The sequence below is a fragment of the Chenopodium quinoa genome, unplaced genomic scaffold, assembly GCF_001683475.1.
Source record: "Chenopodium quinoa cultivar QQ74 unplaced genomic scaffold, ASM168347v1, whole genome shotgun sequence".
NCBI classification, from domain to species: domain Eukaryota; kingdom Viridiplantae; phylum Streptophyta; class Magnoliopsida; order Caryophyllales; family Amaranthaceae; genus Chenopodium; species Chenopodium quinoa.
In genome coordinates this window covers 372,618-433,565 of record NW_018742720.1, presented here as the reverse complement: position 1 = coordinate 433,565, position 60,948 = coordinate 372,618, and the positions used below count along the sequence as shown (strand labels likewise).

General features: G+C 36.8%; 4 protein-coding genes across 4 annotated transcripts; 1 reads left to right on the top strand and 3 right to left on the bottom strand.

Annotated features, from left to right (window-relative positions):
* Positions 1-12,681: 12,681 nt before the first annotated feature.
* On the bottom strand, positions 12,682-13,227 carry LOC110722950. Its single transcript, XM_021902222.1, has one exon. It carries the CDS (start codon positions 13,225-13,227, stop codon positions 12,682-12,684), a length of 546 nt encoding a protein of 181 aa, XP_021757914.1.
* Positions 13,228-14,225: 998 nt separating this feature from the next.
* On the top strand, positions 14,226-19,212 carry LOC110723039 (zinc finger CCCH domain-containing protein 22-like). Its single transcript, XM_021902312.1, has 4 exons — positions 14,226-14,703; positions 15,899-16,267; positions 17,540-17,600; positions 17,960-19,212. The coding sequence occupies exons 1-4, from the start codon at positions 14,578-14,580 to the stop codon at positions 18,967-18,969; spliced, it is 1,566 nt and encodes a 521-aa protein (XP_021758004.1). The 5' UTR covers positions 14,226-14,577; the 3' UTR covers positions 18,970-19,212.
* Positions 19,213-37,476: 18,264 nt separating this feature from the next.
* Positions 37,477-38,799, bottom strand: LOC110722949. Its single transcript, XM_021902221.1, has one exon. The coding sequence runs from the start codon at positions 38,797-38,799 to the stop codon at positions 37,477-37,479; it is 1,323 nt and encodes a 440-aa protein (XP_021757913.1).
* Positions 38,800-51,064: 12,265 nt separating this feature from the next.
* On the bottom strand, positions 51,065-54,473 carry LOC110723037 (protein TIC 55, chloroplastic-like). Its single transcript, XM_021902311.1, has 3 exons — positions 53,927-54,473; positions 52,749-52,851; positions 51,065-52,627 (listed from the first exon to the last, which is right to left on the bottom strand). Exons 1-3 carry the CDS (start codon positions 54,340-54,342, stop codon positions 51,509-51,511), a joined length of 1,638 nt encoding a protein of 545 aa, XP_021758003.1. The 5' UTR covers positions 54,343-54,473; the 3' UTR covers positions 51,065-51,508.
* Between the last annotated feature and the right edge of the window lie 6,475 nt (positions 54,474-60,948).

Genomic DNA, 60,948 nt, shown 5'->3' with positions numbered 1-60,948 from the left:
AAGGTCTCGCTCGACCATACTCCTTCTCTCAATCGGAAGAATTCAATGCCTTGAATAACTTATCAAACGCTCCTGCAAACATTTCATTAAGCACTATATAGGGCTTAATAGCAAGCACATTTATCCCTACAAAGAAAAAGTTAGGAGCACATAAAGAGAACTCAAGGTAGAAGGAAAAATAAAAAGAGGGAGATGAAAATACACCACAACCTCAGCGCTGCAGTTAATCATGGGGCAGAGGAAGCCCTCATGTATCCCCCGCAGCTTATCTCGCTGCTCAGCAGGGACGGTGACAGGGTAAAGTTGTTTCCCCTGATAAAAAATAATTACCTAAATCACTAACTACAGTAGATAGGGAAGTAGGGTCGATCTCCACAGGGAAACAAGTCTTTTCAATTCTAATTAATTATTATAATCTAAATTATTTAAGTAACCAATATTTATAATTAAGTAAGAAACTAAACTACTAAGGTTGAGAATAGGAAGAAAACAATATATGAAAGGATCTAGGGCATAGGTTCACCAATAAATAATACTCCAGGGTAAAACATAGTAACCAATCATTGACATTGCATAAATAACATGATTAACAGGCTCTCGCAATTTATTAATCAACATAGATCTAACAGGCTCTCGCAATTTACTAGATCTAAGTTCTTATTGAAATTAGCCTTTAATATCAAATTAACATCTGCTCGATTCATCAATTTAATATTGCTATACTTTTACAAGCCGCAATTGTAAAACATTAAAACAATCCAATAAGAAATTATCATGCAATACCAATAATCAATAATAGTCAATCATCAATGCATCAATTAACCAGATTGTAAAGGGCTATCGCTACATATTACAATCACACAATTAATTTACCGGTATTAAATCTCATCTCTCGAATCTTGACTTAACCATTTATAAATTAACTTGCCTATTGAAACTAGACCTAAACATTAATTCTCATCTCTCGATTCTTGAATCAATATTGTCAAACTCATGCATAAAAGATAGGCCTAATCTAGTCACAGAGCATTAAATCAATCAATAGGAAATTAATCTAGCATTGATAATCAACAACAATAATTTATCCCTTCATATTATTTATTAGATCCCCATAAACCCTAGAAATTAAACTACTCACACATAATTAAATATAAACTAAACAAATCAAGGTAATAAAATAAATCATAATGAAAGGAATAAAATAAATAACTAAGATTAAGGGAAAAGAAATCGTTACCAAAATAAATCTGGAATTAATGAAAGAATTAAGAACAAAGGTTTAGAGAGATAATTCTAAGAGAATAATTAAGAGAGTAAAGAAAGAGTAAAAAGAGAGAGAGGAAAAAAAAAGAGAGAGAGAGAGAGAGAGGAGAAAGAAGAGAGAGAGAGAGAGAGAGAGATACTAAATAGAGAGAGAAAGTCTAAGAAATAAGGTGATAAGAGAAGAAGTCCCATTAATCGTCCTAAAAAAAGTACTTAAAACAAAACTAAAACAACTCCTAATTATAAACTAATTGCTCGACAAAAGAGCCTTTCCAGAAACACGCGCCCGATCGGGCTAGAGGCCGCCCGATCGGGCCCGCCTTTTTTTCAATGCTTCTTCTGATGTGCTGCACCCGATCGAGCCTAGCTCACCCAATCGGGCGCGTCTCTTCCTTGAGGGCACTAATGCACGCAGCCGCCCGATCGGGCGTATGCTTGCCCGATCGGGCCCGGTCTTCATCTTCGAAGCTTGGACTTCGATTGGGCTAGATTTCTCGGCCCAATCCGTATTTCCTCTCGGGTCTCGAATACATGATCCAAATGCCTCGTGCTCCAAATAACCGAGCCCTTAATCACCGGCTCTCACCGGTCTTGGGCTCCGAAAGTGGTCGTGTCCTTCTAGCTTCCATAGTCGATCTAAAAAGGCCCGGGAAAATGCTCCAAGAGTGCAATTTCCTGTAAAATACAACTAAAACTACGAAAACACTATAACACACAAATTAGTAATAAAAGTGGCCCGAAAGAGCCAAAAACACTACTAATAATGACCACGGGACGGGGGTAAAACACTATATAAAATAGACATATCAGACGGCCCAGGCCATGGCTTCCCGCATAGCCTTTTTGTCCGCCACAGTAAGGGACTGGCCAGGCATCTTCATGTGTAGCTCCTCTGCAATATCTGTATGCGGACGCAAAGAGTTTAATGTAAGATCAGTAAAAAAGTGAAGACACAAAATAAAAATCCAAAGTTACTTGGACTGACCGTCAGAGAAGCTTGGAGGGGTAGGAAGGTTGAAAGTGAATGGCGGGGGCGGCGCAGGCTCGGTATCCTCTTCCCCCGTCCGGCCAGGCTGATCGCCGGCCGACTGACTGGCATCAAGCCAATCAGATTCATTGACTCTTTGGACGGGCGGAGTCACTTCAGGCCCGGTCGGTTTTGCCGGGGTCGACTTACCCCCATCATCCGATTTCTCGGACCTAACATGACCCGGCATGGCGTCCGGATCTATGGACTTGGAGGCCCCGCTATCACTCAGCCGGGGTTGTTCTCCTTTGGACTGCTTAGAGGCAGTCCGCGACGTCGTCTTGGCCGCAGAAGTGGAAGTGGTCTTGGACGCGACCGTCTTCCTTTGTTTAGACGCCTTGCCATCTTGGTACGTCTTGGACGCAGAGGACGACTGCTTCCGCTTGGACCGAGGGGTTGGAGTGGCCAGCTGTAGAGGCAAGAGTTAGTAAAAATAAAGCAAGATAATATAATTGATGGGTCGTGCCAAGTTAGGAAGAAGATCTCTTCCGTAATACCTACGCGGACGAATTGATGGGTCGTGCCAAGTTAGGAAGAAGATATCTTCCGTAATACATACGCGAACGAAAAGAAGAAATCAAGACAAGTTTACTTACTCCTTTAGTTTGCTCGTACAGCTTTTGGCGAGCCTTGTACCGAGCCAAGTCAATCTCGGTCATGTTGATCTCCCCTTTATGCTCTTGGTCAAGCATCTTGCACGCCTCAGCTGAAAAAGAAAAGGAAAAAGTGTTAGAAATTCTTCAAGATCAAATAATTTGTGTATGTGTAAGAATATGTGTCCATGCGTCCACCTTGGGGAAGGTTCTTGTACAGGCCATAGGCGGACATAAAGGTGGGATCCCGCAACCAGCTGGATAAAGGGACCCATTTACTTGGAACGTGCTCAGTTTTGCCGTTCCTTTTCACCCGCTTGACTTTGAAATATTCAAGCTGGTACTCCTGGCTGGGTTGGACGGGTGGCTTATCGGGCTTGAGGTCCCCACGTCCAATTTGAATTGGCTCAGCATTGAACCGATTCATCCGCAAGTTAAATTCAACGTCCTTGGTTTTGATGCGGTAGAATCGGTGCTTCCAATCACGCCACTTAGAGACGCGGTCCACCACCATCATATAGTCTCTAGTGGTGCTCAAGATGAACCAGCCGTTTGTATCCGCGTCCAGCTTAGTCAGTGAGTGCATCTCACAGAAAACTGCAAAGTCTGTCTTGAAGCCTTTGCAGATGCACATCACCAAGTACCCAAAAATGTTCAACCAGCTGTTTGGCATCAGCTGGAAGAGGGCTATGTCATACTCGTCCAAGAATGTGCGGACAAAAGGATGGAGGGGGAAGTGCAGTCCGACGTCTAAGGCCGCCCTGTAGACGCTAAAGGATCTTTGGCGTGGCCTCGCTTCTTCCCAAGCGGCCACGGCGCGGGACTTTCGTGGGGGCTGAATCTCGAATCCCTCCCCAAGGTGGAGGAATGCCTTGTAATCCTCAAATTTGTAGTTCAGGTAGCCCAAGGTTGTGCTACCCACCGTGCAGGCGTATGGATCCTTGAAGTTGTCAATGTTGGCAACATCCTCCTCGGCCGCCTCTTCGCCCTCTGCGGCCGCCACTCCACCCTCGGCCGCATTCTTAGCTTCATCCTCCTCTCGCTGAGGAGCGCTCCAAAACTCGGAAGACAGCACTCTGTCCAGATCGGCTGCCTCCGCAGAGCTGCGGCTCCTAGAACTATGGCCGCCTCGGGGAGAGACAATATCTTCAAGCGGCCTTTTGCCTTTATCTTTGGCACCGTCCGCCTGACTTCCCGTAGGAGGTGTTCTGCGAGGGGGCAGGTCGGACGGTTCGTTAATTGAAACCCCCGTTCTTGGTCTGTCCGACCTGCCATATCGGAGATAGAGTTCTGAGGGAGTTGGGACGGACGTATCAACGTCCGCTCGAGAAGAAGAAGGAGGCCCTTCACAGAGTAGCAACTTGGCCCCATCCATGACCGAGCTGGCATATTGGGGGAACCTCAACCCCGGAGTTCGCCCGGACGTTCCCCCCACAGTAGAAGCGCCTTGAGTTCTTTGGCGCTCCTCAAACGAGGAAGTTACTTCCACGGCCGAGCAGTAAGTGCCCGTGGAAGCGGTCGTAGGAGTGGTAGAAGGGGTCTCTAAGTCAACATTATTGGGGTCATAGGGAGGCCTAGGATTTACCAGACTTCCGTCTGGATTTCTGGCCGCATGACGATCGTGCGTCTGCATCGTCCGTGCCATGTTCGACTGCACGGACAGAGAAGAATGGGTGGATGTGAGTTGGTACACACTAGAAATGGACCCACTCTATGAAGGAGACAACTCGTCTCCGTCCACTTTAGACTCCTCAGTCCCAGGCGAACGGCCGGCCTCATGAGGAGAAACGGACGAAGCCGAGTGTTGAGCCAGCTTTTAAATAAACAAAGAAATGAACATGCAAGGAAAAGAAAACAGGCGGCCTACCTCTGTACGTGTTGAAAACTTAGAAGCCTTGAAGATTGATCGGAAAACTCAACAAATGTTCCCGAAAAACTCAAACGCACGGCGGAGCTCTTGAAGATTCAAAGGAAAACACACTTTCTCTCTCTAGAAGCTCTGACTTCTCTCTAGAAAATGTAAAGTTCCAAAGTGCCAAAATGAATTCAAAACCCTTGTATATATAGGGAAAATTTATGAGGGTAAGAGAGTAAATTCATCTTTCCCGCCTAACACAGCTGAACGGTTACAATTTGAAAATGTGACCTAGAATTTGGAGGGACAAGGAGCAACTCCGTTAAATTAGGCGGAAAAGAGGATGACCTAATAAACGACGCGTCCAAAGGGAAGTTGGAAGAACTAAAGCCCTCTCCGCGATGGCAAGACGGCCGCATCTCCCAAAAGCAAAACGGCCTATCTTCGTCCGGGGAAGTTGGCAGAGCTAAAGCCTTCTCCGCAATGGCAAGGCGGCCGCATCTCCCAAAATAAAGACGACATATCTCCGTCCGCGCCATTTGTATAGACAGGCGTTCGCTCTAAAATTGTCAGACGAACGAAAAACTGACAAAACCATAATACACTTGTACGCACCAAGGCTATTTGAGGTCAGAGGGGTCGGCCTGTAAGCGTACGAGCCACCCCCTCTGAGGGGCAAATGTTGTGGGTAAAAATACCCCGTACACGTGGACAAATCCCATAGTGACACGTGACCCAGTTATAGGGTGACACGTGTCACCACAAGAAGATGCCACGTAACTCAGGGCCCTTAAGGACTCAAGCTAGTCTCGTCGCGACACGTGGCCCAGTCAGAGGGTGACACGTGTCGTCATGAGAAGATGCCATGTGTTAAGGGCATTTGTTCCCTTAATAATCAAAATTACAGAAAACCCTAACAACGTCAAGGCCCAAATCCCGAGAGATACCAATGAAAGCCGCAAAGCGGCGCCCCAGAGTAGCACGTGGCATTCACTGATTGCGCAGCCAATCACGTCACGCAAATCTAGGGTATAAACCCTAGAGAGAGGCACGAGTCCCACCCCTATAAATACCCCAATCATTCATGATGGGGGGGGATGAAGACATTTAAAAACAACAGAGCATTAAATAGCTCCACCTTCTCTCTACTTTCTCTCTCTAGCCTTTTCCGTTCTGATCACTGACTTGATCGTCGGAGGCGAATATTCCGTTGATCGGAATATTTGTTGTTTTGCAGGTTGGACCGTCTCGTTGCCTAAAGAGTGTGACCAGTATCCCAGGAAATCCAAAAAACACCCGAAACACCATTCCCTTCACCTTATTTTTGCTAAACTGAAATTATTTTAATAGAAGTGAAATTAGTTTTACCGGTTTTTTAATATAGTTTTTCTATAAGTTTACTTCTTTTTTTTACTAAACTGAACTTATTTTTGCTGAATATTATTTTTTACTGAATATTATATTTTTTAAGGTGAAATAAACAGGGCCTAAGTCAACACTTTTCGAAATTAATATATACAGTACCTTATACTTCGTATGAAAATTGCGTAAAATGGTAAAAGTGTTTTACATTTTTTTTTGAGTTGTTTGTTGTTCAAATCGTTAGACTTACATGTTCAGATGTACTAAACTGAGCTGAACTGAACTGAACTTTAACTTATTGGAACTGAACTTATTGGAGCTGAGCTGAACTGAACTGAATATTTTATGAGAGTAGGAAATTAAGAACTGAATTAAACTAAACTAAACTAAACTATACTCAAGTTATTGTAGCTGAACTGAAGTGAACTGAAAATAAGCGAAAGAGAAATAAACCCTTAAATATGTTTTAAAAAAAAGGCAAATTTGTCAAAAAAAAAAACCTTTTAAATGCATCATTTTGCAAAAAAAAAAACCTTTTAAAAGCTTTTTGGCTAAAGAAAATCCGAAGATATTATTTTTTTGTTGAGGACAACCTGTGCCTCTAATTCACTTAATTAAGCTCTAATATTTTCCTAATTACCCTTTAACTCTCTCTTAGCCATTTAATAATTAAATTAATTTATAAACAAAAATAAAAACTTAATCCACCATCCAACCACCACTCCACTAGCCAGCACCCTTTCCTTTCCCTTCCCCATGGCGGCAGCCCCCCTCCCCCCAACCGAGCTGCCCTGAACCGTCGATCGACCTGCCTCTCCCTTCCCCCTTACCATACCCCCGCTGCAACCTGGCCTCCCCCTTCCCTAAACCCTAACCTCGCCATCCACCATAACACCGACGATTTCTTCTTCAATTAGAGAATCAATTGAGACAACAATGAGAGCATCAACATCAAGTGGCGGAGGATCCTCAGAGAGGTCGGCGATGCGGCGACAAGGGCGAGAAAGAGGGAAAGAGAGAGAGTGAGTAGGAGAACAAGAAAGAGAGAACCTGCTCGGAGTTAGGGTTTAGGGAGGGGGAGGGTTGCAGCGAATGTATGCGGGAAAGGTAAGAGGGTTGGCTGGTGGTCGAGGTGGATCGCTGGAAGTTGGGGGTTCAAGGCGGCGATACGATTGGAGGGAAGGGGCTGCTGCCTGCTGCCATAGGAGGGGGAAAATGAGGGAGTGGCTAGCTGGTTGTGGGAGTGGTGGTTTTTGGGGTTTTTAAATTTTTTTTTATAGATTAAGTTAATTAATAAATAGTTAAGTGAGAGTTATATGATAATTAGAAGAAATTAGAACTTAATTAAGTGAATTAGTGACATTAAGTTGTCTTCAACAAAAAAATTTAGGGCTCGTTTGGCATTGTTGTGGTTTTCTGTTTTTTGGTTTTTTTTTATTAAAAGTATATGATATATGTCACATAATGAATAAAATTATTTAAATTTATTAAAATCATACTTCCTCTGTTCTTTTTTACTTGACCTGCTTTGACTTTTACACAATTCACCATCCCTCTTTTGACCGTGTTTTGTGAATAATATGTAAAGAAAAACATATTCATGTTGGATCATTTTGAATTCGTCTCAATAAGTACTATCATAATATATAACTTTTATATTTTTTAATTATGTAGAATTAAATTTATTGACCGTTAAAGTTTTGCATTGACAAGCGTGATAAAAGAAACAAGTCAAGTAAAAAAGAACAGAGGAAGTAATAATTTTGAAAACTGACAACTAAAAAGTGAAAACACCTTTTTCTTGTTTCTTGTTTTTTGGCTTTTAGTTTTTTTTTTAAAAAGAAACATAAAACAAAAAATGGTGTCAAACAAGCCCTTAATCACCGGGTTTCCTTTTGGTAAAATGTTAAAATCCAGGTTTCCTTTTGCCAAAAGCTTTTAAAAGGTTTTTTTTTATTATAAAATAAGGGGAAAAGGGAGAAGATTAGAGAGAGATGTAGATGGTAATTGTATTGTCTATCCTTTTATTTGTCCATGCTATATATATATATACATAATGTAAGTATGTAACCTTCATGGAAATTAAGATTCCATTTAAGCGGGGGTTACAATAGAGGTAATTACATATGGGGGTTACAATGGGTGGCATAATACTAGGGAGTTACAAATGATAATGAACATCCGCATAGAATATATTTTGTAACACTCCCCCTGGATGGGCATTATCTAAAATATATTTAATGCGCATATATGCTGCCTCATTAAAAACCTTTCCAGGAAAAACCCAGTGGGAAAAAAAACCATGGATAAGGGAAAAAGAGTGCAGCGCGCAATTACTGCCCCTCATTATTATATCACTGAAGATCTTTGAGACGACGCAATCCAATACGATAAACTAACTTTTTAAAGGTTGCGGTTGGAAGAGCCTTAGTGAATAGGTCTGCTAAATTCTCACTTGAACGAATCTGCAAAACATTTATATCTCCATTCTTCTGAAGATCATGAGTGAAGAAAAATTTGGGTAAGATGTGCTTTGTTCTGTCACCTTTGATGTATCCTTCCTTAAGTTGAGCAATACAAGCTGCATTATCCTCGTATAAAGTTGTCGGTGCCTCTTTCCCAGATGATAAACCACAAACTTCTTTTATATGTTGAACTACCGACCTTAACCGTACACATTCACGACTAGCCTCGTGAATTGCTAAAATCTCAGAATGATTGGAAGACGTAGCTGCAATGGTTTGTTTCATAGAACGCCAAGAAATGGCAGTACCACCATATGTGAACACATATCCAGTTTGTGATCGACCATTATGAGGATCAGATAAATAACCTGCATCTGAAAAACCAATCAAATTTTCTTTGGACAACTTTGGGAAAAATAAACCCATATCCTTCGTACCTTGAAGATAACGAAGTAAATGTTTAATCCCATTCCAATGCCTCCGGGTTGGACATGAACTAAACCTTGCTAATAAATTAACTGAAAATGATATGTCGGGTCGTGTATGACTTGCAAGGTACATTAGTGCTCCAATTGCACTAAGATATGGTACTTTAGGACCCAAAATTTCTTCATCATTTTCCCGAGGTCGGAATGGATCTTTCTCTACTTCAAGTGATCTTACAACCATAGGACTGCTCAATGGATGTGTTGTATCCATAGAAAATCTTTTAAGAACCTTTTCTATGTACGTTGATTGATGCACAAGGATTCCATTCTCTAGGTGCTCTATTTGTTACCCTAAGCAAAATTTTGTCTTTCCAAGATCTTTCATTTCGAATTCTTTCTTTAAATAATTGACAGTCACTGAAATCTCTTCAGGAGTTCCAATGATATTCAAATCATCAACATACACTGCAATTATAACAAATCCCGATCCAAATTTCTTTACAAAAATACGTGGGCAGATAGGATCATTCTTATAACCTTCCTTTGACAAATACTCACTTAGACGGTTATACCACATACGCCCAGATTGTTTCAATCCATAAAGAGATTTGTTCAATTTAATACAGAAATGTTCTCGAGAACTAGATTTTGCTGCTTCTGGCAGCTTGAATCCTTCTGGGAGCTTCATGTAAATGTCATTATCCAGTGGGTCGTATAAATAAGTTGTGACTACATCCATCAAACGTAAGTCAAGTCCTTCACTTATTTCCAGACTAATCAAAAATCTAAAAGTAGTTACATCCACCACAGGAGAATATGTCTCCTCATAATCAATACCAGGTCTTTGTGAGAATCCTTGTGCAACTAAGCGTGCCTTATATCTTACAACTTCACCCTTTTCATTTCTCTTTCGCACAAAAACCCATTTATATCCCACTGGTTTTACACCTTTAGGTGTACGGACTACAGGTCCGAATACTTCTCTTTTTCCAAGAGATTTTAATTCTGATTCAATTGCTTCTTTCCATTTTGGCCAATCATTTCTTTGTCTACATTCTTCAATGGTTTTTGGTTCATGATCCTCATTATTATCCATAACATCTAATGCTACATTGCATGCAAAAACATCATCGACGTCGATTTGATTTCGGTTCCATGTAATTCCAGACATGATATAATTTGTTGAAATTTCTTCATTATCAGGTACCTGAATTTCTTCTTGTATCATGTCTAAATTCTCTTATGGAGATCCTTCGGAAATTGTTTCTTCAATTTGACCATCATCAATCAATGCTCCTTTTCTTTTCCGAGGATTCTTATCTTTGGAACCTATTGGTCTTCCACGTTTCTGACGTGGTTTAGACTCATTAGAAAATTTATTTTGTCCTTTCGGGACATCTATTTTAAATGGAGCATTTACAGCTGGAATATGTGACTTGGTCACTCTTTTTGGGTCAGCAAACGAGTCTGGAAATTGATTTGCTAAACTTTGTAAATGAATTATCTTTTGAACTTCCAGTTCACATTGTTTAGTTCGAGGATCAAGATAAGATAACGATAATTCATTCCATTTGATTCCTTTTTCCAGCTCTCTCTTTTCTCCCCCTAATGTTGGGAAAAGTGACTCGTTAAAATGACAATCTGCAAAACGAGCCGTAAATAAATCCCCTGTTGTAGGCTCAAGATATTTAATTATTGACGGGGATTCAAACCCAACATATATTCCCATCCTCCTTTGAGGACCCATCTTAGAGCGTTGTGGTGGAGCTATTGGAACATAAACCGCACATCCAAAAATTCTTAGATGGGAAATATTTGGTTCCTGACCATAAACCAATTGTAATGGGGAGAACTTGTGATAACTTGTTGCTCTAATGCGAATTAGTGCTGCTGCATGTAATATAGCATGTCCCCAAGCAGAAATTGGGAGATTGGATTTCATAAGCAATGGTCTAGCAATTAACTGAATACGTTTAATTAATGACTCTGCCAAACCGTTTTGTGTATGAACATGAGCTACAGGATGTTCAACATTTATCCCAATGGACATGCAATAATCATTGAAAGCTTGAGATGTAAATTCACCAGCATTATCAAGTCGAATAGTCTTAATGGGAGTATCTGGAAAATGTGCCCGTAACTTAATCAATTGGGCAAGTAATCTCGCAAACGCCAGGTTACGAGTTGATAACAAAGACACATGTGACCATCTAGTTGATGCATCAATTAAAACCATAAAATATCTAAATGGTCCACATGGGGGATGTATGGGCCCACAAATATCTCCTTGTATACGTTTCAGAAAACTAATTGATTCAAAATTAATTTTAGCTGGTGATGGGCGAATTATCAACTTGCCTTCTGAGCAAGCAGCACATGAAAAATTATTATGAAGAATCTGCTGGCTCTTCAAAGAATGTCCACATGGATTCGTAATTATTTTTCGCATCATTATTGAACCGGGATGGCCTAACCGGTCATGCCAAACAACAAAATTATCAGTAAACTTCTGGTTTACTATAGCATGAGTTTCAATAGTATTGATTTTTGTGTAGTACAAACCACTGGAGAATGTAGGGAGTTTCTCCAAAACATGTTTTGTGCCTTGAGTTATATTTGTGATTTGAAGGAATTCGTTATTTTCTTCATTGATTGTCTCAATATGATAACCATTGTTGCGAATATCCTTAAAACTTAATAAATTTCTTTGAGACAATGGGGAGTATAAAGCATCAATTATTTTAATTTCAGTTCCCCAAGGCAGTTTTATAGTGGCTCTTCCGGAGCCCTCAATGATATTTGTACTACCCGATATGGTACTCACATTAATCCTTTTCATCATCAAATTAGAGAAATATTTTTTATTTCTAAGTATTGTATGAGTAGTTGCACTGTCAGCAAGACATAATTCTTCACCATTCATAGCAAACTGAACTTGAGTAATATCCATGTTCTTCATGAAATAAAATATATGTCAAAATGTTAAGCATAAAAATAAAGATGATAAATAAATAAATCAATAAAAACACCCAAATAGTTCATAAATTCATAAAGCAAAAGTCCTTATTACAACCATAGAAATTAAAATAAGTAAATAACTAGATAAAGTCTAATACTTAAAGTTGACACAAAATAATATAAATTTAATTATTCCCTTCCGGGGCATTGAAGAAATCACCAACTTCTAAATGAGTTGTACTGCCAAAATCAAAATTATTCCCTTCTGGGGAAGTAAGGAAATCAGCAACATCAAAATGATTTGCATTGCCAAAATCAAAATCACCTTCACCATCTTCAAGAACAAGGTTTGCCTCCACTTTCTTTCCTCTCTTCAATGATTCTTGATAAAGTTCAACAAGATGCTTTGGAGTTCTACAAACCCGAGACCAATGGCCTTTTCCTCCACAACGGTAACATATATTGGTCTCACTTTTCTCTTTATCATCCCTACGTTCCCACTTCTGGTGGGAATGTGAATTTGGGTAATGACCTTCACGACCTCTACCATATCCACTAAAACCACGCCCACGACCGCGACCACGCCATTGGCCACGACTGCGACCACGACCTCTACCTCGACCACTACTGTTGGAATGGTTTCTGTTTTTAGTTTCTTTCCCGTTATGGGTTGTCACATTCGCTTCAGGGAATGGAGTAGAGCCAGTAGGACGTGATTCATGATTTTTCATTAAAGCTCGTTATTTTGCTCAGCCACAAGAAGACAAGATATTAATTCAGAATATTTTTTAAAACCTTTTTCTCTATATTGTGTCTGCAGGACAATATTATTTGCATGGAAAGTGGAGTATGTCTTTTCAAGCATTTCTGAATCAGTAATATTTTCTCCACATAATTGCAACTTAGAAGTGATTTTAACCATAGCTAAGTTATATTCACTAACAGATTTAAAATCTTGCAATCTCAAATTCAACCAATCATAACGAGCTCTAGTTAGTATCACCGTTTTTTGGTGGTCATACCTTTCCTTTAGATTACTCCAAAGGATTTGTGGGTCTTTCACAGTTAAATATTCATTTTTGAGTCCTTCATGGAGGTGATGGCGAAGGAATATCATGGCCTTTGCCTTATCTTGGAGTGTTGCTTTATTACCCTCCTTAATGGTTTCACCAAGGCCTTTAGCATCTAGGTGTATTTCAGCATCTAACACCCATGATAAATAGTTCTTTCCAGTGATATCAAGGGCCACGAATTCAAGTTTGACAAGGTTTGACATTTTCACTATATAAAATAATATTCAAAATTAGAGCTTATAAATATATATATATATATATATATATATATATATATATATATATATATATATATATATATATAAACTTCATAGTTGTTTGGTATAAATAGATTCTATCAACATTCACACAGTAAATGACATATATGCAAGAATAAGATAGTCATATAGCATATTCTATGACCTGACAAGTTAATGAATCATAATACTCGTATAATTGAAATTTAAATATTTCATGCTCACTCAAACTATTTACTAATATGCAAATAAAATAAAATTATAAGCAAAATAAATTCAAAAGTCAAAAGTAATAAAGTATCAAGAGGATTATACGTTGGCTATAATTAAGCAGATCATATCAAAAAGTATTTTTCTAATATCTTTAATATTATATACATATGATCAAAGACATACATACTACATCTAAGTTTTATGCATCAAAAATCTCAACTATTATAAAAATATATTGATATGTCGTAACAAAGTATGTCGCAAACCGTAATACACAAAATAAAAGAACCATGGTAATAAATTAATAAATTAAAACAATAAACGAAACAATTAACCGTAATATATGGTAGTAAATCTCAACCCATGTGATACCAAATAATTAACAAATAAAAGATGTAATTTAGCACAACAAAACAAAAAAAAACCAAAATTTCATGATTGTAATCAACGCATGATAAAATAATGATAATTGTAACCAACTCATGCAATATTTATCCTTGATAAAATAGTAGCAAATTGTAATCATACCAAATAAGCTATTAGAACAAAATAGCTTAATCAATACAAAGTGAAGCTTACCTCAGTCAACGGGAAAAAAAAATAATGTGTACGAAGTAGTGTATATTTCGTCAGTAACTCGGTTAATTGAGGTTGATGCAACAAGCCAACAATATGATCCTCCTTGTTATATTGTTTGATTAATGTTTTCTCCGATTACCGATAACTAAAGCAATGGTGCTGATAATGTATTATAAAATAAGGGGAAAAGGGAGAAGATTAGAGAGAGATGTAGATGGTAATTGTATTGTCTATCCTTTGATTTGTCCATGCTATATATATATACAAAATGTAAGTATGTAACCTTCATGGAAATTAAGATTCCATTTAAGCGGGGTTACAATAGAGGTAATTACATATGGGGGTTACAATGGGTGGCATAATACTAGGGAGTTACAAATGATAATGAACATCCACATAGAATATATTTTCTAACATTTTTTTTTTAATTTTTTTTTTAAGACTTAAATAAGATTTGAACAACAAAAACCAACGTTAGTTGGGTCTCATCAGAATTTAGCAGTCGTAGTTCGCGAAGCTCTGAAAATGGCGAACGAAGAAGAGAGACTCCTAGAAACTCAATTAGAGCTTCAATTGCACGAACAAAAGGATTCTCTCTCTGCTATTCAAGATGCTCTAATCTTCGATTCCCAAAATTCCGAGCTTCTCAGTGTAATTCTTTTCTACGTCCTTCATTTTAATTACCATTTTGTAATTTTAGGGTTTTTTTTTTCAGAGGATTTTTATATGATTGAATTTTAGCTCTAATTTCATCAATTAGGTTTAATTTAATGCATTTTATTAAGTTTAATCGCATCGTTGACGCTACAATTTAGCTTTTTAAGGGATTATCGATCAAATGGGAGAATTGATTATTTATGATTAATGTAGAACAATGTGTTTGCAAAATTTACCCTTTTTTGGCTTATGGAATGGTTTTTGTGTTTTGGGTGATAAATTATGTTTATTTTTTTTTTGAAATCGATAAATTATGTTTATTATGCAATACTAATATGGTTTTTGTGGATACCACTAGCTTGCCTGTGCTCAAGTTGTGTTTCTTATGCCGTGTTGCTGATTATGAATCGGCATCGAACTTTTTATTGGTAGAATTTTGTGTATTTTTTTGGGATTTGCTTTACGATGGAATCTTATTAGGCTTGGGTTGATATAAGAGTTGTAAGAGAAATTAAGAAAACAACATTTGCCAAGAAATTAAGAAAACAACATTTGCCAGTCACCAATTCCACCATCGAATCTTATTAGGCTCGGGAAGTCGGGGTTGATATAAGAATTGTAAGAGATATTAAGAAAACAACATTTGTCGGTCACCAATTCACCATTGAATCTTATTAGGCTCGGGTTGATATAAGAGTTGTAAGAGAAAAATTAAGTAAACAACAATCACCACTCACCAATTCACCATCAAGTATGTGTGTCATGGCAGAAGTTAAAGACTTGAGAGGGTGAAAGACAGCAGCTGTCGTGTGCTTTAGAAAATAAACCATTAGGAGTTCAGGACTAATATCAAGCGATCTTTTGGCTGTGTATTGGTACTTGTTACAAATCCGCAGTGTTTCCCCATAGGATTCTCTGTTTTTCAATTGCATTTATCATGATAGCAGTTGGTCTGGCCGTCTGATAGATATTGGAAAGATATGGGAATGTCAAATTCATGTGTTATTCATCATGCCAATGTCTTTTTCTTTATTTATTATTATTATTATTATTATTATTATTATTATTATTATTATTATTATTATTTTTTAAACTCATTATCGAGTCTTATACAAAAAGTATAAAACTCTATATGGTCATTAGGCTGGTTCACGAATAACTGGATTTTGAATGCTGAATCGTGATGCAGGTCCAAGACGAACTTGTTTCTGCCATTAAAGATGCAGAGGAAGGACTTTTTCACCTTAAACGTGCACGGTTGTTACGTGAAGTTGATTTTGCTACGCAGGGATATGAATGTTCAAATAAAGATGCTGAGGTTGAGCATATTAAGCCTGCAGAACTGGATACTTCCAAGCTTCCAAGTGAAGATGTAGAGGCAGAACCATTACATTCTTCTAATGTTGAAGTTGAAACTTTGGAGGAGCCAAGTTATTTTGTTGGATCTAAATGTAGATTCCGCCACACTGATGGGCGTTGGTATAATGGTCAAATCGTGGAGTTGGATGGCTCTTCTGCCAGAGTTTCTTTCCTCAATCCAACGTCAGAAAAAATGATGGTGAGCTCTTTGTTATCTGAAGATGGACCCTGCTATTATTTTTTTTTTCCCTTCAAGATCATTTAGATTACTCAACACTTTTTTGGTCTTTGCTTGTTTGCTACTTGCTCTCTTGAACTTTCTTGTCCCAATTAATAACAATTCTGGTTGGAGGTGCTTCATTCCATGGCCCGTATCTTATTGTTCTTAACTTCTGCGAAGGGTGTAATGGACCAGTACAAGGAGCAACACTAGAAGACAAAATTAGTTAAAGAGTCGCTAAGGGGAAGAGTGTTGGGTCTCTGCTCTCTGATTTTATTTGCAGCAGTAGAAGACAAAGGGTCATTAATGCTAGGTTAATGTTATAGCTTTTGGCTTGTGTATATATAAGAAGGTAGTAGTCTAGTAGTAGGCATGAATTGGGTTATTGGAAATAGAGAGTGGCAACCTCAAGTTGCTAATAGGAGAGTTGTAGGCTAAACCTACTACCTTTGTAAGCTTTCAGCCATTATCAATCAAATTATCAACCCTTCATCTTTATTAATCCTTAGAATTCATACAATACTTACAATCAGAAAATCAGCCTATAACAAAGGGAAACGAAAAGTTTAAAACCTGAAGTAGTATTTTTCTTCAAGTTTAGCAAAATTTTTACGCCTGAGGTAAAAAAGGTCAGAATTGGTGGTATAATGGAGTTGGAGCCATGGTACCGGAAGTAATGGCTCAATATTGTATAGCTATATTGTGTCTTCTTCTTGTTCAAATACTTCAAAGTTCAAATATAGAGGGTTATTTCTGAATAAATTTTTTTAAAAAAATCCTTTAAGGTTTTGAGCAGTTTTGGTTTTTTCTTTCCGTCCTCAACTATATTGGGTATTGTTTGTTTTGTCCTTATGGAAGGGATTATTGTAAGGATCTCAATTCTTCTGTTATCTTGCTGGATAAAATGGGATTTTAGTCTGAATTTATGTTTTCTTACCCGCTGAACTCCCAATAAAGCTGAAGTATTTTAACAAGTGGGTTTAGAATTGAAGGATACTGCTTTAGTATTCCATGCATACAATCTAGATTTGAATAACTTTAAAACCAAAAGACGTTAATGATAACATCCAGTCATCCACACTGTATAAATTGTATGTGTAACTGCAATTGCTAGTACGAGTGCTCATTTTTTTCTTCATTACTCTTCTACTTGAAAATCCTTGGCGCTCTGAGATGTAGAGGATGAAAAAAAAAAAAAAATCCTTTTATTATTGTCTTCTTTTTGTACTGATGGTAGACCACTAAGTGCAGATGTGCAAGTTCTTCCTTCAACAACGGTGTCGATTTGGTGCTAACTGCCGGTTATCACATGGTATGTTTGTGAATTGTGAATAAGGTAGACTTTGGAGACTGCTGTTGTGTTGGGTATAGTAGGTACAAATGGGCATAGCGTTTGTGGTCTAATTTGTTTGGGTAGTTATAGAGGTTTTGTCATCAATCAATCTAAGCAAATAATAATGCGGTGGCCTAACTTGTTTTGTCTACTTGACCAGTCTAGATTGTCCAGGTTAACTGATCTTTTTGGTTATAACATTTTCTGCATCTGTTTCTAGATTTTGTACCTGAAGATTTTACAATATGCAGCTCAAAATTCCTTAGTTTATGCTGTCTGTGACTTTCGAATTTCCTACTGCTCTCTTACATAGGGTATTGTGTTGTGTTCTGCATCAGGAACACTTATGTCGCTGTCATCCCTGAAGAAGTATGTGTCACCTTGCTGGGGGCAGCCATTGGTAGGAGCTAGTATTTTTGCAGTTTCTAGGAGTGGAGCTAGCATTTGGAGAGAAGCTGAACTTGAGTCTTGGGATGACAAACTCAATCAAGGCCAGATTGTATTTCGTGATGATGGAAGCTCAGAGACGCTGGGGGCTGAAGCAATGGCATTATCACAGCATGCAGAAGCCAGCAATGATGAAGAAGATAGGGAGACTGATAATTCAGATTCTGAGAACTCAGGTTCAAGTGATTATGAAGATGTAGACGATGGTTTTCCACAAGGTTTAGGCTTTGTTAAAAGCACTGCCTTGCAGAAGGGGATTCAAACAGACACCGCCATCTTTGCCAAGTGGGAGAATCACACTCGGGGTATAGCTTCCAAAATGATGGCTAATATGGGCTTCCGTGAAGGAATGGGTCTAGGACTAGCAGGCCAGGGCATGGTGAACCCAATACCCGTGAAAGTTCTCCCAGCAAAACAATCCCTTGATCATGCTATGCAATCTGTTAAGAACGAGGAGAGAGATGAGCATCCAGAAAAGAATAAAAAACAAAGCAGGGGTGGGAAGAGGAAACGTGAAAAAAATTTTGCAGAAGCAGCGCGGGCTGCTAAGCAAGAGGAGCAGAGGCCTGATGTCTTCAGTCTAATCAACAGTCACCTTGCAACGCATGGGCGGATGATTAATAATGAAAGTTCAGTGATGAAGAAAAAGAGCAAAGAGGTTAAGAAAGAAGATAGACGTTCAATGATTGCTTATGAAGAGGAGGTGAAGGAGTTGAGGAATCGAGTGGAAAAGTTGGAGGAGATGGCAAACCGTAATAGGAAGGAGAAGGCTGTGTACGAGGCAGCAATGAGGAAACTGACAGAGACTCAGAAAGCTTTGTCAGAAGCCGAGGCTAAGCACGCATCGACTTCAAATGCAGTTGTTAGCAAAGAGAAAGAAAAGAAATGGCTGAAGTTTTAGCATTCATTGATTAGAAATTTAGAAGTATAGTAATTTGTTATTATGTATCAATTATGCATGTTGTTGAAGTAAATTATCAATTTGCTATGGTTGATGGTCATCTTCAAGTTTTTTGCCAAACAAAAAAAAAGTAACATCAGTTGTAAACTTATGTGGCAAGTACAAGGGGTGCATTATCTATACCAATTCGGATAATTGTCCTGAAATTTTTATGATAAAATGACATCATTGGCCAAAGTGTTATTATTGTGATAAATATAGGCAGTATATTTTCTTGATTTTCACTAAGCTTATCTTAATGAACTAATCTGAATTTTAAAACTAAAATAAAGCTATTTTTCAAAAAACTTATACTACGTATTATTTAAATATATTATCATTAAATTAAATCAAATGCACGAAGTATTAGTTTTTTATTTTTTATTTTTTTTTATTTTTTTTAACAATCGAAGTATTTGTTAAACACAATCTGTTATACACTTTTTTTGGGTCATACACATCAACTTCTGAAAATTCTTTTGGTACTTAAAACCTGTAACAAAGTGACCTATATCTACATTGTTTTGTGTGAATTGTTTGTATCCTCTCCTTCTCCTTTAATTTCCCCTGTATAATCTTGTAAAAGTTTCCAACTTGATATTGGATTTTAAACCAATTCATATAAGTCTTGGTTTTTTTTCTTTTCATGAAAGACTATTTAAGTCTTTGTTAATTATTATTTAAGCCATTACTTATACTTACTTTGAAAAAAATAATATTCCATACTCATATTATTTAGAGTACATACACAAAAAATTTTAAAATAATATTATGAAGTAAATTATTTACAAGGTCTTAAGTTAACACGACACATACTCAATGGGGGTCTCGAAAACCGGTCAAGTTTTGGATATATGGTCCAGCCCATTAGAATTTACAAGTCCAATTGAGTCAACAGCCGTAACAAACTTTTGCTGATTGCCATTATAATAACCAATTTCTTGTTAATCTTTTTTATTAGGTTGATTATCTTTTTTTATTCTGCTTAATCTTATTAACCTCTCTCTGTTTCCCCTGTTTTCGACTTACAACCATGGCAAAACCTTCAAAAGAAACCCCAAAAAAACTCTTTAACTTCAAAATAACCCCATTAAACAAGTTTAAACTAGCAATTGATGCTCTTTGTGACCCGGAATTCAATCCCAAAGGATATGGAGTGCTTGAAGTAACCGAAAAGAGGGTTGAGATCACGGTTCGAAACTCGAAAACTAAAGCTGCTGGTTATCTCTGCCTCAATTCTACTGCATTGCAGGACTTCCAATTTAGCAGTCATTGTATTACTGATGCTGATAATATTAATGATGACTCGATTACCATTTTTCATATTGATGGGTCAGATAATCTCAACATCAATCTTGGTAAATTTCTAATACTTAAAATTTTATTTTTTAGTTAATGTAGTGCAATTTGTATAAATTAATTATCTTCTTGTAAATTGCATTGTAATTTATCATAGTAATTATCCATGTTCTTCTTTCTCTCTGTTTTTATTCTGAGTTGTTTTAATTGGTCTTTTGTTTTCATAATTCTTTCTTGATATTGTTATTATCATTAATAGAGTTTTGTTTTCATGGATTTTCTGCTTTTTTTTTTTTTTTTTTTTTTTTTTTTTTTACAACAATATTCACATTGTCATTGAATTCTATTTGGATGTTATTTTAATGAAAATGAAAAAAAATATTTAAAAAACCAATCTTTCATTGAATACTCATGTTTAAGAATTAGATAATATTGAGTTTGTACATATTATGGTGTTAATTTTAGTTTTAACAATTAATTACAGGAAATGATCCAGTTAAAGAGTTTAAAGTGGAATTGTTGCCAATGTTTACTGGATTTGAGAGATTTCCTAACATCATATTCTTCCGTGAGGCTATAATTCCATCTGACTCGTTGAGGGAGATGGTTGATCGACTCGAATCAGTGACGAATAGATTAGGTTCTTGTTAATATCTTATTCTTTTTAAATTATATAGTTTATCATGTTTATCAATTTAATTATAACTTGTTTTTTTTTTTTAATTTTCATGTAAAATCAGTTTCAGTCGACATAACAGAAAAAATTGTAGGCATCTTTATTGTAGATGAGGAGCCTTGGATATACAAGTATGATGATAAGGTAATGTTTACACGTTTTTACTTTTTACACTATTTGAGATTTTTTTTTAACGCGACCTGAAATTTAACTCTAACCCGACTCATTGACCTAAATTGACATGTTACGTATGGGTTATGCAGATTGGTGGAACTAGGGGGATGTCGCCGGGGCAAAATCATCATGCTTGGTTCTATTGGCCTCACTTGCAGATGCTGAAGAAAGCATCACATGTAGCACCAGCCTTTCCGCTATGTCTTCTAAGTGAACCAAAGGATATGATCATGACACGATTCACTCTCCGAGAGCTTGGTGATTTGGTGTTCATCAGCGAAACTTTAATGGCCATTGCTGACTCTGGAAAGAAATCTAATCAATCTTCTTCTGGATCTGATGGATCTAATTTTGAGTATATACAGTAAAAAAAAAAAAAAAAAAAAAAAAAAAAAAAATTTGATTTCAATGTTAGTGAAAATTAGTCAACAGTCACTCTAACACTTGCATGTGTGATTGTGTTCTGATGTACTGGTTTATATCTCAGCAACATGGTTAGCTTTGTTATGTTAAGTAGTAGGAACAAGGAAGTAAGTGTAGTAGGTACTGTCAAAACTGTGTGATGATTAGTGATCTTTCGAATATTTTACCAAAATGGAAAACGGCTAATTATAAATATTAATTCTCAAACTAGCTAATTTATTAACTTGGAGGAATTTATCTATTTCTTATATTTCTTTGAATTGGTTTGGTTCACTTTATAGGTTTTTTTAATTTTTTTTTTCTGGTTTTATTTTTAAAAAATTAGTTTTTTTTTTATAATTTTGATTTTTTGTTTTTCTTTGGGAAATTCTAATGCCATAGTTTAAAATATCCCATTAAACAATAAAATTCAATATGGTATATTTGCAACCGTTCTCAATTTTTAAAAAAGTTACACAAAAAAAACAATCACTCAAAATATTGATCCAAACTTCCAGTTTTAAAAGTTGCATTACAATAAGATAAAAGTCTAAAATTTAGAAAGCAAGTGGAAACAATCAAGTCTATAATATAAACAACTAGAGTTAATACAACTATTAAACATAGAATCATTTTATTTGCTCTAGAAACAGCGAATATCAAAGCTTTTTTTTTTTTAAATTTGAAGATATGGCATTAAGCCATTAAGGCACCTAGACAAGCTGCAAATACAAGCTAATAGTGTATTTATAATTGTGCATAATTTTTTAGGGGTATATGCATAATTTGAAAAAAATAAAAATAAAATTATGCATATACCTCTAAAATATGTAGTAATAAGCTACGGAGTAAATATATAGCTAATAATTTATTTATTTTTTATTTTTTTTTGGTTTTATTAAAACCAGATTAATAAAAAATCAATAAAGTGAATCAAATCGGGAAATCGGTTCAAAGAAAAAAAAAATAAATAGATAAATTAATCCCTTCCAAATTAATGAATTAGCTAGTTTGAAAATTAAATTTTATAATAGCCGTTTTGGGAAATACTTTTGTCAAATTAGTCATTTTGGTAAAAGATCCTAAGACCATAGCATAGCTTAGCCTAACTCATTATATATCAAGGTTTTTCAAAGTTTCCAGAATACTTTACTATATTGAAAATCACGAAGATTCCAGATTTATGTAGGCAATTTGAAGAGCTTGTGTGTAGAAAATTCCATACACCTCTTGTATTCACCTACATCATCCTCTGATACCCTCATTCCTTCCATGCTTAAGAGAATTTACTTATAAATACCGCTCTCTAAGATACCTATCATGATCGGAGTTACTCGTTCAATTGTAGTAGAGAGAGAAAAAAGGAGAGAGATAGGAAGAGAGAGCTCTTTCTGTGGACCCCACCTACTTTTGGTCAGATTGTCTCACGTGATGGGTTTGTAGTAAACTTAAGACTCCAGACTATTTCTTTGTAGTAAAAAAGTTAACTTATTAATAATTAGTAAATATATAGTATAAGAACTTGAATAAAAAGGTCAATAATTAATTATGGTCGGGTTAAATTCGGATTGGGTAAAAATCAAATCGAGTTAAAATCGGGTCGGGTTAATATCAGTTCGGGTCAAAACAGATCAGATCTGATCGGTTATTTGTCGGGTCAATTTTGGATCGGGTTGAGCTCGGGTCGGGTCAAATCAGTTCGGTTTGAGTTCAGGTCGGGTCAAATCGGATTCGGGTTGAGTTCAAGTCGGATCAAATTGGTGCCGGGTTAAGTTTACATCGGGTCAAGTTCGGATTCTGGTTCAGTTCAGTTCTGCTACAGATCGGGTTTGGGTCTTGAATTTCTTGGATCGGTTACAGTTCGAAACGGATAATTTTTTTCGGGTCGGTTCGGGTTTGACACCTCTACTTAGTCATTCCTAGAACAAGCGGTTCATCACTTCATCTCATGCCTAGAACAATTTAGCCATTTGAATTTCTGCGGCACGTTCTCAGTTCTGTGTAAAAAAAAAAGCATTGAATTGAATCGCAAATGCTGAAATTGTGCTCTAATGACGTCCAATTCCGGACCCATCTCTCTCTCCACCTCAATCGCTTGTTTCTACACTCAACATCTTCTGCAACTGAAAATTCTCCCTCTTCTATGGTGGATTTCATGGTTGAATCTCTGGGTTTTTCAAGGGAAGAAGCAGCTATTTCCTGGAGTAAGGTCAGTAAATCAAATCGCATTAAATCCACTCAAAACCCTTATTTAGTTGTCGATTACTTGAAACAACGAGGATTTAGCAATACCCAGATGAAAAGACTTATATTTTCTTTGCCAATTTTGTTGAAATGTAGTGTTGATAGGACCCTAATTCCCAAATTTAAAGCTTTAGAAGAATTTGGTATTTCTGGTTCTGATTTAGCTGATATTGTTGCTTCAAATTCTTCAATTTTAAGAAGGGGTTTTACCAATCGGATTATACCCATGATAAGTTATGTGAAATCAATTGTGGGTGATGACAAAAAATTCTTCAAACTTTTGAAGAGATCATACTGGTTGATGAGTGTTGATATTGCTGCAGGATTACAGCCTAGAGCTGTTTAGAAATTATGGTTTCAGTAATGAAAGAATTCTGTATCTTTTAGTTCAATATACTGAGATTTTTGGGCATGATCCTAAAAGAGTTGAAGAGATTTTAAAGAGGGTCCATGAGGAGTTTGGGATTCCTCCAAAGTCGATTCAGTTTTCTGATGCTGTTGTATTGCTAGCTTCGTTGAGTGAGAAAACCCTGGAAACTAAGTATGTGATTTTTAGGAGCTTTGGATGGACTGATTCTGATATTAAGGTTATGATGAGGAAGACACCGCGGTGTTTGGTGTTGTCGGAGAAAACAATTCGTGAGCGGTTGAATTTTTTCATCAATGAGTTGGGATGCCAACCAGGGTACTTAGCAAATCGTTCTTATGTGATGTCATATAGTATGACTGATAGGGTTTTGCCGCGCTATACTATATTAAAGGTCTTGGAAGAGAGGAAACTTATCACTGTTAAAGTGGGAATGTTGACGGCTGTATGCTGCTGCGAGTCTTTTTTTCTTAAACAAGTTTGTGCTACCCTACAAAGATGAGTTACCTGAGCTCTGTACAGCTTATATTTGTAGGGTAAAAGGGACTTCTACTAATAGGCGAGGGAATTTTGACTGATCAAGTGACCTGCTTTAAGAGCTGTCATCATTTGATTAGGAGATGAAGATAACAAAGAATGAACATTGCTCTCTTTTTCCTAGTTACGAGTAGAATAGAAATATGAAAAATTTGGGTTTGATTTTCAAGCTAGGGTGGCCTAATATAAGAAGCTTCATAAAAAATAAATAAAATTATGCCAGAAAGGTGTGGTAGGCTGTTAGTGCTGGCTATCATGATGAGTTGAAGACACTTTTAGCAAATGGTATATGAGGTGGAGTGACCTTCATTCTGGTTGGTGGTAATGTTTCAATCTGTCAGCTGGTGGTGATTAGAGGAACATTTTTAAACACTTTGTGATCAGTAAATTTTACTCTATGTAACTGAGTATCAGACTGACTGTTTAAGAAATTACTTAAATCAACTACTCTCAAAATTTATACAAAAGCATTTTCATATTGATTGAGGATTGAGAACCTAATCAATTATTAGTTAGGGTTCTCCTAAAGAAGACCAGGTGTCAGGTACCCTAGATTCTTCTCTGCCGATTTATGATATTAAGATGGTCTTATCTTGTATTTCTTCAGGGAGAGCTGAAAAATTAAATTATTTTTGCTGAAATTTGTGGCAGGGAATGTTCTGAGATATTGTATGAAGGGAAGATTGAAGAGTAGTGAACTGTAAACCCCAAACTCATTTCCACCATGCTTTAATATGATATGGTGCTATTTTTGGTGTTTGATATGGTGCTATTTTTGGTCTTTTCATTATCATTCAACAATCTCTCTCTCTCTCTCTCTCTATTCGGAATTTGATAACATTTCTCAATCATGCAATTCCAGTTTATTTACTAGAACTATATTGTTTCTTTGATGCATTTCATGGAGATACTGTTGGAAAGGGCCTGAGAAATTCAAAGTTAAGATGTAAGAGGCATTCGTTCACATCTTGTCTACTGACTATGAGGATGCTGTGTGCATAACTTGATTCCTCAATTTGACGAAATAAAACTGTTGAGAGAATGCAAAATTTGCTTTTTTTTTTAGTACAGTTTTGCTCATTGCTATTCCTTGAGATAGTTGGCACTCTTTGATAATTGTTACCAGACAACTATGCTACAGTTGTAAGCCAGACATTGCTTATCTAAGTGAAGTTGTCCGTAGGAAGTTAGTTCTGACTTGTACTGTGAAATGCCATGAGAAAATTTGTTACTTGGATCGGTGTTTTTTCTTTCTTAGCTCCTTTATTATGTACTTAGCCTGTTATTTAATATTTTGTTTTGTTGAATTGACAGTTTGTGTGCTGCTGGAATTATGTTTCTGACAGTGTGGAGATTCTACATGGTCGCTGTCCATCAGGTAACAGAGCTTGATAGTTGCTTGTATAATTTGCTTATGACTTGAGATGATAGTTATGTTTACAGTTGCGTACTTCCTTTGCTTATAGAACAGTAATTATCCTTTATCAATATTGTTGACTTACTAATTTGTTAAAAGTAGTTAATACGAAGTATAATTTATACTCCCTTCATCTCATTTTGCTTGCCTCATTTGACTGGTTTTTTAGGTCGAATGGGGCAAATAAATTGAGCCGGATGGAGTACTGAATACTTGCATATGCTATAGTACATAGATTTGTAAATTCTGGAATTTGTCTCATAGCTGATTATTGGGATCTAAGCAGTGTTTGAATTTAAGAAATAATACCAAAAACAGCCCATTTAATAGGAGGTTATAAAGGGCGGTATGGATTATGAATTAATTTGTAGTTTTGCAATGAGTCTATCATGCAAATGACCATGATAATGTAAGTATGTTTCCTCATCCCCAAACATGTGTTTATTTTTAAATAAATATCTATTACCACCCGACACCACTCCCTTAACTGGTAATGTATGGTAATGAATTATGAAAAAAGAGATACTTTGGGGTGATCCAACATTACGTGGGCATTGGCATACAAATTTTCTTTCAAATATATTTACAAGTTTATTTCCACTACCACCTACTTACCAAACAGGTACATATATTTTGGAATGTAATTATGGCCATTAGGCTATAATCAGGAGTCTCAGCCTCTCAGGACAGATCTTTTGGCTAAAACATTCTGGTTAATACCTGATTTCCTCTAATAAAATCATTTTACTGTCAGTTCACCCTACTATTGTTTCTTCATTTAGAAGTGGGAGCAACTGGTAACATTGTCTTCTGTGGCCTGGACAAAATCAAACTAGAATTCATTGTCAATTTACACTTAATTCTGATTAAATTTAGACGAGTGATTGAAAGCAAGATTTTTATAAGCTTTATATTACAATCCGAATTTCTTAGCTAGCTATCTATCTGTTATAGTATTGGGTCATGAATGATTCACTCCCAAGCAACACATCAATATCCTTCATAAAGAAGTTGTTTAAGAATCTGATTGACTGAGATCAAACTTTTTCTGTTAAGCACTATGTCTTCCCCTACGTTTGGTGCGTTTAAGGCATATGAGCTTCTGCTTTGACTCTTTTTTTGTGTTATGAAATAGAGATTTAGGCTTCATTTTGCTTACTTGAAAGCTCCTTAACTTACTGAAACTTATCTGAAGTGCTACACATTTATTTCAATTGTTAACAGAATGTGATAGCCTTTATCTGATAGACTTATTTTTCTTGTAATTTATACTTCTAAGGTGAAAAGAATGAAGCCTTAGTATCTACTTTATGCTATTTATTATACGTTGGTTCAAAAAATATATTGAATGCCACAAAGATATAGAGATGTGTTTTATTTTGCTGATGATATCACAAATGTATTGCTCAACATGAGCTGTGATTTCTTTTTCCCTGCGATAAAACAAATTCCAAACGTCCGTGCTCAAGTGCCTCAAAATGTAGTGGCATAATCCATAATGTTAAGGGAGACTAGGTTTTCCTTGCAAGACATGCGTGTTTGGTATGTGGATGTTACTGATTATGTGGGGGGAACTTTGGATTCTTAACTGCTGATGTTTGGATTCTAAATGCCAAATGTTGTGAATTGTTGATTTATGAAAATGTTCTCTGGCAATGAAACAAATTCTGAAGATTCGTGGTTGAGTGACTCTAGCATAGTGGCCATAATTCATAATGCGTGGGGAGATTCTATGGTTTTGAGCAATTAGGTTTTATCTTGTGAGACGTGCATATTCTAAGTGCTCAAGTGGTGACATCATGCCAGAATTATGTACATACAGTGGGAGATATACCATCCATAGTCCCCTGCAGTTGCAGCAGAATGCATTGGCTCGATAATTTACATCTTTGGCATTCTTTTTCAGCTTTACTGATGAATATTTGGAGGAGACCCCTGATAACTTTTTACCCCCTCCCTTCCCCATCCCACCCCCACCCCTTCTGAAAAAATGTTTCTCCCCTCCCCCCTTTTCCGTATCATTCTCTACATTTATTCAGGCTGAACTATCTGCAAATACTGCTGTCTTGTTCGTCGCAAATTATCTGCAAATACTGTTGTCTTGTACGTCGGTTGCAGGGAAGGCTCATGGAAATCAGGACTCTTAGCAGATTCCTCCAATGTATTCAGAGCTCATCTTGCTAGGATATATGCAGCTTACTGAAATGGAAGAGTGCCCTGTTATTCATGCAAAATGTTCTACAAAATATTTTGGCTTGTAATTACTGTCACTGAAACATTATGCTATATCAATGTTTAAACTCTTGAAGATTGTTCGTTTTGTAATAGGTTAAAGACTGTTATTTATTTCATTTTAATATCTGTTTTTTTTTTTGTTTTGTTTTTTTTTTTTTTTTTTTTTTTTTTTTTTTTTTTGGGTCAGTTTAATATCTGTTTTGTAAGCACTGTTTCATTAATACTTATGTTTGTTTAGCTTACTACTCGTAGTTATTGACTTGTTGTTCCAGTTTGGTTTTATGATGGTCATTTTACTAAAGGAATTGCCTTTCTAGCTTTTTTGGTTTCTGTAACACTAATTATTGCCCATAAAATGTAAATGGATTATAAATCTTCTATATATTATACTAAAAGACAAGCGCCTCAATGTGAGGATGACAAATGTCACTCTCTCATTGGCTTATCTTCAGTATTAAATATATCTATATAATTACTGTTTACATATTCAAGCATAGTTATTTTTGTTAAACTTCGAACAATAAAAGCAAGTTTCTATACATGCATAAGATTTTCTTGATTTCCTAACATAATTATTGATTTAATTTTTTTATAATAAATATGTACTTTCCAATACTACAAATAATCCATAAAGTCTTTCCAATCTTTATTTATAGTCAAGTTAAAGAATAATAACTAATTTGAAGCAATATGATTAAAGTGACATAATTAAGGAAACAAATATTTCGTATTTTGAAAGGCTAATATTGTTTTTTATTTTTATGAAAATTAAATAAAATCGATAAGAATTTAGTTTGACGTCAATTATGAAATCAATACAAACATTTTAAAAAAAAAATCAGATGTACAATAAAATATTGTGCACCTATTATAAAAGCTACCCTGTAATGATAGAAAGTTATTTATGCTTTATTGATAAAAGTTACCCAAAATACTCTACTCCTTGACAAATACTGAATGCTGAGCCGAAATGTTGTCTTGAAAAAAAATACATAATCTTGAACATAAATTTAATTTTAATCAACCTTTCATTTTCTATACAATGTCTTTTACAATGACCTTTTGTTTTCCTTGCATAAAAAAAAAAAAAAAAAAAAAAAAAAAAAAAAAAAAAAAAAAAAAAAAAAACTGAACCAATAACCAATCAAAACAAGAAGAATAAAAGTTGGTTATATACTATATTTAATCAGTTGTTGGTTATATATATGACTATTATATAATATATAGTTTTTGGCACAATGCTTAACTTAGGAAAATATATGTTCTGGTAGGTCAAATATAAGGTTATTATTGTGTCTATAGATTTAATGAGTGCGACGGGTAAATAAAAAATGTATGTATTAGATTGATTGTAGCTACTGATGCGGATGGTATGATAAGAAAATTTTAGTTTTTTTTCTCAACGGGAGATATAAATAAATTAGTCCACTTCTTATACAGTTATGTGGAGTATTATTCAATTATTTTTCAATTAATAAAATAACATTATAAAAAATTAAAAGAAATTCAAATAACATAAAATACTATTCAAATAAAGTTCCTTTAATTTTTTTATTGACCATTAGTAACCAAGTCCTTTAATAGTAAATGAATTACCTTTGTTAAATTGAATCAAAACAAGAAGAATAAAAGTTAAATTGAATTAGACATTTGACGGAAAAGGGATAGATATAAAATGTATTATAACTATTACTCGTGTTTTAAATTGTAATATTCGTATTAACAATGCTATTACTTATGAATTTTTTTTAGAAAAACTAACATTTTGATTTAAAAATAGTGCATTGCTCATGTACTGTACTAGATATACAACAATCATGTGCAATAATTTATGTTGTTTTATACATAAAAATACTTTTAACTATTATAGTATGTGTATATAATATAATATTTTTTATAATATAAAAAAGTATATGTATATAATACAATATTTTATAACACGTGTCCTTCATACCAAGTGTTTGGTTGTAAGTGTAGTGGTGATTGAGACTACACTTGGTAGGGAGGACCTGTGTTCGCTTCCCTGCAACAACAATCGGGGAGTGGAACCTAATAGCCTAGAAAAGATCCTCAAATCTGGATTAGCCCAAAGGGTGAACCGGATAGAACACCCAAAACTCAATGCATATATGACGGGAATTAACTTATCCTTTATCTATCTTATACAAAACTCCAAAGTCTAAATTTTTTTTCAAAATATAATAATAACATTTGTAAATTTTTGTTAATATGAAAGATATAAACCTATCAAAATGTATATATAGTTAAATTGTTTAATAACTTATATCGAATGCGTAGTTTTATTAAAATTATTTGCATGTAATCATTAAATGTGTTGGATGTTGTGTAGCTATGCAATGTCCAAAACTTTAGTTGAACGACTTTGATTTAGTTATTGTACGGTAAAAAGATATTGACTTTGATTTTGAAACCTAATAGTCTAATAAATTCTAAATAGAAAAATTAAAACAAAAGGAAATGAAAATAGTAAATGGCTTTAAATATTAAATTAAACATAATCTTTTAAATCAATTTAGCGAATTCAAGAGACAATTTTAAGGCATTAAAAATTAAATGGGGGAAAATATATGTAAAAAAACATTTTTAGATATATAAATGTCCATGCACTATTATAAGAGTTTTGTTAACCTTTTTATAATTAAGGTAGGGATAAATCTTAGTAGTATATACTCCGTATATTTTATGTATATAAAATTATCAGTATCCATACCTATATACGAAGTATTTGTGTCGTATATATACTATATTTAATCAGTTGTTGGTTATATATATGACTATTATATAATATATAGTTTTTGGCACAATGCTTAACTTAGGAAAATATATGTTATGGTAGGTCAAATATAAGGTTATTATTGTGTCTATAGATTTAATGAGTGCGGCGGGTAAATAAAAAATGTATATATTAGATTGATTGTAGCTACTGATGCGGATGGTATGATAAGGAAATTTTAGTTTTTTTTTTCTCAACGGGAGATATAAATAAATTAGTCCACTTCTTATACAGTTATGTGGAGTATTATTCAATTATTTTTCAATTAATAAAATAACATTATAAAAAATTAAAAGAAATTCAAATAACATAAAATACTATTCAAATAAAGTTCCTTTAATTTTTTTATTGACCCCATTAGTAACCAAGTACTTTAATAGTAAATGAATTACCTTTGTTTTTATTTTTATTTTTCCTACAGGTTTAATAGTTTGATTTATAAACCGTGCATCGCACGGGCACTATGCTAGTTTATAATAAGGTCTAAGGAATAAAATGTAATTTCTTTTTAAGCCAGAATACTTAACTCGCTTGTGTGGCTAAATTAATCTATTATTTAAAGTTCTACATTAGTATCTCATAAAGTTTATTCAAGTTGAAAATTAAATATCCCTCCCGCTTTAGGTTCTACATTTTTATTTAATGTTTAATAAAATTATGTTATAAAATACGAATCATACATTACACTAATTCAACAACAATATACTAGCACAAAGATGCAATCAAAGTTAGTCCATATAAATAGCGTTGCTTCAATTAATCTGAAATGGAGGTAACATCACTTCATTTCACGTCTAAAAAAAAAAGTATATTTATATTTCCTAAGATAAAAAGTTTACCATTAGGGACTTGTTCTCTTTAGCTTAAATTCAGTTAAGTTTCTAATTTCCTTCTTTTATAAACAATTTATTTCAGCTTAGATCAGTTCAATTCAGTTTAGTTAAGTAAATTAGAACAGACCCTAAGTTTATATGTTTAGGTGTTATTCTCATCTATTATAGCCACTAAGAGTGTATTCTATTTACCTGATTTTTTACTTTTATGAACTAATAAAAACTTATTTTAATTGTAATTTGTACTTTGATAATCATATCAAAATATTTTTTTCATGAACTTAACTGAACTTAATTAGACTTATTACACTTGAAATATATTAAAAAATAAATAAATAAAGTGAACAAAAAAATCCCTCCTATTAGAAAGCTAAGACATAAGCACTCTATAGTAAGTTTCAGATAAAGTACACAAACAAATAAAATAATTGATGGAAGTAGCCTTGCCTAGGTGCATAATAAGGGGTTGTTTGGTTACACAAAAAAAAATGGAGGAAGTGGAAAATGATGGGAATTTGAAAATGTATGAGTTGTTTGGTTGAAAATAAAAAGTGTAAATGAGGGAATTGTAAATTCATGGGAATTGTGACTTCCCTTGTAAGTCAAAACATGGGAAGTTAATTATCTAAACCCCCTAGGTAAGTCAAATTTCCTATGATTTGCAACTTCCCTCGTGCCAACCAAACAACTTTATACAATTCCCATGATTTTAATGTAGGAATTTCATTCCCATGAAATACAAATTCCTATGGAAAGTAAATTCCCATAGCAACCAAACGACACCTAATGACCTAAGTATGCGTGGAGTTATTGGGTCAAGCAAGAACTCAAGATGATACCGACTACTCCGTAGTAAGATTGTTCATTTATCCTTGGTCGCCTTATTTATTTATAATAAAACAAAACAAAATATAATTGGACCTGAACCCCTAATTCCCTAAATGTTGTGAGATTATTCATTATTCAAAGGTCCAAATACCAGTCAAAAAAAAAAAAAAAAAAAAAAAGGTCCAAATCAACTTTTTTAATATGTACGCACTTTTTTTTTGATGTGTTTTGATCATGTACGCAGTTGACAATTAACAGACATGTAAAATTGACTGCGCATTTGACATTTCGACATTAAGTATAAATAATTAAATATACGTTAGTTCAACATGCCAAGCTCAAAAAGAAAACTCTCTTACTGTGTATACATACACAGTACTCCCATTTTCCTCCGTTCTTAAAGAACATCAAAAGAAGCTCTTCCTATCTTTTTATCTTTTATATAGCAAAAATGGTAAAGTCTTTCGCTATACATGCATTATTTTCTCTTATTGCTATTCTACTGATCATCTCTCCTTTGGTTCATGCTATTCGCAATGAACCACCAAGTTATTAAGAAATCGCGAAGAATAATGATGGTCAAAATGGTACCTTGGTCGTTCTACAATGGAATAATTTTGGCAAGATTGTGTGGCCGTCTTCGTTCATCATCCTGATTTTTGTGGCTTATAAGCTCTGGAAATGCTGCAACAATAATAATAATACTGGAGGTATATATATGCATGCTTGCACTTAGCTTTATTTTAATTAGCTAGATATTGTAATAACCAACAACCTTAATTAGCTAACTATACGTAACGAGTAATAATCCTGAATTTTGTTTAGAATAATGATTCAATTATAGAGGATGATACTACTAACAAATAAATTCTCATATATATATATAAACAAGTAGTATATATCTAGTATGTTACTAGTAATATCGATCCATTTCTCTTGATCGAATGAAGTTCTTATTTTATGGAATTTATAAAGAGATACAAGTATATGAGCATATCTAGTTAATATCTCCAAATAGAATCAAACGTAGAAATTAATTACTCCGTAAATTAGTAGTTTATGACTCATTTATTATAACATGTGAATAATTTAACAGATAGCATCACGGAGACATGCGCAACTGGTAGTTGTGGTCAAATTGAGATGGTTGGGGTGAAGATTACTTGCTGACTAGTCCTGCCTTGGTGCACCGTGCACGAGCGAATTCGCGACAGTTCCGATTAGTTCATCATTAATCTCTATTATGTGCAATGGTTCCATGATCCTTTGGTTTTCTTGGTGGTTTAAGCATCTTCATGAATTTGTGTACTAGTAAATTGTATTATTGTGGAAATTTTGTTGTAATTGTGAAATTGGAAAGTTGGTTGTAATTGTTGTGAGTTATATATACTTGGTGTTGTAAAATTGATAGATATCCCTTTTCTTTAATTAATTTGCATTTGAATTGTTAATTTGTTCCAAGGGTTCCACTTGAATATATAACAACTAGATCTTCTCTTCTCTATTATAAAAGCTAAACACGGGTGATGCTATGGTGTCTAGCTAAAAATGCTTCTAATTTTAAACCTAATTCACTTATAACCTGCATATCAATCTAGTTTCAAACGTAAGGAAATGTGAAATTCTTTTTGTTTTTAAATATATAGGAAAGTGAATACAATTTAGAGAGAAATAAGTCCTACGAAGTGGGAAGGGATTGGATCGGAGGATATTTATCTTGATTTTTAAAATCTAAATATGTAATTTCTCGAAAAGTTAGAATTTTGTTTGTAATACTTAACTTGAGATATAGGCTTAAGGAAAACAAAAGGGATGTAGGCTTAAGGAGGGACTCGTACAATACCAATGGAAAAAATAAATCATTTAATTGATACAATTCAAATATATACAAAGTTTTAAATTTCAATAATATTGTAAATGACATACATGCATAATTGAATACGGAGTAATTTCTATGGAGTACAGTATGTAAGCGAGCCACTGTTAATTGTTGATTTTTCTAACCACAATGTCTTATTCAATGCAACTAAGTAATGGGAAAATACAAGTTTATGATCTTGATAAACAACCCATATTGTATTGTTCATGATAGAACAACTAACAAAACAACTAATTGTGTTAATGAATCTAGAGTGACTAGTGTAAATTTTGGCCATTTATTTACAAGTATGCCATTTGATCAACATTATCAAAAAGACAGGGGCAACCTCCTATGCAAGTATAGGTTTTAATGATAGTAAGCTTATTTATTTATTTATTTTTTTTTTTTTTTTTGACAATAGCAAAGGGACGGAAACTAAACTAAAACAAATTAAGCATATTTATGCGGCAGTTCTTCGCAATATCATTTGCCCTTTTAACTTGGTCTCTTGACACCTTTAGAATGGTGCAACTGAAGAAGGAAGCACCCAACTCTTTTATCTCATTTACCGTCCATGATATCTCTAAGTCCTTTTCTTTTTTGCCTCTAAGGTTATTGACGAGGCTGATCGAATCAGACAGGATAAGGATACCCTATTTGCCCTGGGACTGGGCCCATTTCATCCCTTCCAAGCATGCCCAAGCTTCACAATGAAGGGCTGAGTTCGCGACTCCGTGTCTACCTCCTTCCCTTGTCGTCATTGCTAGCCCATTTCCCATGACTGACCAGCCAATCCCTGCCTCTTTGTCTTTTTATCCCAAGAACCATCCACGCTTACCCTGAAGTTTGCAAAGCCCTCCTTTACTCGTCCCAATTGAACATGATTGAAACCTGGAGGGGGCATGTTCCCATGCCGTTCCTCCTCCATATTCTCATATTGTCGTTCCTCCTCATTTGTGAAGGTCTCATGGTCACTCATTGCTTGAGCGATGAACTCCTTCACCAAGCTTCTTCCTCCAGTCCTACCATTAAAGCACCTCGCGTTTCTTGTTTTCCAAATTCCCCATAGCGTTGCTATGAACAGGGTAACACGGGGGCTATTCTTACCATCCTCGCTATTAAACAGCAGGATAAATTATTGGATCCAATCTCTCAGTGAGTCAAATCCAGTAGAGTCAGAGCAAATTGCCAGAGAGCTATGTCCCCAGACTTCCTTTGCTAGAATACATAATCTGAAGAGATTTTGGGTATCTTCGGGGTCCTCCTCACAGTAGCCACACGTTTCGTCCATAGGAATACCCCTATTGGCCAAGTTAACCTTTACGGCAAGACCATTGTGGTAGAGCTTCCATAAAAAGACCTTCCATTTAGGCTGGATATTCAGCCTCCAAATCAGCTTTACATAATCCTAGTCCTTGTCATTATTAATGCCGCTTCTTGCTGATTCTTGCTCTCTCATAAGGAAGTAATAACCCGTCTTAACCGTGTATCTTCCCGAGGGGTGGAACTTCCAATAGATGAAGTCATCTTTGTTTGTAGAGGGAAGCTCCATTGACAAGATAGACCTTGCACTTTCCCATTCAAAGCATTCTCTTACCTTCCCTCCTTTCCAAGTACCTGTTTCCACATCGATAAACTCACTAACCTTCCAGCTCCTAGCCACCCTTAGAGTTTGGTTTGCATTCACAACTGGAACATCTCCATTGACCCAAGGCATGCTGATGGCCTTAATAATATTCTCATTCCTAGCTTTCCAAGCAAACCCATTTCTAAAGTCCTCTTTAACCCTTTGGATGCTTAATCTCCCCATTGAGGGATTTCCTTTTCAAACATAAGGGGTAGCTATTGAGCATATCCCGCAAGCCTGCAACCCTTTGCGTACCCTGGACAGTAACAACTGTGGATTCAAATGCATCCTTGTTGCTTGTTTGAAAAGTAGGGCTTTATTAAGAGTTGAAGCCCTTCTGATTCCTAGACCTCCCATGCTTTTAGGTAGCTGGGTGATAGTTTTACTTACCCAATGCATACTCTTGTTCCCGTTGTTGGACCACCAGAACCTAGTAATGAGAGAATCCAGTTTGTTGGTTATGCTTAGTGGGAGCTTAAGGCATTTCATAACATGGGCAGACATGCTAACCAAAACTGTATTGATGAGGACTAATTTTGCAGCTTGTGCCAGCTTCATAGGGGCCCAAGACATGATTTTCCCCGCTACCTTGTCAACCAAATACTGGAACGACTGGTTTTTATTTCCTTGAACGTCGATTGGGGCTCCCAAATGATTCCCCATATTATCAGTTTCCGACATAGCAAGAATTCTTCTCATTTCTGACTTCATACCATTATCTGCCCCTGGGGAGAACTTGACATGGGATTTTTGTAGATTTAACTGCTGACCTGAAACTGTACTAAACCTAAGAAGAATCTCCTTTATGCACTTGCATGCCCCCTCATTTGCTTTAAAGAAAAGCATAGCGTCATCAGCGAAAATAAGGTGTGAAATGGATGGGGATCTCCTAGAAACCTTCAAACCCTTGAACAGGTTAATATCCTCAGCTAGGCCTAGCATTCTAGAAAGTATATCCATACAGAAGATAAAAAGGTAAGGGGAAAGAGGGTCCCCTTGCCTTAGACCACATTCTGGTGAAAAATGTTCGGTTACTTTCCTATTGATGACAACTTTATAGCTTACAGTCGCTATACATTGTGAGATCATCCGAATCCAGTGCGCTGAGAACCCATACGCTTGTAAGACCTTAAGAAGAAAGAGCCAATCTACCCTGTCATATGATTTTGACATATCAATCTTCACAGCCGTAAAGTTCGAGCCCTTTTTTGTGGCTCAGGAGAATGTTGTCTTCCATGTATCTACCCGGAATAAAAGCATGCTGGTTTTCCGAAATCAAGCTTGGAAGAACTACCTTTAGCCTATTAACTAGACACTTCGAGATGCACTTGTAGACTGTGTTACAGAGACTGGTCGGCCTGAATTGGTTAGCAACCTCGGGCACCTTTACCTTTGGGATTAAAACCAAGAGAGATTGGTTCCATTCTTTAAGCATATTTCCCGTCCTCAAAAATTGATGGACACTCTCCGTTACCAATTGTCCCACCTCCTTCCAGTAGACCTGAAAGAAGTCCGCAGTGAACCCATCCGGCCCCGGCGATTTAGAACTGTGGATATTAAGCATAGCCTTTCTGATTTCTTGATCTGTAAAAGGCTTGTCTAACCATTCCCGATCAGTGTTTGTGAGGTTGGGAATATCCAATTCCCTAAGAAGCATATCGATATTCTCTCCATGATTGCTTTGAGTATTTGGCTTGTAAACCTCTTTAATTGAGTTCAAAACCACCTCTTCCACTTCTTTCCGCCCTTCGACCCATGTGTCATATTCATCTCTCAAAGTTACAATCTCATTGTGTAACTGTCGTTGTTTCACCTTCCTATACATTGTGGGGGTCGAGCAGTCACCATACTTGATCCAATTTGCTTTCATTCGTTGTTTCCAAAATTCGAAGCTCAGTTGATTCTCTGGAACTAGTTGATTTATGAGATTGATATACCCTCCCCCTTCACTAACAGAGTTGATATTCATTCCTGTGTCATGTAGATCATTCGTGACTTTCCTCCAATTAACTCCCCATAGTTTCTTGTTTTCCAAACACCAATATTGCATATTTGTTCTTACCCTCGAGAGTTTCCTTGCCACTTGGAACATAGGTGAGCCTTGAACTTCCATCTTCCATTCCCTTTCCACGATTTCTTTTATTTTCGTGAAGCGAAGGCACCAATTTTCAATTTGGTATGGCCTATTAGAATTGTTGTTGAACCTCTCAGAACTATAGGTGATCGCTGCATGATCAGAACAGATAATGGGTTCATGTACTACTATACCATCCGGTGAATGTTGGAACCATTCTTCCGTTATGTAGGCCCGGTCTAACCTTTCCAAAATGAGCTCATTCCCATCCCTTTTGTTGCTCCAAGTAAACCTTGGTCCCGAGAAAGGGACCTCCGTAACATTGCTACTAAATCTCCAATCTAAGAAAGAATTTATGCCTCTAATTTGGGTCGTGCCTCCCATTTTGTCAGTTCCACTTTCTACTTGGTTAAAGTCCCCCATTACTGGAACATTTTTGTACTCTTCCAAAATCCATTGAAGTTATTCCCAAACAATTGTCCTATTTTCTACTTGAGGCTCACCGTAAAGAAACAAGACATACTTAAACCTTCCATTAGCTTCATAGATTTTACATAGGATAAAGTTCTTTGTAGCATACAAACATTCAACTACGTTACTAGACCAACCTAAAACTAGTAGACCTCCACTACTTCCATTCGAGTCACAACCAAAAATTGAAGTAGGGTATAACATACATAATTTACTAGCCGCATTAACAAAATCCATTTTTCTTTCGAGATAAACAAAAACATAGGTGACTTAGACCGATAGAGCCACACTAGATAGGGAATTGTAAGGGAGTGTGGATCATTCAAGCCCCTACAATTCCATGCCACCACTTTCATATTCCATTTGTAGGCCCCTTGGAGTCGGCCGCCTCACCATTTGAAGAAATCCTTACTGATTCAAAGATTGAGATTTGCAAATCAATGTCCATGTCATCCACTACAATTCTTAGAGCGGAGGTCACCTCCTCACTCTTTTGCCTCTTAAATGATTCTGATTAAGAAGATGAAAACTCTTGTTGCCTTTTGTTCCTTGCCTTCCTTTGAATATCGTCATCAATTTTGACCCCTAGAGCATGAGCCATATCCGGATCCGAGAGTGCCTTTGAGGCAAATTTCCTCTTGCCTTTTCCATCCTTCTTCCATATGTTGAACCCTCCCTTTTTGGACCACCTATGTAGCCTTTTGAGCCTTTTCTTTTCCACCCAAGTTTTATTCGATTCACAAAACCGAACAGAACCATCATCACAAGAGTGCGGGAGATGCCCTATTTCTTCCCTTATCCTTTCCTTGTTGTTAGCACTATCATCATAGTTAAACAAATCAGTAAAATTGAAAGAGCTAAGATGAGATACCGGAGTGTTCGGTGGGTTAGACTCCGTAAGAGGTAGGTTTGGCAACCCTCCAAGATCCTCCGGCGAGAGTTGCAAGAAGGGGTGGGTGATGCCTCTCGAAATCCGGTGCAATTCCCTAATTTCTTCCCTTCTTGCACTTCGGATTCCTAAAGCAAGAATAGTGCTTGCTTCCATCACACTAGCATAATCCGCATCCGATAAAGTTTCATCACTATTCCTCCTTGTTGCCACAATAGCCGAGTCCATAAACCCATTTTGCACAGCTAAACCATGCCCATTGTCGATGTGAATACCGTCCCTATAACCTGCCGAGTCCATTTGATGCTGCTCAGCCCACACCGGGGCTGCGGCCCACTCTGAGATCCCAAGAGTGTGGAATAAAGATCCTTGTCCACCCCCTTGGCCGATCCTTTGTTGGGCTGAAGATGATTCCCCCACCTCATAAGTCGAGCCCACAAAGTTGGGTCGAGGTGGGGGAGGCGGGCTGCGCATAGGAGATGGTGGTAACCAACCACCCATCACTCGGTTTGGGTTGCTTGGGCCCAAGTTGAGTCTCGTATCTCCACCTTGAACATCAGTAAAAAGTTGCCTTCGAACGCTGTTTGAAGAGATACCCACATTAGGGTTAGGGTTGCTCTGCCTCGGCACCACAAACTCGGCATAGGGATCATTGCCTAAGCCGATTCTTCTTCCAGGGGACCTCACTAAATCAGGTTGAACCTGATTGGTTTCCTCGAGTTCTACTAACTCAGATTCGTCAGTAGAAAAATCTTCATTTCCGGTGTGGAAATGATCACTCCCGTTGCTCTCCGGCGATGAAGAATGCCCCTCAAACGGGTGCTCAACCTCGAATGCCGCTTCTCGGGGCACCCTCATGAAGATCGGATTGTCTTCCGGGTGGTTATGGTGCCTCAAGTCCACCCCCGAGTTGCGAAACATTTTCCAGTCAGGTAAGCCTCGTATGAAGTTCGAATAAAAGGGGTATTCTCTTGGGCCATAGAGAACCCTTATTCCGTCAGCATCGACTTTATCTAGCCTTCTCATAACACGTCTTATTGCAGTGACGGGGTGAAGGAGGCATCGAGACGTGGCGTGTCCTGCGCACCCACACAATTTGCAGAATTTGAACAGACCCTCATACCTTAGGTAGACCCATATAACTCTATTCCCTTCCAAAGGTATGAAGCACCCCGGAATTAGTGGGATTGATAGATCCACAAGGACCCTAGCCCTTAGTTCCGCTTGAATTGGTAGACCTTCCCCTTCGAGATCTAACTCCTCTATATAACCCACATGCCTAAATATCTGTCTTGCCCACCCTTCCGTGAGATAGGCTAAGGGTAATCCATAAACCCTAACCCATAGCCTTGTTAAAGAAAAGCTCATTTGATGTAGCACATAGTCAATCTGATATTGCCTGAAATTGATGAGCCTTCCATCAATATTCGCCGTGCTAACCCGTACTAAGGCTTGCTGATCTTCTACCATACTACATTCGAATAAGAAGTAAGGTCCCGACCTGTAGACCCTTATTTCCCCACTTCTTATCCATCTTGAGTTAACAATTTGTTGCACCAATGGGGCCGAGGGAGGATGAGGACCTACGAATAGGCCTATCACACTCAGGTTAAAATTAATATTGATATTGTTTACATTAAAATCTGGAGGATTAGGAATTAAAGGCCCTCCTCTCAAGTCTATGTCTTCTTGTTCATTATTATTATTCGGAGATTGATTGGTATTACTCATATTAGAACAGGGAGAATGGAAGAAGAAGTTGTAAGAAGAGAATTAAAGACTGGAAGAGAAGTGAAGAAAAGACAGAAGAGAAGAATTTTGAGTTGAGTATCAATGCTGCAGTCTCTTTCGCATTTATAATCGAACGGTAGATCTTGGAAAACGAAAGAATTTGAGCGTGGGGAGCAGGGGGTTTCGTGTAAATAAACTCTAAACAATAGCTAGCCGACTCTAGCTAAATTGTCTGCACCAGTAATAATCAGAGCAATTAATGCTAAAATGTTATTAGCTGCATGGAGCGGCAGGGAGGCGCATACGCTTTCTTGGAATAGCAACTTACTTATTAAAGGTTGCTGCCTTTAATTGGAATTTGAGAAGTTTTGTATGATAACAAGAAAAAAAATTTTGGACAAAGAAAAAGAGGGTTTAACCCCAAACAGAAGAAAAGAGATTGCAAGATCTCCAACCTAGGAGGAGCTATACGTAGCCAAATGCTCAATTACTTAATCAAAGAGGAGGATAAAATCTGCATGCATGCAGTATCTTCAAGCTGGAGCTTGATGAACTCTAGCAAAGCTAGGAGGAGCTCACTTTTAGTGAGAGATGCTCTCGTTTTAGAGAGAGAAATAGCTAAGCAATATGATAGTAAGCTTATTTATGTACTTGTAAAAAATGACAAAATAATAACTAGCTTGAACTTATAAGTCATGTTATATTCACCTACTTTTGTGAAAAATTAGTTCATACAAGAAGTTCAAGAATTAAGGGCTTTTATTCTATTACAATAAAATTAGTTTCCGATTTAATAAGTTCTATTATTCTAATAAGATAAATAAAAATAATAAGGTTGATTGAACACACCAATCATAATTAGTTTGGAGATAGTAATGTAAAAATTAGTTTTAAGATTGATTTAACCATGCAACCTTTTTAAGTTCTTCGGAAATACAATTAGGCAAATGAACTTAACTTTAATACACACATTAGATGGCCATCCATATTAACAAAAATAATATAAGGATTGAATTAAGAAAATATAGTTGGAAGAAATTACACAAAAACAACTAGACTTTCACATTTGGAAATAATGTGATTAAGAAATAGGTAGACCCCATCAAAAGATACTCGAACTCCTTTACATATTGCATGCATGTTTCTATATATTGTCATACTTGTTTTCGTTAATGACCAGTGAAAGTGGTGAACCCCAATTTAGGGTCCATTTACTCCCCTAAATATTAGACTATGTTTATATTTGTACATTTCCTAGGTTCTCTCACCTAACTATGTTCACTCCCCTTAACCATTATTGTTTCTATGAGGTTAACTCCTCATTACCCTATATTAGTTTGTAATTTGTGTATTTATACTCTTGCTAATAATGAGAAGCGGAAGGGATTATTTCCTATATGGTATCAGGCTAGTTTCTTTCTCTCTCTAGCTTCTCTCTCCTCTTCTCTCTCTCTAGCCGCCCACTGCTCACCATGGGTGACTCACCGAAAGATAAAAAAACCACCCCTCTTCATCCCGCTTTCACCGTTAATAACATCAAGAGTGTCATCCCTATTACTCTGCAGATGGATCGTGCCCAATACATATCTTGGGTCGAACTTTTCAAAATCAATGCCCGAGCTCACCTTGTTCTCGAGCATATCCTTCCCTCCCCTAACGATCCCCCTTCTCTTGCCACCACCGACCCTGAGCTGTGGAGCCGCCTCGACGCCATTGTTCTTCAATGGATATATAGTACAATCTCTAACGACCTCCTCAACACTATCCTTGAACCCGACTCTTCCGCTGCGGAGGCGTGGAAAAGATTGAAAGATGTCTTTCATGACAATCAAACTAATTGAGCAGTTCAACTCGTGCCCAAGTCGATTTGAACAATTTCCCCAATGTTTCTGCTTATTGTCAACATGTTAAAATGCTCGCGGATCAACTCGCAAACGTTGGTGCCAAAGTTTCTGATCCTCGAATGGTCATCACTCTCGTTCGTGGGCTTCCAAAAGCTTACGATAATGTTGCTACTCTGCTTCAACAAGCCGGACCCCCCGTCTCCTTCCAAAAAGCTCGCTCGATGCTCACTCTAGAAGAATCCCGCCAAGCCACTCAAGCCTCAAACGAAGCATAAGCCTCCGGCGCTGCCCTTATTGCTTCGGGAAGCTCCTCCCCCAATCATGACCATCATTCTCATCATGACAATCGCAATCATCAAAAACAGGGGACCACCCGCGGCGGTGGCCGCGGGAAGGGCCGTATAGGCGGTAGCGGGCGCGGCGGCAAAGGCCGTGGTTGCCGCGGGTCCGGTCAGCAACACCACCAGCAGCAATTCTCTCCCTCCCCGCCATGGAACAATGCTCAAGGTTGGCAATATGCTCCATGGGCAGCTTGGGCTCCCCCTCCTTGGGTCGTACCACCTTGTCCCTATCCAACCAATTCATGGACTAGACCTCCTACTGGGCAGCGGGCTAATCAGAATGGGATTCTTGGGCCAAGACCCAAACACAATCAACAAGCTTTCTCTGCCACTGCTCCTTCTTCCATGGGTTATGCTCCAACCGATGTGGAATCCGCACTTCACACTCTTTCTTTGCATCAACCCAACGAAAATTGGTACATGGATACCGGAGCAACTTCTCACATGACCTCTAATCAAGGTACTCTCTTGTCTTATTTTAATTTGAGCAATCGTCATAATATTATCGTTGGTAATGGTAGTGGCATTCCAATTCATGGTCATGGTCAAGCCTCCCTCCCTCCATTTACCCTAAATAATGTCTTGCATGCTCCCAACCTAATTAAAAATCTGATCTCTGTCCGCAAATTCACTAGTGATAATTTTGTGTCAATTGAATTTGATCCGTTTGGTTTTTCTGTGAAGGACCTTCGGACGGGGACCATCCGTATGAGATGTGATAGCTCGGGGGAACTATATCCGTTCACCTCTACCGCCTCTCTTGCCTCAAATCCTACCGCCCTCGCTGCCTTCCCATCCACCTTATGGCACGCCCGCCTAGACCATCCCGGGACATCAGTTTTGAGTTCTCTTAAGAAGAAAAATTTTATTGAATGTAATAGGGTTGTGAATTCTACTGTTTGTTCTTCTTGTGTTTTGGGAAAGCATGTAAAACTTCCTTTTTATTCGTCCACTACTAGTACTTCTTTGCCATTTGACATTTTGCATAGTGACATTTGGACATCTCCTAAACTAAGTAGTGCCGGACATCATTATTATGTGTTATTTTTGGATGATTTTACTAATTTTCTATGGACCTTCCCAATTGCAAGAAAATCCCAAGTGTACTCCCTATTCCTTCAAATAATTTCTTATGCAAATACTCAATTTGAACGTCATGTTAAATGCTTTCAATGTGATAATGGTGGGGAATATGACAATGATCCTTTCCGAAATTTTTGTGTCTCCAATGGTATGGTGTTCCGTTTCTCGTGCCCCCACACCTCTCCTCAAAATGGAAAATCCGAAAGAAAAATACGTACTATCAACAATATGATACATACTCTTCTTGCTTACTCATCCATGCCCCCCTCTTTTTGGCATCATGCCCTCCAAATGGCGACATATCTCCATAACATCCTTCCCACAAAAATCTTAGCCTATGATTCTCCCACAAAAATACTCTATCACAAAGATCCCTCTTACTCTCATCTTCGGGTTTTTGGGTGCCTATGCTACCCCCTCCTTCCCTCCACTACAATCAACAAACTCCAAGCCCGTTCTACTCCTTGTGTTTTCTTAGGCTATCCTCCCAATCATCGCGGTTACAAATGTTACGACATCTCAAACCGAAAAATCATCATTTCTCGCCACGTGATTTTTGATGAAACACAATTTCCATTTGCCAACATTCACACCCCAACTCCTACCACTTACGATTTCCTTGATGATGGACTCCCTCCTGACTTACTCCATCAAATTCACTCACAGCCCACTCCTCAGGCCCACGCGCCTTCTCCATTCCTCACTCCCACGGCCCAAACTCAACAGGCCCAACCAACTCACTCCCCTCAAATACCCTCAGCTGATTCATCCCCTCACACCAACCAACTGGGCCCCCTCTCTCCACGGCCCATCAGCGATCCTCTCCTCACCTCCCCTCATCAGACCCACACTCCCACGGCCCATAACAGCAGGCCGTCCCCTCCCCCCACCTTGGGCCAACGCCCAAACAGACCCCCCCTCCTCCCTTAACAATTCGGACTCGTAGCTCTCACGGGATTCACAAGCCCAAGCAAATTTTCGATCTCACTTGTCAGTCCACTCCTTCGCCTCTCCCAAAAAATCTCATTGCCGCTCTTTCCGACCCAAATTGGAAAAATGCCATGATGAACGAATTTGATGCTCTAATTAAAAATAAGACGTGGGAGCTGGTGCCCCGTCCTTCTCATGTCAATGTCATTCCTTGTATGTGGCTCTTGAAACATAAAAAGGATGCTAATGGTGTTTTTGAGAGGCACAAAGCCCGTCTTGTTGTTAATGGCAGGAATCAACAGGTTGGGATCGATTATGATGAGACATTTAGCCCGGTGCTCAAACCGACTTCTATTCGGACTGTTCTTAGCATTGCTCTCTCCAAGTCTTGGTCCATTCATCAAATGGACGTCAAAAATGCTTTCTTGAATGGTGATATTTCTGAGACGGTTTATATGCACCAACCTCCGGGTCTTTGTGACAAAGACAAACCGAGCCATGTTTGTCTTCTCAAAAGGGCTCTATATGGGCTTAAGCAAGCTCCACGGGCTTGGTATCATCGGTTTGCAACTTTTGTGGCTACTATTGGTTTTTCTCACAGCAAATCAGATAACTCTCTTTTCATCTACTCCCATGGCAAGGATGTGGCATACATTCTTCTCTATGTCGATGACACTGTCCTCACAGCTTCATCCGATGCTCTTCGGCTTTCCATCATGGGTAAACTTAGTTTCGAATTTGCAATGACTGATCTTGGTCCTTTGAAATCTTTTCTTGGCATTTCAGTGACTCGTCATCCCGGGGGTATGTTCTTGTCTCAACAGTCATATGCTAAGGATATTATCGCTCGTGCAAACATGTCCTCTTGAAAACCTTCGGCCACTCCCGTCGACACCAAGGCTAAGCTAAGTTCCACCTCCGGCCCGCCAATTGAAGACCCCACCTTATATCGTAGTTTGGTCGGGGCCCTTCAATACCTCACTTTTACCCGACAGGACATCTCGTACGCCGTGCAACAAATTTGTTTATACATGCATGACCCACGGCAGGAACACATGCATGCTGTTCGAAGAATTTTGCGGTACCTTCAAGGTACCTTATCTCACGGCCTTCACCTCTACTCTTCTCCAACATCGAGCTTAATCTCCTATTCTAACGCGGATTGGGGGGGCTGCCCCGATACACGCCGGTCAACTTCGGGCTATTGTGTTTTTCTCAGCGATAACTTGATCTCATGGTCTGCTAAAAGACAACCCACCATCTCTAAATCAAGTGCGGAGGCCGAGTATCGTGGTGTTGCCAATGTTGTAGCCGAATCTTGTTGGCTTCGCAATTTACTTCTCGAACTTCATTGCCCCATCAAAAAGGCCACGGTTGTATATTGTGACAATGTTAGTGCCGTTTACCTCTCCGGCAACCCGATTCAACATCAACGAACCAAGCACATAGAAATGGACATCCACTTTGTTCGAGAAAAGGTCGCTCTTGATCAAGTTCGTGTCCTCCATGTTCCTTCGCGATATCAAATCGCGGACATCTTCACCAAGGGTCTACCGCAACTCCTATTTGATGACTTTAGAAACAGTCTTAGCGTTCACAAACCTCCCGCTTCGACTGCGGGGGTGTATTAGACTATGTTTATATTTGTACATTTCCTAGGTTCTCTCACCTAACTATGTTCACTCCCCTTAACCATTATTGTTTTTATGAGGTTAACTCCTCATTACCCTAGATTAGTTTGTAATTTGTGTATTTATACTCTTGCTAATAATGAGAAGCGGAAGGGATTATTTCCTATACTAAATTTATTTTGAGATTATTTTTCTTTTATTTTTAAATATGCAGATTTATTGGCCCACTCCAAAAAGTACGAGAGAAGAGTTGTACAATTAGAATTGTCAAAATCGTCATAATTTCTAGCTACTCTTTCCTTCTTTTCCTTGGGAGTTCAGAACTTAGGAGATTTGTACATTTGCTTGACAAATTAGAAGAATAATTTCAATGTGGCCTTGACACTTATGCTATTGACATTAATCTGTTTAAGACAACTTTTGAGAACCTCTAAACAACTTAATTATAGTTATTTGATTAATCTCTAATGGAGGAATTTGGATGAGAGATTTAATAAGTTGTTGGACGTGATGAATTAAGTCAGATATTTACATGCACCGCTACTTTTGTGGGTGAAACACTTGTTTTCCTTATGCTTGTGAAAATCTTCCAAACAACCACTATCTCTACCACTATCCGCTACTTACACCGCTACCTTGTCAAACCCTACTAATTATCTACTAGTGTTTTGACTTAGTCAAAACGCTACCCGTTACTCAAAACTAAATGTGGGCATCGTGCCGTGCCTACCGTGCCTACTTTATGGCGGGCCGTGCTGTGCCGTGCCATCTTTTGGCACACCCCAGCTCACGGCACGGCACGTCCCACGTGCCTGGCGGGCCATGCCATGTCGGGCAACCGGCTGCCCTGGTTTTTCCATTTAAATTTTTTTTTTAAAAAATCGATATATATATATATATATTGAACAACTTTAAAAATGAGTATATTTAAATAATTTTATTAATTTATGTTTATGTTTTTTTATTGTTGATTTATTATATTACTTCGTATTATTTAGCAAAAAGCAACGTAACAATGCATATAGTTAAAAAATTTACGAGTGCGATAAGCCGATAACTCAAAAATTGATGAATAATTTATTTTATTATATGCCGGTACGATAAATTGATAATACAATAATTTATAATGATAATTAAAAATCGTACAATAATTGGTGAATAACTTAATTTTATAGCTTATTTTATTATACGAAATACGGGGTTCGATAATACAAAAATTGTACAATAACTTTTCACGGGCCGTGTCGTATCGGGCCGTGCATAGAGGGCCACGTGCCGTGCTATGGGCCGAGTGATCGTGCCGTGCCCGTGCATGTTTTTTTCAAAAATTTGTTCATGGCACGGACCACGGCCCACAAGTGGGCCGCCGTGCAGGTTTTGTGCCTGGCTCGTGCCGCCCGCGTGTCGGCACGGCCCATGCCCAAAATGGTTCTATGGGAGCAACCTCGACACGTTTCTTTCATGGATCCAAAATAGTTCAAAACTGTCCAAAATTCGAGGCATCCACAATATAATTGAACTAAATTCAAAAGTCTTAAGACTTGGTGTTAACAAATCTAGGGATACACTGTCTTCAAAATTATATATGACCACTAGTCGATCATAATACTTATTACGTGGTCTTAAGTTAGCAAGACATAGATTCCAAAATGGGGTCTCAAAAAATGTTCGAGCTTCACTTCCTTGGGTCAGCCCTATTACACCTTAACAGTCCAAATCAGTCAAGAATACAGGCCCAATCACAGCAAATACATACACACACTAACGATTATAGGAAGTTAGTTATGTAACCAACCAAAAAAGTGTAACAAACTCTTGCTGATTCACCACTATATAAACCGATTTCTTGATCACAAACTTTTACTCTGCTTAATCTTGTTAACCTCTCTCTGTTTCCTCTGTTTTTCGACTTACTACCATGGCAGAACCTTCACAACAAAACCCAGAAAAAATCTTTAACTTCAAGATAACCCCATTAAAGAAGTTTAGACTAGCAATTGATGCACTTTGTGAACGTGATTTCAATCCTATTGGATTTGGAGTGATTGAAGTAGATGAAGATGGAGTTGAGTTTACGGCTCGAAACGTCGATACGAATGATGCTGGTTATCTCGTCCTCAATTCTACTGCGTTGCAGGATTTCCTATATACCAGTAAATGTAAAGACAGATTAATGAGGGTTAATTTCAGAAAAATTTCCCAGATTATCACTGTTGCAGAAAGTTCTAATGATGACTCGATTACCATCTTTCATATTGAGGGTTCTAATAAACTCACCTTCAGTTTTGGTAAATTCTTTATATTCAAGATTTCTTATACGAAGTATTAGTTAATGTAGTACAACTTTTATGAATGAATTTACTAATTTTTTTGTAGGTTGTTTAATAATTTCTTAAGGGTTTAGCGTTCTTTTTCTCTGTTCAATCCTGTATGGTTGTTATTTGCATTCTGTAGTTGTATGTCTTTTTTGATGCAACACATTTCGATATGAATTTCGCTTAGTATAACTTAGTTTTCATGGATGTTATTGAATGCTATTTTAATAAATAAATAAAAATTGGTTGTGAGAATTATATGATGATGTTTAAGTTTAACATTGAGGTTCTTAATTTTATTTCAGGAAATGATCCGGTTAATGTGAATACAGTGATGTTGTTGCCAATGGCTCCTGGATTTGAGAAATTTCCTGACATAATATTTTTCTGTGAGGCTATTATTCCATCAGAGGCGCTGAGGGCGATGATTAATCGACTCGAAAGGATAGGGAATCAATTAGGTTCTTGTTAATCTCATTCTTTTTTAAACATGGAGTGAAATCTATTAGTCAAATTACATATATCAACTTAATTGTAACTTGTTTTTCTTTTTTAATTTTCATGTTATCAGTTTCAGTCGACATAACAGAAAAAGTTGTGACAGTCTCTATAGGAGAGAATCAGCAGCCTTGGGAATTCAAGTTTGATGACAGGGTAATGCTTTTATGTAAAACTCGGGATGAACTCGTATGATTACAGAGGTGGTATGATCCGATAATGAATTCGTGTTACCTGTGGGTTTTGCAGGTTAGTGGAACTAGGGGAATGGCACCAGGGAAAAATCACCGTGCTTGGTTCAAGTGGCCTCACTTGCAGATGCTGAAGATAGCATCACATGTAACAGCAGCTGCTCTGATATGTTTTCAAACTGAACCAAAGCATATGATCATGACACGATTCACCCTCCGAGAAGTTGGTGATTTGGTGTTCACCAACAAAGCTTTAATGATCGTCCCTAACTGTGATAGAATCCCATCTGATGGCGCTGATTCGAATCCACTACTGTATCAAAGTTAGTGTTCTGATGCAGTGGTTTGTAATTCAGCAGCATGATTAGCATTGTTAAGTACTTCTATGTAATGTTAGCATTGTTAAGTACTTCATATTGAGTAGTAAGTGGTAAGTACACTATGTAATGTGTGATTTTTGGTGAGCTTTCTGAAACTGTGAAAATTACATGTAATTAGCCTTATTGTTTACAAAAGTACATGTGTTCTGTACAAACATAGCTTAAACATCTTATATAGCAGTCTTTTTCTGAAAACCAAGTTATCAGCTTCGACTCCAAACGATACTTACAGCCTTTATTCAGTTATGTACTTATATGAGTGATGATTAGCATGCTGAAGTTCTAATAATATGCATGTTGCCATAAATAAATACTGTAACCAATAATACTCTGATGTACTGATCACTGATCACATGATCTTTCACCTTGCATACACTACTATTATAGACTTATAGCCATGCTGATTTATGTAACTGACATAAGTTGCTGAGGGGTTACATTGATAACAAATGCAATCTCACTGTTTACATCATGACAGAAATTTTGAGGAAAACTATGAATTTACCCAGCTATACACAATTACATACACACACAATTTCTAATAGCAATACAATCCAGCTATTTCCATCACTCCATCCATCCACACAGTAGGCATCAGTCATTCCACTTAAATCGGCCAAAAGACATGTTTCTCAGTTTGAAAACAAACAGAAAAATTGAATTCAGAATATTTCACTACCTGTCATTTCTTTTCTATGTGCTTACTGTACAACATAGGGTTCTGAAATCTGTAGTAGCCCAGTCCTGAGACTTACTTCAGACTCTTGTTGAAGTGAGCATCTCTTAATTTCCAATCCAGAATTTATCCTCAGAAAACATGGGAAAATTTTACAGCCTTCGATGAGTCCTTATAAAATTTGTTGTATTCAATGCTATTGCAGCAGAGCAAGCATATACTCCAGCCAAGCACAATGAAGTGGTAACTAACCAAAGAGCTTTCCACTGTCTTCCCGAAACCAGTATGGCAAATCCAGTGGACAATACAGCGATGACAGACAGGGCTTTTTTCCATGCTTCAAATGCTTTTAAAACACCACTACACTCCTTGCAATGGATCACATGTCGGAAATACCTGTTAGCCCAATTCGGAGCATACATTGTCCCTAGCCCACCTTTAGCAGGAGATTGAGCTGAGAGCCCAGCAACTAGGCCTGCTGGGGCATGCTCAACAACTGCTGGAACTTCAGGGGGCGAAATAGTACTGTGCCCAAAATGGTAAGGCATACCATGCCCAACTTTATCCATCCACTTCCTGTATTCTGCAACCCAAGTGTCAGAAGACTTCAGATTCAAATAGAGTTTCTTTGTGGGGACTTTCTCAGTGATCAAAACCTCGTTTTGAGACGAAAGGAAGCCCATGTCTTGCTCAAATACCTTACTAGCGTTTTGGTGGAAATACCATGTGGGGAAAAATTTAGCAAGAGGCGATCTTTTAGTGGTTCCAAACCTCACAATGAGCATGGATTTACCCTGTCCTGATGGCCTGCAAAGGAAGAGTCCAGTGAAGTAGTGTTTCTCTCCCTTTTCATCAACTAACTCTCTGCTATTTGAGAGCACACAAGGTGCCTCAAACCTCAGAAAATTGAGCATAGACTTCTCACTTTCTTTTCCCCACCAGCCAGCAAATCCTCGTTCTGTTCTCTCAGTAACCTCGAAAAGCAAAGGTTGAGCATCTTCACGCTTCGCAGTCCAATCAGTCCGATCATGGGAGATCGGGATGTGGGCCGGGTCCATAAGGTTCTCGAGGAGAATAGAGTGGTCATATGGAAGCTCATGTGTCGTCGAGACATCTTGAAAACCTGGCCTAGCAAAGTTTTCAAACCAAGGGATTTTCTTGGCATTTGGCGGGGTTCTTTGGGACATCCACACCCACACAACTCCTTGGCAATCTCTCACTTCATAAGTCCTTACACATGCTTGTTTAGGAATTTTAGCTTCAGCTGGAAGCTGCTAGAGCAGATTTGTAAAAGAAATTTATTAGAAACATGCATTTTTCAGCAAGATTTGAATACTAAGATTGGAATCCTTGGTGAACAAATATTAAAGAGAAGGTAGGGTAAGCATTGACCTGAGGTATCTTCACACATTTGCCTTCGCCTTCAAATTGCCAACCATGGTATAAGCATTCCAACCTCCCATCAACTAATTGCCCTTCTGAAAGTTTGGCTAGCCTAAAGCAAACATCACATGAGAAGTCAGCTGTCTATCTAATTTAGATAATTTCTTTATGATTATTTTATCATCATTCTTGTAGCACAAATTCTTTTCCACTCAATATTTAAATAAATTTAATTCTCTGTATTAACAAATTAGATTGAAGGAGTTTGTCTATGTTTGAACAATTGTTTTCCAACTTATAAAGCTTCATTTACAATATTAGTAGGCAAAGTGCTAGTAACATAACTGAAATCCGTTAGCTAAAAGCTAATTGAATGCAATGAAAGCGCTCAATAAGACTAATAAATGATCTTGAGTATAGTGAACGCCACGAATGGTGTAAATTGATATGCTTGCATAACTAAAAGGCTACATGATGCATAGTGTTTTATACATGAAGGGGATGAACCAAACACTACCAAAGTATGCAAATTTCTCCACTTAAGCAGTTAAGCCTCAACTATGCTAAAATGCCTTGTCAAACAATGTTTTAAGTTTCCAACCATTGAACCATCCCAACATTCAAAAGTCATACTAGATTACAACGAATCAAAAATCATAGATTTCCAAATATATAATCAATCAATCAATCAATCAATAATGTACGGTTCAAGACCTCAGTGTCTAATCTACAACATAGATAATCATAATGTGCATAATTACATTGAAGATTAGGGATCCCTAAAGATCAAATCTTTCAACTAAAATTTCACAGTCCAACTTTCTATAACTAGGATTATTAACTACCTTTCAATTTTACAAGAGTAAAACCCAAATAATATACTATCAACTTACCCCTACTTTGTCCAAAAAAAAAAAAAAATTACCCTCTATTTTAACTAGCTTAGTTAATTAAAGGCGTGAAGGTAGGGGTGGAAGTCATGACACCCGACCCATTGAACCTAACACTCGAGATTAAATCACGTCTCCATCATTGCACTTAAATAGATATACTCGTGCTTAATGAAAGTACCGGTGGAAAGTCATGATACCCAATTCAAAACACCCGAGATTAAATCACGTCTATATCACTTACACTTAATTAGTAATTAATAAGTATCTAAAATTGGCAAGAGGAAAGTTAATTACCTGTGGGGGCAACGATCTTCGTAGCACCTGAGCTCACCGGAAGCATCACGAAACAGAACAAGCTGTTTATGAAAAACAGTAAGACCCAAAGGAGCATCTTCTGGAATGTTCTTAGTCAAGTAGAGTGGGTACCATTCTTCTGTCCAATCATAATCTGCCACCTCTCTCTCTCCTCTGACCTCTGCTTGACTGCTGGGACCCACAAACACTTCATCTTCTTCTCCTGAAACTGATGATCCAACTGCAACATCTGATGCAATTGCCTGTAGTTTATTGAATGATAATTTGGGTTTTTGATTCGAATTCTTGATGAAATGGTGAAGTTTAAGGTGGGAATTTGATGGGTTTTGTGAGAAACAGAGTACTGGGGTTTTTGAGAGAGGAGTAGATGGAAGAATTGATTGCAAAATTGCCATCTTTTTTTGGGAATATTAATACGGAGTATAAACTTAAAATGTCCCAAATTAATTGGGTATTTATTACGAGTACATTGACAGAGAGATAAGAAAAAAATGGGAATATTTGGTTGCTTGGTAAGTTGGGGCATAGCTCCTGGCCACACATTGCTAATAAGTGAAGGTGTTGTATTCATAGCTGATTGTTGACCATAAATTTTGAGTTTAGAACAACTTAGGGCCTGTTCTCACATTGAAATTCAGTTCAGTTTAGTTCAGCTCAGTTTAGTTCCTAATTTCCTTCTCTTATAAAATATTCATTTTAGTTCAGTTCAACTCAGTTCAATTCAGTTCAGCTCAGCTGAGTTCAATGTGAACAGACCCTTAGAATTTTAGGCTTTTTCTTTGGGAATCGTGTAAAAGTAACACTTATCTTATACGATGTAGTATGTGAATAACGGAATAAGGCCTTATTTGGTTCACCTTATTTGTATTTATCTGAACTTATATGAATTTATCAAATATGATCTGAATGTCAAATTTGATCAAACTTTAACCTTAAATATACGATAATCTATACGGAAAAGATATTTCAAGTAGGGTCTTGTTAGATTCATAATAACATGTATTTTATTAATATGTAATTTTCATAATTTTTTTATTACGAAATCAAAGATATTTAGAGATAAAAACTGCACATAACTTTTTTTTTTTTTTTCTGAAATAAATAAAAATAAGTTGAACTAAACAACACCTAATACTTGTACACATAGAGTTTTTATGTAGTCTAGGCAAAACCATACAAATACTAAATAGATGTTTTGGGGGTTAAAAGGAGATACTCCATACTAGTTATTGGTGCATCGAGTCGTAGTTGCCCTGATCGGGCGCTTGGCTTGATCGGACAAGTTTTGGTTGCATCAAAATTCGTTTCAAGTTAGTGATTACGGAGTATTTAAGTTCATTATTTTTTGTAAGTACCTGATTAGTTATATAAAGAGTATAGAAAATATAATATAGTGTTAACTAAAAAACATGTTAAGTATATGCAATAGAATAATTTCTAAAAAAAAATATAATAATTACTAAAAATATTTTGCTTAAAAATAAAAATATTTAAGAGAGAATTTTTTTTTTTTTTTTGGAAGCCAAGCGAGAAATTATTTAATCGGGAACTTATTTATAGTTGTGGTTTTCCTAGAAATTATATCTTCATTGTTTCAAAAAAAAAAAAAGAAATTATATCTATGTGAAAACTACGTAGTAATTTTCTATTGAAAATAATCAAACCGGGGCCGAACTTAACAATAATGGGCCAAACGGCCCGTAGTTATAATCTTTGCTAGTCTACAGCACAAATGTGAACTCACTTAAGCCACTATAAGCAAAATAGTATTACTTGTATTAAACAACAAAGTCAATAACAGACAATCTAACAAACTTTGTTCCTAATGATTCAGCAACATTTGAAGCGTACTTCAAATCTTCCACACTAGTCAGTCTCATCCACTCTTTATCTTCGTCTTGATAAAGTAATCTGTATTTGTTCACCTCAAGTTGGAACTTCATAACTATTTCTTCAATTAGTTGATTAGTAGGTAAACTCAAAGAGAAAACAATTCTCACTGAAAGCTCCTTGTACGTGGCTTTTACAACAATAGTGCCTGAACTTTCGGTTGAATGAAGAGTGCCTTCTAAATGCCCTTGGACTTGTTGTTGGATATCCATAATTGGATCGAAAGTTTCTTCTAGTGTTGCAGCGCGATTACTTTCAGTTGAATGAAGAGTGCCCTCCAAATGCCCTTGGTCATTTGCACCATCCAAATACTGCTCTTTGCCATGCTGACTATTCATATTGCCTTGAGTATCCATTAAGTTCACTCTAACGCTTTCCACTGTTGTGTCCAGGGCCAAGTTGCCAACAACATTGGAGTTGGATGCAACATAATTTGGCAACGTAAGATGGTTTGCTCCTATTATATACCCCCCAACAGTTTTCGCGTGAGCTGTGTGGAATCACTTCCAAAGGGGGCTTTACTATTATGTTTCCTCTTCTTTGCATCATTAAGATGTTGCTTCCCTTTTTTTCTTGATGGCCACACCAGCTTCAATTCTTTCAATCTTCGCTTCATTGTAGACCTCGAGACTGCATATTGTAGTCAAGTAAGATAAAGAAGCTCAAGCAGTTTTTTATTTATTTATTTTATTATTTTTTTTTAATGGAAATCATTGAGATGACAGGATGTCTATCTCAGTCTTAATGATAAATTAATTTTCAAAAACCATACTTATAAAGTCATAACCACAAATTTAGTTATTGACAGTTAATGAAGCATGAAGCATTGTAGAGAATGAAATTAACTATCATGTATGCCAGGAAAACTAAGAAAGTAACTATGCATGAAGCATCTAGAATCGTATGCCAGGAAACAAGAATGAATGTGTGCCTCACAATTTAAGATACAGTGATAAAAAAAAAACATTGTAGAGAATGTTTCTCTGCAGCATCAACAAATCTAGGCAACGGTTCCAGGATTGCCTCTGGATTAATTTCTTTCTCTTGTTTAATAGCATTAGCATCATAACTTTGAGATTTATTGTTGCTATGTCCAAATTCTAAAGCATGATGGTTGTTCCAGCCACCAATAAAATTATTTCCCCAAGGAGTGAACTAATTTTGTGACTTTATAAGTATGGTTTTTGAAAATTAATTTAAAATGAGAATCGGTTTGCACAATATTTTCTACCCAAACAAATAAGGCTTTATCAGTTTTTGATGAATTTAAACTCTGTTATGTGTAAGGTTGGAAGCACACGTACCTTGATAAATTTGAGAATTACCACCTCGTTCTGATGTGATGTGCTCAAGAGAGCCCACCATATTTATACTGTTAAGAGGATATGCTGATGTCCGCTCATCAGCGACAATTTCATCAACTTCTGCTGTTGACACAATATCATTATTGCAGCTTTCTGTTGACATTTTGTGACGAGAGTTATCCATAAAATATTGATAAAAGATATAAAATATGACATTTGAAGTACTTGAAGCACTTACCTTGTTCTGTTTCTTCTGAAACAACTCCATTGATGCAGCCTTGTACAATATCAAAGGTATCTGTCAAGGTTTGGTAAAGAGAAACATCATAGGCCCTGCGCTTGTAGTATGTTTCATGTGTGTCATCGAGGATGGACACTTGTTTTAGTTTCCATGGCAAGCTTTTCATGTTAAAACACTTGGGGAGGATTAAGTGCTGCAACTTGCGTAGCTTTACAAAACTAAGAGGAAGGGTCTTGATACTGGTAATGCTGATATCAAGAGTACGCAAATTGACCAACTCATGTAGATTTGATGGCAGTTTCTTGAGGTTGCCACAATCTTTGAGTTGTAATTTTTGCAAGTTGCGGAGTCTTGCTATTTCTTCAGGAAGGAACATTTCAGAGCATGTAATGGAGAGTGTCTCCAAGCTGCATAAATATTTCATGCTATCAGGTAGGGACTTTATTTCGTAGCTGTTATATGTGTGCCTCGAATGCTCCATGTTGATATATGCTTTAGTATTATGGTGTTTGGGGCTTTAAGCAAAGAAGCATGGAAAGGGCTGACTTAAAATGAGCATATCTCAAGATCTAGAAGTGATATTGAGATGATTCAAGTTGGAGGTGATAGCTCTTCTCAAGATCTTTCCAACGACTGGTCATAAGCTTGATTTGGTTAAGAATCGAGGGAGTTATGACTGTTTAAAGAAGTGCTGTCCACGCAGGGGGAGTTCGACCGAACCATTTAATAGGTTCGGTCGAACCTTTTGGCAGAACTGATGCTCTTTTCATTTCTAGAGTAGGTTCGGTCAAACCTTTGGTGGTGTGACCGAACCACACTAAGTTCGACCGAACTCTGGGTAGGTTCGATCGAACCTTCGAGCCCCTGTTCCAGCGCTGCGATTTCTTCTTATTTTGCTCGGGATGTAATCTTAACCGTTGATTCATCTTGCACTATATATACTCTTGTTTTTCATTGTAGAGAGTATGAGAGAGAAACACAAGTGAGACTTAGATCTTAAATTATCTCACCAAGAACACCATCTTTCTCCATTGTAATTCTTCCTCCATTGAAGAGTAATACAAGCTCCAATCTCCCCAAAAGTGGATGTAGCTCATTTTGAGTGAACCACTATAAATCTTGTGTGTTTTATTTTGTTCATTTTTAATTGCTTTCTCATTTAGCTTTGTATTGTTCCTCAATCAAATTCAAAGTCCCAAAAACCATAATACTAAAGCATATATCAACATGGAGCATTCGAGGCTTCACCAAGATCTTTCATAACAGTAGCAATAATTAAGCTCCAGATGAGAAAGGCTCTTCATTTGTCCTAGATTTGAAGGCAACTCCGTGAGGGATTTACAGTGATTGATAGTTAAGGATGTCAAGTTGCATAGATTTGCGATGCTATTAGGAAGTGACTTTATGTTATTGCAATATTCAAGTTTGAGATGGGTAAGGCTCACCAACTGGCCTATAATTGCCGGCAATTCAACAAGGGATTCACAGAATTCGAGAGATAAAGATGTCAAATTTGACAGTTTTAAAATGGTATTAGGAAGGAACTTGATGTTCTTGCAATAAGAAAGCTGGAGATGGGTAAGGCTCACCAATTGGCCTATATTTGCCGGCAATTCTTCCAAACAACAACACTCATGAAATCGCAAGTGCTCCAATTTGTGAAGCCTAAAGATGGCGTTAGGCACACGTTTCAGGGATGTACACCACCAGAATTGCAGGCGGATGAGGTGTGTGAGCTCACCAATGGATTCTCCTATCTCTTCCACACCATATACCTCCAATGTCAAGCTTGTAACAAAGGCTAGACGAGAAGCAGGGTTATTTTTTTTTATCCATGCCTCTGGATCCTCCCTCAATTCCAAGTGACCTTTAGAATCTACTTCTCTGACAGTTGCCATTCCTTAGCCTCGACAGGAACACCAACAATCACCTCTTTATATTAATAATTTCAAAATACAGAAATGTAAGTTGGGAAATAAAGGAACAAAGAGAAAACAAATAATACTACATACTGAGTTAAGATTCCATTAAGAAATTGTAGAATTCTCCCTTAGGAGGCTCAGTATTTATTCACAATATATATAGGTTACATACTTAACCTAGTTTACATAATTACATTATGCTAAATATACATCCAATATTATTTACATAATATTGTCTAACAACCACTATCAACTTGAACCTTTTTTTTTAAAAAAAGAACTTCAACTTGAACCTCTTTTTACTCTTTTTATTAATGATTTCAAATTAAACTAAAACAAAAAATTGGTAAAGAAATGAAGAAAGTTATAACAAGAAAAATTAGGACTCCGTGTTTAATAAAGAAACTACTCCAATTAGTCAATCACAACATACATATATAGGGCGTGTTCGGCAAAATATAGCTGTGAAGGTAGCTGTAGTTGTGGAGGTAGCTGTTAGCTGTGTAGTTAGCTGTTAGCTGTCAACAAACTGTTAGCTGTGAAGATAAATAATTTAGAAATGAGTGTTCGGTAAAGTAGTGGTTGACTAGCTGTTACATATAAAAATCAATATTTTATTTTTAAAACTATAGATTAAATTTTCAACAGCTACTTGAAAAGCTACCTCTAATTTCAAAAGCTAATCTTTCTAACTTTTCACAAAAGTTACCTCTACCACTAAAAGCTACCCTAACCACTACTTTACCAAACACTCACATTTTTTGTTTAGTAGTGGTTTGACCAAGTCAAACCACTAAAAGCTACCTAAAAGCTACTCGAAAGCTAACGCCGAACACGCCCATAATGGCATCACAGCTTTTCTAGACCCCACAATCAACCTTAATTTAGTCAAGTTATGCATTGAACCTAACCCCACTTTGTACTCCATTGGCTTCTTGTCCGCTACTTTAACTTTTTTTTTTTTATGCTTTGAACCTTCCTTAGAAAAAAAAAAAAACTCCCTCCGTCCCAAAATTACATTCCTCCTTTCTATTTTTGGTATTTCAAAATTACATTCCTCCTTTCTATTTTTGGTAAGTTTTTTTTTAGTAAATCAACTCTCTTTTTCAGTTTTATATTTAATGGTTTCTCACTCATCCTTTCCTGATCTCACTCATAATCTTTGTGCCAAATTACAATGAATATGATTGGTTAAAAATTTTCAATTAAGAGCATGTGATTGGTCCTTTTTTTTTTTTGCAAAGGATTTATGACATGTCATGAGTAATAACTAATCTATCTTTGTACTTCTCATTGCATTATCTAATTATTGTTATTTGTCTTATTCTTCCCTCCTTAATTCCCGTGTAAATTTCGAAACAGAAATGTAATTTAGGGACGGAGGGAGTAATAAATTAAAAATTTATGCTTTGAACCTGAACCTCAATGAGTAACTCAGTATTATGCATTGATAGATTGTCGTACACCTGTCAAAAATAAATTCCTAACAAAACCAACTAACAATGTAGTAGGGTAAGTAGGGTCGAATCCACAAAGAGATGGCTATTCAATCTAACTTCTAAGGTATGGAGAAACTAAACTATGTCACGAAATTGGGATAGAAAAGTAATCTAAATTGAAATAGGAATAAAATAATTAATAAAA

What these genes read in the sequence shown, in the direction of transcription:
- LOC110722950 (XM_021902222.1), bottom strand. Translation starts at nt 13,227, where the DNA reads ATGTCAAACCTTGTCAAACTTGAATTCGTGGCCCTTGATATCACTGGA.
- LOC110723039 (XM_021902312.1), top strand. Translation starts at nt 14,578, where the DNA reads ATGGCGAACGAAGAAGAGAGACTCCTAGAAACTCAATTAGAGCTTCAA. An exon ending in AAAATTCCGAGCTTCTCAGT is followed by an intron (nt 14,704 to 15,898) that starts GTAATTCTTTTC and finishes ATCGTGATGCAG; the next exon opens with GTCCAAGACGAACTTGTTTC. An exon ending in CAACGTCAGAAAAAATGATG is followed by an intron (nt 16,268 to 17,539) that starts GTGAGCTCTTTG and finishes CACTAAGTGCAG; the next exon opens with ATGTGCAAGTTCTTCCTTCA.
- LOC110722949 (XM_021902221.1), bottom strand. Translation starts at nt 38,799, where the DNA reads ATGGGGGACTTTAACCAAGTAGAAAGTGGAACTGACAAAATGGGAGGC.
- LOC110723037 (XM_021902311.1), bottom strand. Translation starts at nt 54,342, where the DNA reads ATGGCAATTTTGCAATCAATTCTTCCATCTACTCCTCTCTCAAAAACC. An exon ending in GAAGATCGTTGCCCCCACAG is followed by an intron (nt 52,852 to 53,926) that starts GTAATTAACTTT and finishes TGTTTGCTTTAG; the next exon opens with GCTAGCCAAACTTTCAGAAG. An exon ending in AATGTGTGAAGATACCTCAG is followed by an intron (nt 52,628 to 52,748) that starts GTCAATGCTTAC and finishes CTGCTCTAGCAG; the next exon opens with CTTCCAGCTGAAGCTAAAAT.